General features: G+C 43.0%; 1 protein-coding gene and 2 long non-coding RNA genes across 3 annotated transcripts; all 3 read left to right on the forward strand.

Annotated features, from left to right (window-relative positions):
- The first annotated feature begins 23,345 nt into the window (after window positions 1-23,345).
- Window positions 23,346-31,521, forward strand: LOC115097923. The gene is made up of 3 exons (XR_003858364.1): window positions 23,346-23,416; window positions 28,667-28,757; window positions 31,340-31,521. It is a non-coding gene; the product is annotated as an uncharacterized LOC115097923 (long non-coding RNA).
- A 4,284-nt stretch (window positions 31,522-35,805) lies between these two features.
- LOC115097552 (BPI fold-containing family B member 4-like) lies at window positions 35,806-50,084 on the forward strand. The gene is made up of 6 exons (XM_029613490.1): window positions 35,806-35,875; window positions 36,176-36,470; window positions 40,861-40,965; window positions 46,540-46,686; window positions 49,328-49,388; window positions 50,061-50,084. The coding sequence occupies exons 1-6, from the start codon at window positions 35,806-35,808 to the stop codon at window positions 50,082-50,084; spliced, it is 702 nt and encodes a 233-aa protein (XP_029469350.1).
- A 1,215-nt stretch (window positions 50,085-51,299) lies between these two features.
- LOC115097924 lies at window positions 51,300-58,107 on the forward strand. The gene is made up of 3 exons (XR_003858365.1): window positions 51,300-51,343; window positions 55,528-55,571; window positions 57,727-58,107. It is a non-coding gene; the product is annotated as an uncharacterized LOC115097924 (long non-coding RNA).
- The last annotated feature ends 13,982 nt before the right edge of the window (window positions 58,108-72,089 follow it).

The raw sequence follows: 72,089 nt of genomic DNA on the forward strand, positions 1-72,089 counted from the left end.
TGTCTTCAGTTCTTCTTTTTCCATTCAACAACTGGCGCAAACAGAATCAGAATTTTGTAATGACGAATCTAGCATAAATACAAGCTATTCTTGCAGTGGTTTCCATCACTCATTCTCTCAGAATGGCAATAACAAGGGAAAAACGTCTATTCTGTTGCTGCAGTATGACCAGGAATGTAACACTCAACCAGTTAGCTCCTCTGTTCCAACAGGACAGCACCTCACTGACATGATGGGCAAGGGTCAAGATATCTGTCACAGAGTGATTGTGTAAAAGGAGTTCCTGTGAATCAGCTTGAAGACATAAATATCAAAATGCTAAACTAGAAGCGCCGTTTCAGCCTCGAATGCTAAATTAGAAATCTATACAGCTGACCCCCAAATTTGGATGAAATTCAACCAAATACTCATTTGAATCCAAATCTAAGTATGCTTGCCCCCTCCTACTGAATAATAATTGAATAAAAATGCAGTGTTCAGAATGAGCATGAAAGTGTTGCATAAGAAGATAATAATATTAATAATGGATAGTGAATAATGACGGGGGCATACAATAATTTGATGATGTGACAAAAAGGGAGCTTATTAAAAGAGGTATAATAATAACAGAACATTGTCTATATTATCTCTGGTATCATATATTTAGCAAATCTAAATGCAAGGATGTTGAATCTCCAGCTGGCTGTATGCCTGTTTCTAAAGTCATTGTAAATCATAGTGAGCTTCTGCTTGACAAAAACAAAGTATGCAAAAGCAGATCTGTGCCACGGTTATGAGTGTAGAACACAAAATAATCATAATAGAATTACATAGAATATTTGTGCATACAGCACTGCATTAATTGAACTATATTTGTGTGTGCTGGAATATGCAATGCAATTGAACATTTACAACAACGTAAAGCAAAAAAGCAATTCAGGGCTTATGGGTAAACCAGTGTCCCAGTAAATATTTTTGAAGTGCTGTTTTTTTTGAGGCCTTTAAGAAAACTAATGATCAAGGGGGTCCAATTTACTAAGATGTTTTTCATATTTTGGGGGGGAAAAAAAGCCTTAGTAAACCATTCCTGTGCCTTGCTCCTTAATGGCCAAATATACAAAAGGGTTTGTCCCATTTTGGGTTTGTTTTACTAAGCTTTTTTTTTTTCCAGTAGAGACAGAATGAGAAAAAAGCAACAAAATCTGGATTGAAGCCTACAATTGACATGACTAGTTTTGGCCAGTTAAGTTATCCAGCCATTGTTGAAAATCCGCAGCAGCTGGCTAACTTTTCACCCCTGTCCAAACCTTGCCTCTGCAGCTGCCCATTTTTGAGTGGCTAAATTTAGCCAGCTAGTAAATTGACAGTTGCATTTAGCCACTCAGAGCTGGAGAACTTTCTAGCACTGAAGGTTTAGCTGGCTAGCTCCTGAAGATAGCTAGTTGTACCCTTTGAAAATCCATCCCTCGGTGTCTATGGGGAAAATGTTTAGTACAACTGGTCCCGACTGAAAAGTATTTCACTTTCTGAATCCTGTGAAGTCTTTTGTTTCTTGATTTACTAAAACACCATGAGCTGATAGGTTTAAACCCATTCAGCACATACATGTCTGCAACTTTCTGTTTGTTCATGCTGGCCAACCTCAACTTTAAACAACAGCTATATAAAAATAGAGAAGAACTTTTAAACAAATACGCGTTTCCTGATTAAACTTGAACTGTATTGAGGCCCTTTGTAATGTACCTCATAAGTAAATATATATGTTAGAAAATGAATGATTCGGGAATGGAGCAAAGGTTCTGCAGCACTCTGGTTCTTTCAATATGCACAATTACGTATACACAATTATTCTTTCTTGGTGGTGCATTTATGCCGCAGGCGAGACATGATCCATTTCGGAGCTGTGCAATAAAACAAATCTGCATCATTTTTGTAGATTTTCTTGCACAATGTTCTCATTGCAAAGAGAAAAGGACATATGAACTTTCAATTTAATTGCACACACTCAAAATTCTCACAGCTTGGTGGGCTCTTTACAAATTCATTTTGTCTAGTGCTTAAATCAGGACTTTGCTCTCATTGCACTAGAGGAATCTCAAAAATCCAAGACTGCTGCATCCTCTAAATTATTCTACTGAGGAAATAAAAAATTCAAAATTTGTCTATGGAAGGGGATAGTCTCAGTCTCAGGAGTAATCTTAAGAAATGTACAGAGTAGGGAATGGATGCAGGGCATGGCCTCTCCGTGGAAGTGGTAGGGACAAAAACATTATCTGAATTTTATTTTATTTATATTCTGCTTTTCAGCACTTGAGAGTGCATTACATTCAGGTACTGCAGGCATTTTCCTATCCCCAGAGGGCTCACAATCTAAGAAGCCTAAACTACTAAAGCTTTTCTCCTATTCTGTATCTACGGGAAAAATACTTAGTAAAGGAGACCCTAAGGGCCGGATTTTCAAAGGGTTAAACGCGTAAATCCGGAGGACCCAGCGATGTGCGCAAAAGCCCCGGGACGCGTGTAAGTCCTGGGGCTTGCAAAAAGGGGCAGTCCAGGGGCGGGGCGGGGAGCGTGGCCAGAGGCCTCCGCACGGCCACTATGACGGGGATCGCGCGCCGGCAGTTGGCTGGCACGCGCAACTTACTTCGGCCCCAGGGCCGAAGTAAGTTTTGTAACAAAAGAAAAATAGTCAAAAAGGTAGGGGAGAAAAGGGCGAGGGAGGTAGGGGAAGGGAAGGGAAGGGAAAGTGGGGTGGGGGTAGGGAACGGGGGAAGGCAGAATGGATCAGTGCGGGCTTGGCACGTGCAAGGTGCACAATTGTGCATCCCCTTGCGCGCGCCGACCCCCGATTTTATAATATGCACGTGCATATCATAAAATCAGGCGTACATGTGCGAGTGCTGGGTAGCACACGCACATGTACGCCCGCACGCACCTTTTAAAATCTACCCCTAAGTTTGTACCAGAGGCAATGAGAGCAAAGTGAGTTGCCCAAAATCACAAAGAACAGCAGTGGGATTTGAACCCTAAAGTATCTAGCTTGAAGCTCACTGCTCTAACCATAAGGCTACTCCTCCACTCCATGCAAGAAAGCAAGGCATAAATACAGGGGATCTTTGAGGGAGAGATGGGAATTATAAAGCGAAATAAATTGGGCAGATGGGCAGACTAGATGGGCCATACTGTCTTTTTCTGCCGTCATGTTTCTATGTTCTGTGATTCAGTGTACTAATTTTTGAGCACTTTGCAGATCATGGGAAAGTTGTCTTATTGCTATATATTTAAAGAAAAATTCTCAGATATTTACTTTAGATTGCCACACAGAGAGACCTTTTCTCTGAAGCATTCATTAACTTTATAGACACTTATATTAATGTATGGTAAATACTTACATTGGAAATGTTGATCTTACTAAACTAATACAATATATGCCTGTACTCTCTCTTGTTCTGCGTCACCACTATTTAGAGTAAGATCATCTATCAGATATGACATATTTGCCTATCTTAAAAGTTTTGTGGTTAGCCACAAACATTTGTCACAAAGTGAATGTCTGGTGGCAACTGAAATTGGGCAGATTCAGGAATCCAGCATAGTGAGCAAAACACCAAAGCCAAATTTATGAAGTCAAATATACTCAAAGGGCCAGATTTTCAAAGGGATTTAAACAGAGGTTACAGGGTCAAAATACATAATACAGAATCCCAATATCACCCCTCCACCAGAGGGGTGCCACAAGGTTCTTCCCTGTCACCCACTCTATTTAATATATACCTTCTACCACTTTGTCAATTACTCACAAAATTAAACCTGAAACACTTCCTCTTCGCTGACGACGTACAGATTGTGATCCCTTTAAAAGAATCAATCTCGATAACAATGGAATACTGGGACAATTGCTTACTAGAAATCAAACACCTCCTCAACAGCCTAAACCTAGTCCTCAATGCGTCGAAAACGGAATATCTCCTTATAGCACCTGAAAACAACAATACACTTTCAAAGCCTCCAACACTCCTACAAACCACCCATGTAAGAGATCTAGGAGCCTTCTTAGATAATCGTCTTAGCCTCAAACCATTCATTAACAGAACTACCAAAGACTGCTTCCACAAATTACATATCCTGAAAAGAATAAAGCCACTTTTCCATGCGCATGACTTTAGATCAATCCTGCAAGCAATAATCTTCTCCAAACTAGATTATTGCAATTCTCTTCTACTAGGCCTCCCAGCTTCCTACACCAAGCCTCTACAAATGGTACAGAACACAGCAGCCAGAATCCTCACAAACTCCAGGAAAATCGACCACATCTCCCCCATCCTCAAAGACCTTCATTGGTTACCGATCCACTTCAGAATTATGTATAAAACCATCATGATTATCTACAAGAACATCCATCAACACACTCAACTGGACCTACAAATCCTTTTTAAAAAACACACATCAGACAGACCCATCAGGGAACACTACAAAGAATCACTACAGGTTCCACATGCCAAAACCTACCATCATAAATCCTACAGCTCAAGAGCTCTCTCATCAGCAGGTCCAATCCTTTGGAACTCAATCCCACCGGACTTAAGACAAGAACCATGCGCTCCAACTTTTAGGAAAAGACTAAAAACTTGGCTTTTTAAAAAAGCTTTCCCAGATCTGGATTAAATTCCCCACTCATCATCAGCATAAACACAAAAGTTAGGAACTGTAAAAAAAAATAAAAAAATCCCACTAACTTCACACGCAGTCACAGCAACATTTTATTATACTTCACAACAATATCTTATCTAATCATTTTGCTACACATCTACATTTTATAATATTATACATATTTATTAATTGATACAGCTGGTTAAAATGCTTATAGTCGTTCTACAATTCTTCCCCTTTCATATCCAAGTTATTTTTTCCATGTTTTTTGTAACTTTCTCACATCCAAAATATTGTTATAATATTTGTTAAGTTTCATACTATATTTGTTCTTGTATTGGGAAATGTTCTTTACTTTGTTACTCTCTGCCTTTACTCACATTGTTAATTGTAAACCGGGTTGATGTGATTCCTATCATGAAACTCGGTATAATAAAAATAACAAATAAATAAATAAATAAAAGTAAAACTGGGTTTTACACATGTAAATGCACTTTACCCATGCACGTGGGCTTTTGAAAATTGCTAAAATATATGCCACTGAATTGTTCATATGGCTTACTCGAGTAAGTGCCCTTTACCAGGGTAGTGCAAGGGTATTAGGTGCCCTAGGTCTTTAAGATCATGAGAGGTCTTGAACGAGTAGATGTGACTCGGTTATTTACACTTTCGAATAATAGAAGGACTAGGGGGCATTCCATGAAGTTAGCAAGTAGCACATTTAAGACTAATCGGAGAAAATTATTTTTCACTCAACGCACAATAAATCTCTGGAATTTGTTGCCAGAGGATGTGGTTAGTGCAGTTAGTGTAGCTGGGTTCAAAAAAGGTTTGGATAAGTTCTTGGAAGAGAAGTCCATTAACTGCTATTAATCAAGTTTACTTAGGGAATAGTCACTGCTATTAATTGCATCAGTAGCATGGGATCTTCTAGGTGTTTGGGTAATTGCCAGGTTCTTGTGGCCTGGTTTGTCCTCTGTTGGAAACAGGATGCTGGGCTTGATGGACCCTTGGTCTGACCCAGCATGGCAATTTCTTATGTTCTTATGTTCTTATGTTCTTTCAATCTTGCCGCCCCCTCCCCCAAGTCAACCCCAACCTCCTCCCTCCCAATAATACTAAAACCAATATTTTGCAAAAGAATGTCAAAATAGCTGACAAACAGAATAACTTTCAATAATTAAAAATTCATATTTAAAAAAAATAATCCAAACACCAAAAAAATATTGCGAAACAGCAGATATGTCAAAAATCACCGAGGGGTACATTTTAAAAAACAGCGCGTAACCCTTTTAAAATCCGGCCCCGAATGATTACAACTAATAAGGATAGAAATCCGCCAGCTCTCCATACCTGGGAACTTTGATTAACAGATACCCTGAAGGGGTAGGGAAGGGGCTTGTTGCACACAAACTTTTATCTTCTTTTCTTTCTCACATACTCACACACATGTTCTCTCCATGCTCACAGGCTCTCCTACACATACGGTCTCTTACTCTCATATATACACATTCCCTTTCTCTCTCTCACACACATACCCTCACTCCCTCACATGGGCTCTCTCTCTTTCACACAAACACCCTCCCCCCCCCCACACACACACACTCACACACACTCACACACACCCTCACTCACTCCAACAAGCTCCAACTCTCTCTCATTCACACACACCTCAGGTTCTTCCTCTCACTCAAAAACTAACTCTCAGTCCCTTACAAAGGCTCCCTCTCTCTCATTCACACATAGGGTCCTTCACTTACTCAAACACACAAACTCACTCACACAGGCTCCCTCTCTATAACACATACATCTTAACACCCTTGCTGCTCACAAGTGCTTTCTCTCTCTCCTTCACACATTTACTCTCTCTCTTACACATACCACACTAATTCTGTCTCAGTCACATAAAAATGCACAGTCTCTCTTGGTCTCTCATTCTAAGCTTGTGTCCTCTGTGTTTTCAACAAGATGGCACCTCCAGAGCTCTCCCGGGCTTCTTCTCTCCTTCTTCAGCTATGGGCAGGATGGCCTCTGCCTGCGGCTCTCCTGGGCCTCTCTCTCCTGCCTCTTCAGCTGCGGCCAGGATGGCTCCCCCAGCAGCTCTCTCAGGCCTCTCTCCCCTGCCTCTTCAGACGCAGACAGGATGGGCTCTGCCTGTAGCTCTCCTGGGCCTCTCTCTCCTGCCTCTTCAGTCGTGGCCAGGATGGCCTCCACCCACTGATCTTCCAGTCGTCTCTCCCCTGCTTCTTTAACCGTGGCTGGGGTGGGTTCTGTCTCTGGCTCATGGCCCTTTCTTCTCTACTTCATTGGTTGTGGATGGAATAGGCTTCACCTGCAGCCTCACTGCCTGGGTCTTTCTCCTTTACTTGTTGGCTGTGGCCCTGCTGGGCCTTTCTTCCCTGAATCTTCAGCTATCGAGATAGGAGCTTGTGCTGGTGATTTTTAGTGACCCCCCTAAGGGTTGGTGCCCTAGGTGACTGCCTAGTTTGCCTAATAGATGCTCCGGCCCTCCCCTTTACTCGAGTTAATGGCTTTTGAAAATTGCTGATAGTATATTACATTAATGCACATAACTCCTTTGAAAATGACCCCCATTGTGCACGAGTTGCCCCAAGATCAATGTGAATTGCTTGTGCAATTGCTAGCACCCCTTGTAACATGATCTTTCTGTTTAAAAGAAAAGGAAACGACAACAGAACTGTGCATTTTTTGATCCAATGGAAATTCACAAATCTTTTAAACAAAGATGCATATTTATGAATAGATATATGATATAGAAAAACATGTTCCTTTAAGTTAAGAGGATAGGTAGTAAAATATAAAAGTATTTTTTTGTATTTTCTCCTCCTCAATACAACCGAAGTCCTTAGCTGAAATCAGGAGATACTTTTCCCTCTGCATGTTTATATTTGTTTCCCAGGCATTTGCTTTCTATGTATATTTTTATGCCTACCTTACAATTTCACAGAATAGAAGCCTTCTAGAAAAACTGAACAAAACTGGAAATTACATATTTTGTAAAATCACCTGGTATAATATGGTTTGCCTCTCTCTTTCTGACCTATCCCGCCATCCGTAAAATGCTAAATAAATAAATAACTTCAGAAAGCACAATAACAAGAGCTTATGGTTTATATTCAAACTCATCTGCTCACAAAAAAATAAAACCTCTTGCAAAGTAAATTTTCAAGGTCAGAACACCCCTCAAAGTGCAAACTCTTCTGCTGCACATTAATATAAGACCTGCCTCAGGTTCCATATTCTCACTATCATGTGCCTTCATCTGCTTCAATTCCTGGTGGCATCTTTTTAAAAGATTGTCTGATAAAAAGATTAATAAACAAATATATCAATCATAAATAAATGACCAACCCTTTACTATAAAATTCAAATACATCAGAAAGGAAGAGGTCAGTTAATTGAAAAACTTACTATTGTCTCAAAAACGATTTAGATTTTATATGATATAGTCTGGAACCCCTATAAAATAAAATCTATATTAATGGATCCATTACAAGAGCAACACTTTTTTTTTTTTTTTTTTTGCATCAAGAGTCATTTGACTGTCGGCATTGAACAATAAAATGACATAAATAATGTATCTGCTAAAGGAATAAATCTGTGCAGAGAAGTAAACACATAATTCCTTCTTTTGTAAAGTATTAGAAAACTTGTTAAATAAATATTATCTCAAAAAGAAACAAAGAGCAACCTGGTACAAATTTACCATAAACACCACGTCTAATCTTAATGATCTCAAGTTTGGGTGTCAGCAAGCCAAACACATGAGACCTCAATGGGTCTTTGATGGTCTTCTCCATCATTCACCCATCATTTTTTCAACAATTTTGTTTTTTGCAAATAAAATAGAGAGATATCACTTTTTTCGTCTTCAAAAACATAAAAGGTAACCATATTGTAGCAACAATCACTTTAAGGAAACCATACTATAAACCCGACATTAGCTGATGTCTTGTAGGCATATAGGGGTAGATTTTCAAAGGGGTACGCGAGTACCCCCCGAAAACCTACCCCAAACCCCCCCTGCGCGCACCGAGCCTATTTTGCATAGGCTCAGCGGCGCACGCAAGCCCCGGGACGCGCGTAAGTCCCGGGGCTTGCATGGAGAGGCATGCCGGGGGGGCGTGTCGGGGGCGTAGTAGTTGTGACGCGGCGTTTTGGGGGCATGGCGCGGGCGATGCGACGTTTCGGGGGTGGCACCGTGGGCGTGGTTTCGGCCTGGAGGCATTCCGGGGGCGTGGCCGCGCCCTCCAGAACAGCCCCCGGGTCGGGTGATGGCGTGCTAGCAGCCCGCTGGCGCACGCAGATTTACGTCTGCCTCCAGCAGGCGTAAATCCGGCGATAAAGATAGGGGGGGGTTTAGATAGGGCCGGGGGGGTGGGTTAGGTAGGGGAAGGGAGGGGAAGGTGAGGGGAGGGCGAAAGAAAGTTCCCTCCGAGGCCGCTCCGATTTCGGAGCGGCCTCAGAGGGAACGGAGGCAGGCTGCGTGGCTCGGCGCGCGCAGGCTGCCCAAAATTGGCAGCCTTGCGCCCGCCGATCCCGGATTTTAATGGATACGCGGCGCGCAGCTACGTGCGTATCTATTGAAATCCTGCGTACTCTTGTTCGCACCTGGTGCGTGAACAAAAGTACGCATTCGCGCTAAATTATAAAATCTACCCCAGCCTCTTTCAGGGGTCAAATAAAATGATACTTAGCTCTGACAAGGTGCTCACACCAGGTGCTGGCATCTCACACTAGGGATGTGAATCGTTTTTTAACGATTTAAAATATTGTCCGATATATTTTAAATCGTCAAAAATCGTTAGAGCCGCGATACAATAACAATTCCCCCGATTTATCGTCAAAAAATCGTAAATCGGGGGAAGGGGGAGGGGAAGGGGGAGAGCAGGAAAACTGGCACACTAAAACAACCCTAAAACCCACCCCGACCCTTTAAAATAAATCCCCCACCCTCCCGAACCCCCCCAAAATGCCTTAAATTACCTGGGGTCCAGAGGAAGGGTCCCGGTGTGATCTTTTACTCTCGGACCTCCTGTGCGTTGTAGAAATGGTGCCGGCGCTACGTTTGACCTGTCATATGACAGGGCAAAGGTAGCGCCGGCGCCATTTTGTTTTTTTGTCCCCCGACGGCAGGAGCGTAGGAGATCGCTCCCGGACCCCCGCTGGACCCCCAGGGACTTTTGTCCAGCTTGGGGGGGCCTCCTGACCCTCACAAGACTTGCCAAAAGTCCAGCGGAGGTCCGGGAACGACTTCCTGCACGCGAGGGATGAAAACTGTTTCCCCTCGTCCACAACCTGTGAAAATGATTGCTTCAATGACATTTCTGTGGAGGGGCTTGGCTTGAAGTCTGGTGCCATTGCAGAGTTTTGGTGGCTGTAGATTTCTTAGTAACATAATTGGTGCGCCGACCTTCAAATGAGATTGTGCTGAGGAATGCCTGGAGGGTTGAGACTGTGCAGGAACTCGACAGGGTAATGTACCGCGTCGTCGACTTCGGCAACCAAGTCCACAGACTTATACGTTTTTCTTTCTGAGGTGAATGCCTGCAGGAGTATGTCATTTATAGAGTTTGTCGTGTCATTTGTAGAAGTTAAAATTGTCCTCTCTCTAAATCACAATGTGTCCTTCAAGTGGATGTTTTGAAGATCTGGGTATACCTTTTGTGTAAGACTTTTCAAATCTGTGACCAGGAGACATAGATTTGCCAACAGTTTCACTTTGCCATCTTGTTTATGGAGTGTACCATCTCCTATAGCCAAAAGAAGGCATGAAAACTCTCCTGCCTTGACGTTGCCTGTCAGGTGTACCCTCATGTTCACTCTCAAGGACAGGACTTTCACTGTGGGCCACAGGTAAGAGGACTTGAAAGAGGCTTTAACTTCATTGGCATGGGTCCCCCACAGAACAAGTGGCAGAGTCTGTCTGAAGTCCCCGGTGAGCAGTACTGTCAACTCTCTCATGAGCCTGTTGTTGTTTTGGATGTCTGGGAGCATCCTATGGAGAGCCTCAATGCCGCCTCTGTGGGCCATGGTGCACTCATCCCACACTATGTGTTTGCACTGTCGGAGTACCTGAGCCATGTTGCTCTGCTTGGAGATGTTGCACAGAGGTGTTGTTGAGATTGAGAGGAAACTTGAAGGCAGAGTGTGACGTCTGTCCACCTTCCAGAAGTGTCGCTGTGATGCCAGAAGAAGCCACAGCAATGGCAATGTTTGAGTCTCTTCATACCCTGGCAAGCAACAGGTTGATGAGGAATGTTTTACCAGTACCTCCTGGAGCATCTAGGAAAAAGATTCGGCCACTTTGACAGTGAATGCTGGTCATGACTTTGTGATAGACGTTCCTCTGCTCGGTATTCAGCCTTGGCTCGTTGTCATCGACTGTCTTGGCCAGATCGCAGATGTTGTAAGCCAACTCTTTGAAATAGTCGGGGTTAGCTGCAGCATGTTCGTGTTTGTGTGATGGCGCAGGCAAGTCGTACTTGTGAAGAGGTTGACCTCCTATAGCCAGTACACAATCCTGAAGGAAGGTGAGGCATTTGTTATAGATTATGGATGACCACTCTTGGACATCATCTTGGAGAGATTCCCTCTGCAGCTGCCTATGAATATCCTCTGAGAAACTATCTTTATGTTTTTCTTATAGTGGTAAGGGGTTTGCCTTTTGACAGGACACCAACATAATAGCGAAGAGTTGTTGGATCCTAAGTGGCGAATGTGAGAGTGCAGCTTCCTGGAGAGTATTGTCCCAGTGCGTATAGTCTACCAGACCAAGTGCTCAACAGGCAGACTGGAATGTGGGTTGTAGCACACCAGCGATAGTTTTAAGATATTGAAAGGACGTGGATTCTCTAACCCCATGAAGCAAGAGTCTGAGATGATAGCACTCTGAATTGTTTGGGTGGACTGTGTACACTCTGCCAAGGACTTGGTCCTTTTTCACTCTTGGGTAGCCTGGTACGCGCTGTCCTTGTTTCCTCCTAACAAATTGGTTATTTTTCCAAACGTAATAGGCTGGAACCTCAAAGTACAGGAGTTGTTTGGCAAAATCATCCTGTGTGCAAATATCAAAGAACTCCAAGAGGGTTGTTTGGGGAGGATTGTGTACTTTTTCTACAACATTGTCAGCTGTGAAGTAAATCCTCTGGCCGTTCTCCAGATGAACAGCGAGATGAACGACTGGGGGAAAACGTTCATGAATAGGGAAACAGAATATGCGCCAGGCTGCTTCAGAGCTGCTGATGTAATGACCTGTTTCATACTGTGATACCTCGTCATGTTGTTTCTCCAGGGCAAATATGGCCTGGTCACTACCCTTGTTGATGTATTTACAGATGTACTTGATTGATTTTACAGAATTGCAAAACTCAACGTTAATATGAGCATGGAAGGTTCAGGAGAGTACACGGTTGTAAGGGACCACCCATCTGTTGTCTAGTTCGACTCCGTTGATGGTGACAATGTGGCCGCCATCGGAAGGAGCACGTCATTGGTACTGGGGGAATCCATCATCTCCTGTCTGAGTTTCTTTGATGAGTGGACGGGGGTACTTCTTACTGCAGGATCCACTTACTATGCAAGGGGAGTTTCTGTTTTGGAATCCACATGGTCCATGAAGCATCGTTGACTTAACGATTTGGTGCAGTAGTGGGTCAACTTCAGGGTCAGGAATCTCTGCAGTGATCACCTGATCAATGAGGTCCAGTTTGATCCAATCTCGCAGCCATAGGAGGATGTGGACGTGGGGAAGACCTCGCTTTTGCCACTCTATCATATATATGTAGCAAGTAGTGGAGCCGAAAAGGAGTACTAAACAATTTTTTTTTGTGACCCCGATGTGACCCAGGCGGGGTGTTGTGTTCGATGGCTGCAACGAACCATCGAATGTAGGAAAGTGAGAAGCAGTTAGGTCTTCCAAGGACATGATAGGGAATGAGGGAGCCAAGTTTCAGCCTTGTAGGTACTCGAAAAGTGGGAGAATTAGTGATGAAAGAGTGAGTCAGTGAGGGCTTTGGCATTCTTCAGTTCAGTGTTCACAAAAGAAGCCTCTGGAGAAGGACCATCACTAGTTAACAAGGCTGTGGAAGGGGGTGGAGTAGATGAAATTCTGTTTACAGAAGAGAATGAATGGGAAGAGCTATGAAAGCTGAAAATGGATAAAACAAAGGGGCCTGTTGAGGTTCATCCCAGGATACTGAGGGAACTCTGAGATGTGCTGGCAGGTCCGCTATGTGACCTGTTCAATAGATCCTTGGAAACAAGAGTGGTGCTGAGTGATTGGAGAAGAGTGATGGTGGTCCTGCTTCACAAGAGTGGGAGCAGAGAGGAGGCTGGAAATGGTGGGCGAAGATATGGCAACTGGGATTCAATGAAGAAAACAAGAATCGGATGATGGAAAAAAGCCCTTTATTTGATAGTGGCTACATTGATGTCGACACACTCCTCAGTTAAACAAATGCTAAGTATTGTTGATGACATATACTGAATGCAGTTTCCTTCACTAATGGTGCTACGTGGCATGGCAACAGTAACAAAGTAAAGATACATGATACTTGAGGTCACCAGTTTTAAGTTAATGAACAATACTGTGACTTCAGCCCTGCAGGCATAACACATGTCCTGCTCAAATTGATTGCCCCTGAGGCAGCTCTATACACTAGAGTGAAACTCGGCCAGAGTCGGGCACTTTCAAATAAAGGGCTTTTTTCCATCATCCGATTCTTGTTTTCTTCACTGTTACACAGCCAACTGGATCGGCTTCCGCTTTGCTAACTGGGATTCAATGCCAAGAAGTGCAGAGTCATGTATCTGGGTGTGATAACCCAAAAGAGCTGTATGTGATGGGGGGTGAAGGGCTGTTGTGCACGGAATAAGAGAGAGACCTTGGGGTGATAGTGTCTAGTGATCTGAAGACGGTGAAATAAATGTTACAAGGCAATAGCAAAATCCAGAAGAATGCTGGGCTGCATTGAGAGAGGAATAACCAGTAATAAAAGGAGGTGATGATCCCCTTGTACAGGTTCTTGGTGAGGCCTCACCTGGAATACTGTGTTCAGTTCTGGAGATGGTATGTAAAAAGGGACAGAGACAAGAAGGAGGCGGTCCAGAGAAGGACCAAAATGGTGGTGGGTCTCCATCAAATAACTTCTGAGGAGAGGTTGAAGGTCCTAAATATGCATATCCTGGAGGAGAGGAGGTGCAGGGGAGATATGATACAAACCTTCAGATACCTGAAAGGTTTGAATGATGCACAATCATTGACAATAGGGATGTGAATCGTTTTTTAACGATTTAAATTATCGTCCGATAATTTTAAAATCGTCATTAATCGGTAAGGGCTCGATACAATAGGAATTCCCTCGATTTATCATGAAAAATTGTTAAATCGAGTACGGGAATTATTTGGGGAGAGGGCGGGAAAACCGGCACACCAAAACAACCCCTAAACCCACCCCGACCCTTTAAAACCAATCTTTTACCCTCCCCCACCCTCCTGAACCCCCCCAAAATGTTAAATTACCTGGTGGTCCAGTGGGGGGGGGGGGGGTCCCAGCGCGATCTCCCGCTCTTGGGCCATCGGCGCCATTTTGGCTACCACTGATAAAAATAGCGCCGATGGCCCGATAAAAAAAAACCCACCCCGACCCTTTACAAATTACCCCTTTGCTTCTCCCACCCTCCCGACCCCCCCCAAAAACCTTTTACATGTACCTGGTGGTCTAGCGGGGGGCCCAGGAGCCATCTCTTCAATCATACCCTCGGTGCCGGTGCCGGTGCTGGACTGGTTTCAAAATGGCGCCGATCGCCTTTGCCCTCACTATGTCACAGGGAGCGACCATCGCTCCCTGTGACATAGTGAGGGCAAAGGCGATCGGCGCCATTTTTAAACCAGTCCAGCACCGGCACAGAGGGTATGATTGAAGGGATGGCTCCCGGACCCCCCGCTAGACCACCAGGTACATGTAAAAGGTTTTGGGGGGATCGGGAGGGTGGGAGAAGCAAAGGGGTAATTTGTAAAGGGTCGGGGTGGGGTTTTTTTTATCGGGCCATCGGCACCATTTTTATCAGTGGTAGCCAAAATGGCGCCGATGGCCCGAGAGCGGGAGATCGCGCCGGGACCCCCCCCCCCCCCACCACCGGACCACCAAGTAATTTAACATTTTGGGGGGGTTCGGGAGGGTGGGAGAGCAAAGGGGTCATTTGTAAAGGGTCGGGGTGGGGTTTTTTTTATCTGCTCAGGCCTCACTAAAAAATTAACGATGTGAATTGGAATCGGAACCGATTCCAATTCACATCTCTAATGATCAGATTTTTTTCTCCCGCCATCCGAACCTGATCGTTAAAATGATCGGGCACACAATTCACATCTCTAATTGACAAACCTTTTCGTTGAAAAGAAATCATTAGAACTAAGGGTCATGAAATGAAACTACAGTGAGGAAGACTCAGAACCAATATCAGGAAATATTTCTTCACAGAAAGGATGGTGGATGCCTGGAATGCTCTTCCAGAGGAGGTGGGGAAGACAAAAACAGTAAAAGATTTCAAAGTGGCTTGGGATAAACACTGTGGGCCAGATTTTAAAAAGGTTATGCGCACCGGGCTTATTTTAAAAAGGCCCGGCGGTGAGCGTAAAGCCCTGGGAAGCATGTAAATCCCGGGGCTTTACAAAAGGGGTGGTACGGGGTGGGGCAGGGCCAGAAGCCTCCAACAGAGCAACCATTGCCCTGTGTCAGAGGATTGTGTGCTGGCAGGCTGCCGGCAGGTGCAAAAGGTAAAATAAAAATTTTTGGGGGGGGTTAGAGTAGGGCTAGGGGAGGAAAGGTTAGGGGAAGGGGGGGAAGGTCAGGTTAGGGGGAGGGAACGGGGGAAGGCAGCACAGCTCGGCACACGCAAGGTGCACAATTGTACACCCCCTTGCATGCGCCGACCATTGATTTGATAACTTGCACGCGCCTGCACGCATAAGTTATAAAATCGGGTGTACATGTGAGCGTGCCAGGTAGCACGTGCACATATACATTGCGCGTGCTCCTTTTAAAATCTACTCCTGTGGATCTTAAGGCTAGAGGATGGGAATGAAAAAAAAAAGAGTGCATGGGGGTAACTTGCTGGTGTGGCGGTTACTACCCTTAAAAAAATAAGGGCTGGATTTTCAAAGGTTATGCGCGCCGGGCCAATTTTCAAAGGGCCCAGCCACACATATAAGTCCCGGGGTTCGCGAAAGGGGCAGTCCAGGGGCAGGGCAGGGCTAGAGGTGCCCCATGCAGTGGCCATTTTCATGGATGATAAAATGACCAAATCTTTTGTATATGCAGAAAGACTAAATTAATTCTTTGCTTCCGTGTTTACTAATGAGGATGTTGGGGCGATACCAGTTCCGGAGATGGTTTTCAGGGGTGATGAGTCAGACGAACTGAACAAAATCACGGTGAACCTGGAAGATGTAGTGGGCCAGATTGACAAACTAGAGTGGCAAATCACCTGGACTGGATAGTATGCATCCTAGGGTACTGAAGGAACTCAAAAATGAAATTTCTGATCTATTAATTAAAATTTGTAACCTATCATTAAAATCATCCATTGTACCTGAAGACTGGAGGGTGGCCAATGTAGCCCCAATATTTAAAAAAGGCTCCAGGGGCGATCTGGGTAACTATAGACCAGTGAGCCTGAATTCAGTGCCGGGAAAAATAGTGGAAACTATTCTCAAGATCAAAATCGTAGAGCATATAGAAAGACATGGTTTAATGGAACACAGTCAACATGGATTTACCCAAGGGAAGTCTTGCCTAACAAATCTGCTTCATTTTTTTGAAGGGGTTAATAAACATGTGGATAAAGGTGAACCCGTAGATGTAGTGTATTTGGATTTTCAGAAGGCATTTGACAAAGTACCTCATGAGAGGCTTCTAAGTAAACTAAAAAGTCATGGGATAGGAGGCGATGTCCTTTTGTGGATTACAAACTGGTTAAAAGACAGGAAACAGAGAGTAGGATTAAATGGTCAATTTTCTCAGTGGAAAAGGTCCCTGAGGCACTCAGTGGAGTGCCTCAGGGATCTGTACTGGGACCCGTGCTTTTCAATCTACCTTATAAATGGGCCCTGACCGACGGCCCGCAAATGCGCAGTAGAGCTGTGCTCTACTGCGCATGTGCGGGCAAGGACGTCGGTCTCGGCCAGCGTCAGAAAAAAAAAATGGCGGCGGCAGTGTCGGGTGGCAGCGGGAGTCGGCGGCGGCGGCGTCGGGTGGCAGCGGCGGTGGCAGCGGGCGGCGGCGAACGACAACGATGACGAGGAGCGGCGGCAGCGGCGGCCAGTAGCGAGGGAGGGAGGAGAGAGAGAGAGGGAGGGAGGGACTGAGTGAGAGGGAGGGAGGGACTGAGTGGGGGGGAGGGAGGGATTGAGTGAGGGGGAGGGACTCAGGGAGGGGGAGGGAGGGATTGAGTGAGGGGGAGGGACTCAGGGAGGGGGAGGGAGGGACTGAGTGAGAGGTAGGGAGGGGGAGGGACTGAGAGGGAGGGAGGTAGGGGGTGGGGAAGAGTGAGGGGAGAGGGAGAGGTGAGAGACAGGGATGTGAGTAAGTGGAAGGGTAAGAAGTTTTGGAGCAGAGAAAAAGGGAGTGGAGGAGGGCTGAGGGAGAGGGGATGGGATTGAGAGAGGGTGGGGAGTGACTGAGGGAAGGGGAGAAAGGTGGGAGTGACTGAGGGAAGGGGAGGGAGGTGAGAGTGAGGGGAAGGAGGCAGTGGGAGACAGAGAGTGAGTAAGACTGAGGGGTGGGAAGGGGGTGAGTGACTGGGGGGAATGAGGGAGAAAAAGTGTAGGAGGGTGCTGCGAAAATGGACTGAAAACAAAAATGTAATGTAGCCCGTTGTGACGGGCTTAACGGCTTGTATATTTATAAATGACCTGGAAAGGAATACGACGAGTGAGGTTATCAAATTTGCGGATGATACAAAATTATTCAGAGTAGTTAAATCACAAGCGGATTGTGATACATTTCAGGAGGACCTTGCAAGACTGAAAGATTGGGCATACAAATGGCAGATGAAATTTAATGTGGACAAGTACAAGGTGTTGCATATAGGGAAAAATAACCCTTGCTGTAGTTACACAATGTTAGGTTCCATATTAGGTGCTACCACCCAGGGAAAAAGATCTATGTATCATAGTGGAAATTACTTTAAAATTGTCAACTCAGTGTGCTGCAGAAGTCAAAAAAGCAAACAGAATGTTAGGAATTATTAGGAAGAGAATGGTTAATAAAACGGAAAATGTCATAATGCCTCTATATCGCTCCATGGTGAGACCACACCTGAATACTGTGTACAAATTCTGGTCGCCACATCTCACAAAAGATATAGTTGTGATGGAGAAGGTACAGGGAAGGGCAACCAAAATGATAAAGGGGATGGAACAGCTCCCCTATGAGGAAAGGCTGAAGAGGTTAGGGCTGTTCAGCTTGGGAAAGAGATGGCTGAAGGGAGATATAATAGAGGTCTTTAAGATCATGAGAGGCCTTCAATGAGTAGATGTGAATCGGTTATTTACACTTTCGAATAATAGAAGGACTAGGGGGCATTCAATGAAGTTAGCAAGTAGCACATTTAAGACTAATCGGAGAAAATTCTTTTTCACTCAATGCACAATAAAGCTCTGGAATTTGTTGCCAGAGGATGTGGTTAGTGCAGTTAGTGTAGCTGGGTTCAAATTAGGTTTGGATAAGTTCTTGGAGGAGAAGTCCATTAACGGCTATTAATCAGGTTTACTTAGGGACTAGCCACTGCTATTAATAGGGATGTGAATTGTGTGCCCAATCGTTTTAACGATCGATTTCAGCTGGGGGGGGGGGGGGGGGGGGGGGGGGGGGGGGGGGGGGGGGGGGGGGGGGGGGGGGGGGGGGGGGGGGCGGGGAAATCTGATTGGCATGGTGTTTTATTGTAAAAAAATTGGTTTTCAGTTAGTGACTTTTCATGTCAGTTAAGGTCAGTTTAGGAATGAATATGTATTCCTATTGGCTGCCCTCTATTTATTCATGTTACCAAGGTTTCCACTGACGTGATGGTTTAATATATGGGGGATGGGAAATGGAAATGGTTGGTAGCTTGACAAAAAAGTAATGCGATCAGTCAATGTGACTAGAACTTGTGCCCTATCAGTGATACCAGGGGTGCTGTGATCTTCCTGCATGCAGTGCCCTATCCCTGATACCGGGGGTGTTGTGATCTTCCTGCATGCAGTGCCCTATCCCTGATACTGGGGGTGCTGTGATCTTCCTGCACGCAGTGCCCTATCCCTGATACCGGGGGTGTTGTGATCTTCCTGCACGCAGTGCCCTATCCCTGATACCGGGAGTGTTGTGATCTTCCTGCACTCAGTGCCCTATCCCTGATACAGGGGGTGTTGTGATCTTCCTGCACACAGTGCCCTATCCTGGTTACTGGGGGTGTTGTGATCTTCCTGCACACAGTGCCCTATCCCTGATACCAGGAGTGTTGTGATCTTCCTGCACACAGTGCCCTATCCCTGATACCGGGAGCGTTGTGATCTTCCTGCACGCAGTGCCCTATCCCTGATACCGGGAGTGTTGTGATCTTCCTGCACGCAGTGCCCTATCCCTGATACCGGGAGTGTTGTGATCTTCCTGCACATAGTGCCCTATCCCTGATACCGGGAGTGTTGTGATCTTCCTGCACACAGTGCCCTATCCCAGTTACCGGGGGTGTTGTGATCTTCCTGCACACATCCCAGTATCAGGGATAGGGCACTGCGTGCAGGAAGATCACAACACTCCCAGTATCAGGGATAGGGCACTGAGTGCAGGAAGATCACAACACGCCCGGTATCAGGGATAGGGCACTGCATGCAGGAAGATCACAATACCACCAGTATCAGGGATAGGGCACTGCGTGCAGGAAGATCACAACACTCCCGGTATCAGGGATAGGGCACTGCATGCAGGAGGATCACAACACTCCCGGTATCCGGGATAGGGCATTGCAAGGTAGATCACAGCTCTCGAGATCCTGCACAGGGCAGTGCAGAGAGGAAGATCACAACACTCCCGGTATCAGGGATAGGGCACTGTGTGCAGGAATATCACAACACTCCCAGTATCAGGGATAGGGCACTCTGTGCAGGAAGATCACAACACCCCCGGTAACCAGGATAGGGCACTGCGTGCAGGAAGATCACAACACCCCCGGTAACCAGGATAGGGCACTGCGTGCAGGAAGATCACAACACTCCCAGTATCAGGGATAGGGCACTGAGTGCAGAAAGATCACAACATCCCCGGTATCAGGGATAGGGCACTGTGTGCAGGAAGATCACAACACCCCCGGTAACCAGGATAGGGCACTGCGTGCAGGAAGATCACAACACTCCCGGTATCAGGGATAGGGCACTGCGTGCAGGAAGATCACAACACCCCCGGTAACTAGGATAGGGCACTGGGTGCAGGAAGATCACAACACTCCCTGTATCAGGGATAGGGCACAAGTTCTAGTCACATTGACTGATCAGTGATCACATTACTTTTTTTGTCATGCTACCAACCGTTTCCACCCATCCCCCATATATTAAAACATCACCTCAGTGGGAACCTTGGTAACATCAATAAATAAGAGGGCAGCCAGCCAATAGGAATACATATTCATTCCTAACTGACTTAACTGACCTTAACTTGACCTGAAAAGTGTCAAATTGTATCATTTTCTGTTAGTGCGCACTAACACAAAAACACGATTTTTCACGATAAATCGGTGGAATTCCTATTGTATCGAGTCCCTTACCGATTAATGACGATTTAAAGATTATCTGACGATAATTTAAATCGTTAAAAAACGATTCACATCCCTAGCTATTAATTGCATCAGTAGCATGGGATCTTCTTAGTGTTTGGGTAATTGCCAGGTTCTTGTGGCCTGGTTTGGCCTCTGTTGGAAACAGGATGCTGGGCTTGATGGACCCTTGGTCTGACCCAGCATGGCAATTTCTTATGTTCTTATGGCAGGTATCTTACTTCTGAGTCATTACATTTTACACCTTGGGCTAAGGTTTTCTCCAGGACTGTGGAGAGTAGGGATGTGCAAGGCCACAAATTTAGTTTTCATTTTCATTATTTGTGTTGTTTTATTTTTTTTGCTTTATGTTTTTGGTCTTTTAATTTTTTTAATTTTTAGTAAATTATTACAAATAGCACACACTATTTGCAATGCTTTGCCAAAAAAGAATGAAAATGAAAATCTCTGAGTTTGGGGACAAATTCATTGTCTTTATGTGAAATGAAAACAGGGCTCATTCATCCCGTTTCAATTTTCATTTGAAATGATTGCACATCCATAGCGGGGAGATCATTTAGGTAGACATTGAAGAGGGTAGGGCTCATGCTCCTTCCATAGTGGGGAGATTGTTAATGCAGATATTGAAGAGGGTATGGGCTGAAACTCCATCCCTGTCTCAATCCTCTCTGAAGCTCTCTGTCTGCAGGTTATTCTTACCTTACAACTGATGGATGATTAAATGATTTAATTATATCAGAATTGCCCCCCACCCCCCCAATTCCAAATGGTAATACTGTTTTGAGCCCAGGATGTCAATACAACATGGAAATATTCTTCATAAGGAGGAGTTTATTTTATGTTTGTTGATTAGTTATGTTTATAAGATGTGCTCAGTGGTTCTGCATTTTGAGAGGAACCCAATCTGACTTCTGTGCAGACATTTGTTGTTCATAGGAATTTGTTGCAGATTTTGATAGAAAATTCGCTTGGCAGATTTTTAATGGATTACAATTAATGACGTTTTCAGAGAGGTGAAGGTGAATAGGAATGCCTTCCATATCTTGATAACAATAGCAATTACTTTGATTGATTATAGCATAGAAATGGGAGAACCTCCTCCAACTATGCTCAAAGGGGTAGATTTTCAAAAAGTATGCGTGCGCGTCCCTGTGCACGCGCATGTTATAAATTCTGGGTCGGCACGCGCAAGGAGGGTATCATTTTGCAAAATCATGCGGTAATGCATCGGGGCCTTCCACAGTTCCCTCCCAGTCCACTCCAATTAAGACGTGCACATGGAGGGAACTTCCCAACCCCCTACCCTACCCTCTCTTCCCCTTCCCCTATCCTACCCTCCCCTATCCCTATTCTAACTACCCCTATCTTTTTGTTTTACTTTTGCTCCTGCAAAGGAGAAGGAGCAAGTTGCATGTGCCGGCACCCTGTTGGTGCATGATCCCCCGGCACAGCAGCAAATGGCCGCTGTACCGGGCACCTCTAGCCCTGCCCCGACCTGCCCCGCCCCCCCCCCCCCCCCCCCCCCGGACCTCCTCGCCCCACTTTAAAGCCCCGGGACTTACACGTGTCCTGGGTTTACACACGTGGCCGAGCTCATTTGAAAATAGGCCCAGCGCGTGGAAGGCCCAGCCACGTGTGTAAACCCCAGGATTTACGCGCGCTGAGGTTTTAAAATCTACCCCAGAGTCTGGTATGAATCTTTCCTGAATTTATTCAGATAATCCAAGTCCACACCAACCTGGCTGAAATGTGAGATTAAGTTAAAAGAACCTGGATTTACTCAGATTGATTTGGATTTATTTGACATATATGAAGATAGTCAAGTGTTATCTTAAGTTTTGGATTTGGATAACATTGAGATTTAGCCCAAAAAGTAGTGACATCCCCCATTTTACAATTATTGCTTTGAAAGGCTGCCATTAAAGGCACTCCATGATTCTTCAAGAAAAAAAAAAGACAGAGAGAAGGAGGAGCAGTGTTTATTATTAGTAGTAGTAGTTCTATATCATATCTAAAAGAAGGAAAGGAAAGGCAGTTATAGATATAATTATAATTAATAAAGGAGCATTGAAGGATCTCTGTATTCAGTCTAAGCCTGGAGAACCTGCTACAAGATGTTCCACACATTACACAGAGAGCTAATCCTGCACAAGGGGACATTTAACTTATGCACTACCACCCTGCCTGTACTGTATATCCTGTTTTCCATAGTTTAGCAGAGATAGGAAAATCAAAATCCCCAAAATTGTGATTGACATTGTTTAGGTTTCTGAGGGCCATGCCCAGCACAGCATCTTTTGATTGACTCCCTAATAGCAAATCTTGTTTCAGCATAGGGACGATTCAGAAAAGGTTTCATCAAGCCTTCTCTAAATAGCCTAAACAGATTAATCAAGGGAGCATTTCAGTGATAGACATCCTATACAACATCACAAGAAACTGCAGCCATTGTAGTTAATATTCAGGTGCCCCCTGACCCCCTCCCCAAATCTACTCTCCTCCTTTCCTAAATATGTGCACTGACTCCACCAGACTGATGAGGGGAACAAAGGTGAGTGGGAAGCAAGGGAGTGGCGCCCGGGTAAACGCTAGGTTACTGGCGTCCCATGCAGGCAGCAAAGAGCCTCTTTCAACCTCAGAACAGTCAACTAATACTACAAGCAAAGGTTAAGTAGAATTCTGGCACAAAATATAGAAATTTATTTTATATCTCTTGCTCAATAATTTACCAAGATTTTCAAATTCATCTAAGTATTGACATTGGAAAACATCAAAAACCACTAATGAGTTTCTGACACCCAAACCCTTGTCTAGCATTATTCATTTTCCTCAATCCCCCAGCAGCTTTAAAGTATAAAAAGGAAACACTTAAAAGCACACCATCTGCAGGGGTGAGCAGAAGACGACGATTATAAGATACCTTCTAAGAAACAACTCATTTATAAAAAAAACAGTCAAGGTAAGAATCTAGAGAGAAGGTGATGAACTCAGGCGTAGCACGTAGTCTAGCAAGGAAAAGCTAAATGATACTGAGAAAATGATTTCCAATATCATTTACTCATAGACTTTCAGCTCTTCTAACAATGATCTGTAGAAAATCTAGAATATTTTTCATGGTTAGAGATTCAAACAATTGATTTACTGATATCTCTTTTGATCCTTTAGCACTGTACATGGCTGGTGACATTAGTAAGAAAGGATGAAACCATTGTCTAAAAACTAAGATATATACGCATGTAAGCAGATATTTGTGAAGCTATATTAAAAGATGTGCAAATTTTGTCCTCAATGAAACCCAAATGTTATTGGTAATTCTTCTGGAATTCTTGAAATGCTTTGATCGCATGAAGCTTTTAAAATTGCAGAATAAAATTAAAACAATTTGAGCTACTAAATTGATTTATGTCCACACATATGAGCATGAATAGTTTACAAGAGCTGTTCTCAAGACCTGCTCAAAGGCTGAAATTCTACTTTCAAAATCCTTGTGGTTAATTTGATTTAGAGATAGTGGGAATGTACTGAGCCATTCTAATTAAATTTGTCTCAAAAATTGTTCTAAAGCAGGGGTGAGCAAACTGGAGTGGCCCCTGGGGTGAGGCTTGGACAATTCTGAAGTGGGAAAAATGGCATGAGGCAGGTGGCACCTTATAGACTAAACAATTTATTGAGATGAGCTTTCAAGGACAGAGTGCATTGTCTATAATACATTCCTTGTTATTAATCATTTGAATCCAATTTTAAACCATTTTACACGCATTCTGTCGTGGTTGAAAGCAGTTAGGGTTGGCAGTTGGAGCCATATTTTCAAGACAGGTTGATCCAATCCCGGTTTTACCCCAGTGCATGCAGGGATTGGTAGTTCTGACCTACCTATGCATGCAGTGTGATAAAACCAGGACTGGATCAATCTGTCCTGAAAATCTGGAGCCAATTGGCAACCCCAAAGGCAGTTCATCTTGTACTTTAAAACTGGTGCAAAACTGGTTTCCAAAGTTAAATGTATAAGAAATGTTTATGTGAATAGAATATGTCAGTGAAGATAAATAAATTGTTTCCGACTTAATTTGTTGTTGAAAGAAATATTTAGCTTAATTAAAAAGCTGAAAAAGTCAGCAGAGATGAAAATACAGTGCAAGAGTGTGCACCAGAGCACTGAAGTAGCAAAAGTTATACATCTAAAAATAAATATTATTTTCTGCATGATTCCTGGTCAGCAAACTGACTACATATAGGGCCAGATTTTCAAAGGGTTATGCGCGCCGGGCCTATTTTAAAAAGGCCCGGCGACGCGCGAAAAGCCCCAGGACATGTGTAAGATCCATGGCTTTACTAAAGGGTCGATCCAGGGTGGGGGCGGGGGCCAGAGGCCTCCGACACAGCGGCCATTGCCGCTGTGTCAGAGGATCGCGTGCCCGTAGGCTGCCAGCGCGCGCAACTTTGGCCTGCCCGGAGGCAGGTGCGAAAGGTAGGCTAAACATTTTGGGGGGGTTAGAGTATGTCTGGGGGGGAAAGGTTAGGGGTAGGGGTGGGAAGGTTAGGTTAGGGTGAAGGGAACAGAGGAAGGCAGCGCAATTCGGCACGTGCATCCCCTTGCATGCGCCGACCCCTGATTTTATAACATGCGCGAGCATGTTATAAAATCACATGTCCTTGTGCGCTCGCCGGGTAGCGCGCGCACATGGATGCACGTTCGCAAGCTTTTAAAATCTACCCCATTGAGCCTATGAGAAAGCCTTCTGTCCCCACCCTGGTTCCCCAGCCTATCCACAGGGTAGTCTTCAGATTAGCAACATCTTCAAGTAATGTCCCGGGAAAATGACTTTTTTAATTTAAGAGTTATTTGTGCTCTTGAGGATGTAGAATATCATATTATAATGCTATACTTACCCAGGGACTCTGGCTTTACAAATGGCATAACCCAGGATTGGCTCAATGACCCAGTGACAGCATTATGCAGCAGATCTGATTCAGCGTCTGAGAAGGAAGCATTTACAGTCCTTGGGGAGGTGGGAGTATGTCCTGATATATAATCATACAATGGTCACAACTAGGGAGTGAATTTTCAAAAGGCCCAGAGCAGTCAAAATAATTGACTACTTTAGAATGGGTTTTTTTTAGGGAAAATATTCAGTTGATTGGCTCGATTTTCAGCTAATAATGGCCTTAGTCTAGCCTGTCAGCATTTGAGGGGGTAGATTTAGACCAGCTATAGAGGAAGCCAGGGTAAAGTATCTAAACATAGCTGGTGTGCAGAGAAAATCAGCACTAACCGGATAAGACATAAGCCCTCCCCTGGGAGCACCTCTGGATCTGCCATATTTTTTTCATTGCTTTCAGTGGGGGAAGATTTATAAAAGCAGGAGGTTTAACTGGCTAACTCCTGAAGTCTCCTTTGAAGACTGAACCCCTCAGTGACCAGACTAGTCAGAAGGTTAAAAATGGGAAAAATCTCCCAGCTATTTGGTGATATAATCCCTGTAGAGACTGGTTCTGATTGAGCTGGAAGCTCAAAGGCCAGAAGAAAAACTGCTAAATCTAAAAACCAAAGGTAACTCCCATAAAATCTTCTTCTAACCCCCATGTCATTACTGTCTAATACGTAAATCAACAGATTCTTTTGTAGGTTGAGATACCAGATTTTTTGGATGAAAGTTATTATGCAAAGATGCTGCAGTCGATGTCCACGGGCCTTGCTATGCATTGTCTATGTGGTCTATAGAGGCTGCACACAAGAACATCTTTGGATAATTGTTATGTTGGTCTTTGACAGGGTCATCTGTAAGGCGAGGCTCTTCACTGAGTCACTGAGTTTATGTTGTGCTGGTTTGAACTTTTACTTATGCAAAATACAAAAGAAAAGTCTGTTACATAAAACAAATCCAACATTTAGTATTTATTTCGAAACTTTTATATACCGGTATTAGTGGGGACATCATACCGGTTCACATAATAAATGAAAGTTTGGAAAATACATTTCAACAGGGAGAATGAACCTGGGCGGGGGTAAAACCAAAAGGTAGTAGGAGGATAGAGAAAAACAAGAAGGTCATAACAAGTGAAAATAATTTACAAAATTTACAATGAATGTCTCCTTAATATAAGGAGAGGGCGGACACCTGAGTGGGGGAGGGGGGAAGTGCAGGAGCTATTCTGTGTAGGCATGGTAGGACTAAGACTCATCTGCCACCTCCTTATTAAAACAGTCCTGATCCCGGCATCATTTCAGAGGCCTCTGTGTTCATTGTCCTTAGGTTTAATACCAGTGATACTTGACTGGGAGCTCCACCCAGGGTCCTCGCTAGTCTGTGACCTCCCTGACCTTCCCCATGCCAGGTTGATCTAACTCTCCCAGTCTCTTTCTTTCTTTGCTGCTTTCAGTAGCAGCTTCACTCACAGGCAGTTTTGCCTTCAACAAAAATGTCAGGCAACTTCCTCCAGCAGCCTGGAGGGTGGACCTTTTAAGATGCCTTCATTACGAATGTCTTTCAGCTGGGCATGGTCAGGAGGAGCTCCTATTCCACTATGTTTGCTGGATGGACAAGCTCTTTTTTTCTTTTGGTTTGTTTGTTTTTCTTTGGTAGGTGGGGGGGGTGGGGGGGGGGGGGGGAGGGAGGTTCGTTGCATTTTATTTTTTTTTAGCTCATGCTATTTTTCAATAGCCTGCACTAAAAACCAGTCACTAACCCCCACCCCACCCACATCCCCTCCTCCACTGAAAACAATGCACCTCCAGCATATTAAAAGAAAACTAGGCCTGTCCCCAATTCCCTTAGCCCTCATGACACCAGCCCATCATCCACCTATGCCCTCCCCCCATGTCTTACCCCATCAATGAGTCCAATGTGCAGTGTGATCCCAGTTACTCCTGCCTTACCAGTGTGGCATTTCAAAATGGCACTAGTAGCTCTGATGTTGGCACCATTTTGAAATACTGCATCAGTGGGTCAGGAATAACTGGGGATTGTTCCTGCTCCTTATCCATCTAAATGGCTTACCTGGCTAGAATTTAGCCATATAATATCGGGTGTCCCATGGGCAGGCAGTAGATGTTCCAGAGAGGAGCAGAGTTAATCGGTTAATTTAACTGGCTAACTCTGATACCAGCTAACCTAACTGGCTAACTCTGATACCAGCTAATCTAACCGGCTAACTCTGGTCGGCCAAAGGGCTGTCCTAAAGTTAGCCAGTTAGATATAATCAGCTAACTTTAAAATACCCTGCTAGTTAGCCAGATATGTTTATCCGGCTAATTAGCTCAGCTGCATAACAGCTGAAAATTGACCCTTAGAATTCTGCACTACATATGCTGACTACCTTTGGAAAAAAAAAAAAAAAAAAATTGCTTAATGTGAATTTCTCTCCAATACCAATGGAATAAAACATTTGTGATGCATGATTTATATAACTTACTACTCGTCAGGAATAGCAAAATATATGAAGGCCAATATTCAAAAAAACAACAATTTATCCAGCTAAGTTTAGCCGGATAACTTATCCTTGACATTCAGCAGGATAAACCTCCCATTAAATATTCCCGATTAAACTTATTTAGCCACTTTTAGCCGCTTGCAACCAGATAACTTTAGCCTTAACTGGCTATCTTCAAAATACAACTGGTTATGTGGCACTGTGGAACTGGGAAGTGGGTGGGGAACTGTGAAAGTCTGGCTCAGCCCAGCAGGACCCATGATTTACCCCTTGGGTTAGAGGGTAGTGATTCAGGCCACTAGACCCAAGAGGTTCTTTTCTTTTTAATACTACAGGGCCACTTAACCAGCTATATTATTTTGAACCTAGCCAGTTAAGGCTAAACGTATCCAGCAACTTTAAACCTGCTTTTAAGGGAAGTCCTAAAAATGGAGTTAGACAGATAAGTTATTCAGCTAACTCAAACCTATCCTGGAATGCCCCCCAAATATTCTCTTACTTATTTGGCTAAAGCTTTGCTGGACAATAATTTATTTTGCTAAAAGATAGCTGGATAAATACCTGGAATATTAAAAAAAATTGCCATTTAATAGGATAACTTTGGAGTTATCTAGCTAAATGGCTTTGAATATTGGCGTCTTAGTTGCAATTTCTATAGCAATACATGTTCTTTTTGTGTTCGATTCCCTTGCCCATTTTCCAGTTTCCTCTTGTTAGCAATGCTTGGTCTTCATTTCTCATTTTGATTTACCACACTAAAGGGCAATGTTTTCAACAGGTAATCAAAACCAAGATGTACCAGCTTTGGACCAAGGTCCTCTTCTGTGGTCTTCTCATCCCAGCCCAGGCTGTAATGCTTCCTGACCCAGGTACACTATCTTGTTGTAGCCTGTTGTTCAGAGGTGGGGTACTAAAAGGCTCTGGGTTTCTGATTGTTGAACTGGATCGCAAGTGGCAACTAAGAATTGTGAAGAAACTCTCTTCACTAGTCCCTGTTTGGTGCTTCATTGATGAAACAGTGAAATAATCAGACTTAGACATCTCAATTAACTCTACACAGGTCTGATTTATTTACATTTCAGCAATTCAAATTAGAATGCACTTCGCACAACCAAATTTCACAGGCCTCAATTTATTTTAAAGATTTTGTACCTTAACGTCAATTATGAAGAAAGACTGTTCATGGAGTTAGTTCATCTTCTACACAACTATAGAGGTGAATTTTAAAAGCCTGGCATACGTTAAAACCAGAAGATACGTGCACAAGTCAGGCCAGCACGCACCGAGAGGATTTTAAAAGCCACCTGAATACGCACGTATCTCCTGCTGCGCAGACAAATAAAAAGTTCCTAAAAGGGGCGTGGTGTGGGCATGGGCATTCCTAGATTTCAACTTGAATTTACCATGCAAATACCTATGCACATAGTTGCATGCTGGGGTCCCCTGCCACGTAACTTTACTTCTCCTATGGATGATGTGTAAGTTATAAAATAAAGATAAATAGACAGATCAGTGGGGTTTGAAGGCTTGGGGCTAACAGGGGAAAAGGGAGGCTATTAACCTAGGAGGGTTTAGAAGTCCTATTCCTTACCTGGGTGAACTGGGAATGAACTGGGAAAACATAATGGCGGTGCACCACAACTCTTTTAAATTCCCCCCAATTATGAGCAGAAGAGGCATTTGCGTGCATAGGTGCACGTTCACTTAAAATTGGGCGCACATGTGCATGCGGTCAAGTAATTTTATGACATGCATGCATATACGTACGCCAAGTCTCAAGTGTTGGGACCAGGTCTCTGGGTAGGGCTTCGATGTTCAGGCCCAAGCCCAGCAATTAAGACCTAGTCTCTGGACTGGGATGCGACTTTTGGACCAGGGTTCGGGCCCTGACTTTGGCCGAGACCCAGGTATCAGGACCTGGTCTTCTGGGTCAAGCCCCGGACTCAGGCCTGGGTCTGGGTCAAGGCCCAGGTATCAGGACCCAGTCTCAGGACTGGGCCCTGACATCGGGTCTGGTTTTAGACCCCGGTGACAGGACCAGTCCTCGAAGCCTGGGCCTTGGGTAGGACATATGCCCAAGTCACAGTGACCTGCCGCAGCCTAGGCCTATTCAAGGCCAAGACTTCAGCCTGGGCCTGAGGCTTTGGTGTCGGATTCCTCCTGGACTGGGTAAGTAGTGCTAGGGAGGATCCTGTCCCTGCCATTTTTTCAGGTAGGAGGGATGGGAGGTGGGGATGGAAGGCCTAGGGAGGCCCCATTTCTTTTCTTTCCATTTTTGTTTTTTTTTAATGTCTATTTCATTTTCTTAAATGAAATAAGCATTAAACAAAATGAAATTCATGGAGAAACACCCCCCCCCCCCCAAAACCTAATGAAAAACAAAACAAAATTTTAATCTATTCTCATCCCTAGTATTTAATGTTCCATAAAATAAAAGGACTTGCAAATGTCCATGCAAGCTGTGTTATTTATTTGCTTATTATTTACTATTGATGAGCTAATTTGCATGTATCTGCATACAAATCATCTAATTTTAATACTCACATTGCACTGCGTTATTAGTGGGTAGATAAAGTGTGGTATTTGAATTATTGTGCAATTTCTTCATTAAGACATTTACCATGTGCTAAATGTTGTTTACGGCGCAGTAAAGCCTTAACACAGCATAGGAGATAAGATCCACTGAAAGACTGTAAAACTGGAACAGTTTTCCTTGAAAAAATTAGAAAGATGATTAAGACAGGGCTTAATAACACTGTAAAACGATTATGCAGCAATCCTTTATGCTGAGGTTCAACAATAAAAACAAGAGGGTTGATATTCAGCTGCTGAGCAGCTAAGTTAGCGGGACACACTTATCTTGCTAATTTAGCCAGGATCTTAGCAGCACGGCAGTGCCTCTGAATATACCCAGCTATCTTAAAGTCAGCTGGATAAGTATATCCGGCTAACTTTAGGACAGCCCTGTAGCACAACTAGAGTTAGCTGAATAGGTTAACCAGTTAACTCCGAATATCTAGAGTTAACTGGTTAACTTATCTGACTAACTCTGCTCCTGCCTAGAATGTCTACTGCCCACCCCAGGAATGCTCCCAACCTTTCTGGATAAACTGTAGCCAGATAACTCGTTGTCCATCAAGAATTTAGCTGGATAAGCATTTAATGTTGCAGCTTAGCCCTTTAGATGGATAACTTTTCAATTATCTGTTTAAATGGTTTTTGAATATCAGCCTCACGGGGTTATTCTTTCAGTCAAAGGGAAAACAGAGTTCACTCCTTTCAAAGGAAGGATTCTTTACTTGAAGAGGTGAAAGAATGGGATACGTTCCAAGACCCATAATATGCAATAGTGAGAAATGATAGGACAGTTTAATATGATCAAATGGACTAGAAAACTCAATACTGTGAAACTGTGATATGTGTGTTCATTTTTTTTTTCTGTTTTTTTCAGCTGCCACACAATCACCAATTGGAAAACTTAAAAATGGAAATGTTCCTACTGAAAGAACATATGGTGCAGTTGAAGATCAATCCAGTGATCTTGGAGTTCAACAATACAATACTGATAGAAATCAGTATGGTGATAAAGGCCAATCTAGTACTGCTGGTGCTGTAAATCTAGTTGGAGGTGCAGCAAAAAGTGATGCTGGATATGAACTTAGAATCCTTTCTCGTGTACTAAATAATAGTCATGGTGCTAAAAGGGTAGCTCGTGGATTACCAATAGGTGTATCAGGTAGTGGTAAAAGTGTACTTGGGGGCGTTACTGGAGGTGATTCTGGCAATATGCTTACTGGACATAAAGGTATACATGAAAAGAGTGTAGATAGTGGTGGTGTTGGAAATATGCTAGATGAAATTACTATTAGTGTTGCTGCTGCTCCTAGAACTGCTGCTTTACTTGGTGGAACACTTGCTAAGAATGAAGGCTTGCTTGGTGGTTTTTCTAATGGTGTAGTTGGAGGTGCTTCTGGAGGTATGCTCAGTGGAAGAATTACTGGAGCGGTGCTAGATGGAGCTGCTAAGGATACAGTTGGAGGAGCTTTAAAGGGGCTAACTAGTAACTTTAGTGATAGTTCTGGAGTGGATGTTACTAAAAATATAGTTGGTGGTGTTACTGCAAGTGTATTTAATGGAAAAGTACCCAATGGGCTTACTGACAATATACCTGGTGCTGATCCTAGAGGTATAGTGAATGCTGTTACTAACAGTGTGATTGATGGTGTTACTGCAAGTGTACTTAATGGAAAAGTACCTAATGGACTTACTTATACTATACCTGGTGGTGGTCTTGGAGGTATAGTAAAAGGTGTTACTAATGGAGTAACTGATAGTGTCACTGCAAGTGAACTTAATGGAAAAGTACCTAATGGGCTTACTGATAATCTACCTAGTGGTGGTCCTGCAGATATAGTGAGTGGTGTTACTAATGGTGCCACTGCAAGTGTACTTAGTGGAAAAGTACCCAATGGGCTTACAGTAACTTTGCCTGGTGGTGGTCCTGGAGATATAGTGAATGGTGTTACTAAAGGTATAACTGATGGTATTACTGCAAGTGACCTTAATGGAAAAGTATCTAATGGGCTTACTGATGACATACTGGGTGGTGGTCATGTAGGTATGGTGAGTGGTATTACTAATGGTGCAATTGATAGTGGTACTGCAAGTGTACTTAATGAAAAAGTACCTAATGGACTTACTGATAATATAACTAGAGGTGATCCTGGAGGTATAGTGAGTGGTATTACTAAAGGTGTAACTGATGATGTTACTGAAATTGTACTTAATGGAAAAGTACCTAATGGGCTTACTGATTCTATACCAGGTGGTGGTCCTGTAGGTATAGTGAGTGGTGTTACTAATAGTGCAATTGATGGTGTTACTGCAAGTGTACTTAATGGAAAAGTACCCAATGGGCTTACAGTAACTTTACCTGGTGGTGGTCCTGGAGATATAGTGAGTGGTGTTACTAAAGGAGTAACTGATGGTATTACTGCAAGTGACCTTAATAGAAAAGTACCTAATGGGCTTACTGATAATATAACTAGAGGTGATCCTGGAGGTATAGTGAGTGGTGGTACTAAAGGTGTAACTGATGGTATTAATGCAAGTGACCTTAATAGAAAAGTACCTAATGGGCTTACTGATACTATACCTGTTGGTGGTCTTGGAGGTATAGCAAAAGCTGTTACTAATGGAGTAATTGATGGTGTCACTGCAAGTGAACTTAATGGAAAAGTACCTAATGGGCTTACTGATAATATACGTAGTGGTGGTCCTGCTGATATAGTGAGTGGTGTTACTAATGGTGCAACTGATGGTGTTACTACAAGTTTACTTAATGGAAAAGTACCTAATGGGCTTATTGATAATATGCCTGGTGTTGGTCCTGGAGATATAGTAAATGGTGTTACCAATAGTGTAACTGATGATGTTACTGAAATTGTACTTAATGGAAAAGTACCTAATGGGCTTACTGATTCTATACCAGGTCGTGGTCCTGTTGGTATAGTGAGTGGTGTTACTAAAGGTGTAACTGATGGTGTTACTGCAAGTGTACTTAAAGGAAAAGTACCTAATGGACTTACTGATACTATACCTGGTGGTGGTCTTGGAGGTATAGTAAAAGGTGTTACTAATGGAGTAACTGATGGTGTCACTGAAAGTGAACTTAATGGAAAAGTACCTAATGGGCTTACTGATAATCTATCTGGTGGTGGTCCTGCAGGTATAGGGAGTGGTGTTACTAAAGGTATAACTGATAGTATTACAGCAAGTGTACTAAATGAAAAACTATCCAATGGGCATACTGATGATATACCTGGTGGTGGTCCTGCAGGTATAGTGAGTGCTGTTATTAAAGGTGTGACTCATGGTGTTACTGCAGATGTACTTAAAGGAAAAGTACCTAATGGGCTTACTGAAAATATACCTGGTGGTGGTCCTGGAGCTATAGTGAGTGCTGTTATTAAAGGTGTGACTCATGGTGTTACTGCAGATGTACTTAAAGGAAAAGTACCTAATGGGCTCACTGATACTATACCTGGTAGTGGTCCTGTATATGTATTGACTGGTGCTACTAATGGTGGAAATGATGGTGTTACTGCAAGTGTACTTAATGAAAAAGTACCTAATGGGCTTACTGATAATCTATCTGGTGGTGGTCCTGAGGGTATAGGGAGTGGTGTTACTAAAGATATAACTGATAGTATTACAGCAAATGTACTAAATGGAAAACGACCCAATGGGCTTACTGATGATATACTTGGTGGTGGTCCTGCAGGTATAGTGAGTGGTGTTACTAATGGTGCCACTGCAAGTGTACTTAATGGAAAAGTACCCAATGGGCTTACAGTAACTTTACCTGATGGTGGTCCTGGAGATATAATGAGTGGTGTTACTAATGGTGCAATTGATGGTGTTACTGCAAGGATACTTAATGGAAAAGTACCTAATGGGCTTACTGATAATATACCTGGTGGTGGGCTTGGAGGTATAGTGAGTGGTGTTACTAATGGTGCAACTGATGGTGTTATTACAAGTTTACTTAATGGAAAAGTACCTAATAGGCTTACTGATTTTATACCAGGTATTGGTCTTGAAGGTTTAGTGAGTGGTATTACTAATGGTGCAATTGATGTTGTTACTGCAAGTGTACTTAATGGAAAAGTACATAATGGGCTTACTGATAATATACCTTGTGATGCTCCTGGATCTATAGTGAGTGGTGTTACTAACGGTGTGATTGATGGTGTTGCTGAAAGTGTACTGAATGGAAAAGCACTTAATGGGCTTACTGGTAATATATCTGGTGGTGGTCCTGCAAGTACAGTGAGTATTGTTACTAAGGGTGTTGCTGATGGTGTTATTGCAAGTGTACTTAATAGAAAAGCACTTAATAGGATTACTGATAATATACTTGGTAGTGGTCCTGGAGGTATTACAAACAGTGTAATTGGTGGTGATACTGCAGGTATATTTAATGGAAAAATACCCAATGAGCTTACTGCTAATATACCTGGTGCAGGTCCTGGAGGCATAGTGAGTGGTGTTACTTTCGGTGCAATTGATGGTATTACTGCAAGTGTACTTAATGGAAATGTACGTAATGGGCTTACTGATAATATACCTGGTGGTGTTCCTGGATGTATTTTGAGTGGTGTTACTAACAGTGTGAATGATGGTGTTACTGAACATGTACTGAATGGAAAAGCACTTAATGGGTTTACTGATAATATATCTGGTGGTGGTCCTGCAGGTATAGTGAGTATTGTTACTAAGGTTGTTACTGATGGTGTTATTGCAAGTGTACTTAATGGAAAAGCACTTAATAGGATTACTGATAATATATTTGATAGTGGTCCTGGAAGTATAGTGAATGGTGTAACAAACAGTGTAATTGGTGGTGTTACTGCAAGTGTACTTAATGGAAAAGTACCCAGTGAGCTTACTGATAATATACCTGGTGCTGGTCCTGGAGGTATAGTGACTGGTGTTACTAGCGATGTAATTGATGGTGTTACTGCAAGTGTACTTAATGGAAAAGTACCTAATGGGCTTACTGATAATAAACCTGGTGATGTTCCTGGATGTATAGCGAGTGTTGTTACTAATGGTGTTATTGGTGGTGTTATTGAAAATGTACTTAATGGAAAAGCACTTATGGGGCTCACTGATAATCTACCTGGTGGAGGTCCTGGAGGTATCATGAGTGGTAGTACTAATAGTGTAGATAATGCTATTAATGTGGTAGGTGATGATGTTACTAGTGGTTTTAGTAATAATGGAGGTTTGCTTCATGCATTGAGTAATGATATACTTGGTGTTGGTTCTGATGGAGTTTTGGACAGTGTTCCTAATAGTGTACCTAGAGGCCTTATTGGAGGAGCACTGAGTGGGCTAGCTAATAGTGTAATCATGGGTGTTGCAGATGGTGTTCTTGACAATGTAGTAGATACAAAGAATCTTCTTGAAAATGTTCTTGCTGGTAAAGATAGCATTCTTGGTTATGTAGCTGGGTCAGATGGACTTCTAGAAGACAGTCTTGGTTGCAATAGTATTCTGCTTGATGGCATTAAAAGTTCAAATCTTCTTTTGGGAAATGTTCTTAGTTGCCTTTGTAATGTTATATTAGGTCCAAATAGTATTATTAGAAATGAAATTGGGCCTCAAGGATTCCTTTATAATATTCTTGGTGGCAATAGTGATCTGCTTGACAGAGTAATCATTTCAAATGACCTTCTTCAAAACGTTCTTGGTGGAAAAATAGATATACTTGGTATAATAGGGTCAGATGGACTCTTGGGAGATTTTCTTCAGGGGGTATTTGCCCCAAACAGCCTTTTTGGAGACCTTGGTGGAACTATACTCAGAAAGAATGGACTTGTAGGACAGCCTTTAGACAAAAACGGTTTTTTTGAAAAACTACTTAGCAAAGATGGTATTATAGGACAATTACTTTGCAAGGAAGGGTTGATAGGACGTACATTTGGATTATTTATCAAGTCGCTACTTACTAAATATAGCTTACTTAGTCTACTTAGCGAAGGAGGTGAACTTGGCCCTTTTGATAGCATCCCAAGGTGAGTAAAGTCCTATAATACATAAACCTATGATAAAAAGTATTTTGTCTCACAAAAATGAGTGAAGTTGATGTCACACTCACTTAATGTGAGATGAAAGTAACTTGCAGCAATGTTCACTTCTACCACAGAGGTTCAAACTAATAAACTACAATGATGTAGTAAATGCTAAATTATTGAATAATAGGCTTACAAATGTATTCAACATATGCAAACTGTGCTAAGCCTCTCTGTTCTCATCTTTGCTTTCCAACTAGACTAAAGCATTCACCACATTTAGGGGGCAATAATCAGACAATTTTACATGGGTAAATATGTTTACCCGTGTAAAAGAAATATGGTCTCGTTTTTGGCCTCTTCCCTATCCCACTCCTAGTGTGTAAAAGTATATAGCGTACAAAGCTTTATCCATAGGGAAAGCTGCATGGGATAAGGTCAGGGGGAAGGAGAGTCTGCATGGAAATTGATTTATGTATGTATGTATGTATGTATGTATATATGTATGTATTTATTTAACAATTCTTTTGGACTGCCTTTTTGATCTCAAAAGACTGCCCAAAAACAGCAAATAAAACCAATAAAACACAAAATAATGACAACGATCCATATGTACAAACCAGAGCCTAGGATGGAACCAAATCCCAAACCTTCCCTCATGTGTACACACTCTCTCCTCATGTGGAAGGGAAAATCCAGGTCTTGACCTTCTTTGAGAATGAAAGGCAATTCAATTCCTGCCTAGCTTCAAAAGGGAGATTGTTCCACTGAGTAGGCCATTGTCCTCACCTGGGACATCCTGCACCTTCTAAAATGATTTCATTTCATAATCTCAGCTCTGACTTTTCCAGTGCACATCTTGCACCTGCTTCAGTGCTGGCACAAATTATACAAGGGCTTTGTACCCCTGACTGCACGCACCGGTGAGATTTTCAAAATGGGGCTACAAAGCACTCGTGGAACCACGCCTTCCACCAACATGATCATTACTGCTGCATGAGGACAATTTTCAAACCTATGTATGTGTGTACATAGATCGCCTGTTTGAAAATAGCCCTCCAGGTTGGCTGAAAGTGTGCAGGTTGCCCCACAACACCTGCACTTTTACCCGCATAAAGAGGAGGCGATCCGGGGGCCATGTTTTGGTCAGGCGAGAAGAATAATGCACATAGATTGCATTTTCACATCTGCGCACATTCTTTTACATTCAAAAGTACCCACACACAAAAGCAGGGACCAATGCCCATGGACAGAAAGCACCCACAGCATTTTTTAACACAAACGTAGACACTTATTTTTCTTCTGAAACGAGAAGCAAAGCCCCCAGGTAAAACGTACTTGCAGACTTTATCCCAATGTGGACATTAGGAAACTAGCACCCATTCTGAATTTGATGGAAAGGTGGCCTTTTTCATGCTGTCGAAAGTCGTATTTGGCACATGTGCTACTGCTGGACCCACTAGCACAAACTCTATTCCTTTGGCTCAAACAATGAATGCTACTTCTCACAGCCCCCAGCCTTCATGCCCTCACCCCCAAAAAATGTTTTCTTCCTTTTTTTCTAATTAACTATTTTGGGATAGGGAGATCAGATTGGGATAGGGAGATCAGATTGGTGGCATGGATTAGCAGGAGAGCACAATTCTCTTTCTCCTTCCACTCACTCACTCACCCACATTCTCTCTCACTCTTACATTTACATTCAGACTCTCTCCTCATGCCTAACAGCACTCTTCCCCCTTCCCCCACCTCCAGTTAACTTCCCTTTCCCAACCCCACTACTCCCCTCCTCCCAAATCAAGCACTTCCTCCTTTGCCAAACCCCAGCATTTTTCCCTGATCCCTCCAACCTCAGCACTTTCCACCATTGACCCCAGCACTCCTCTCCCCTTCCCTGATCCCAGTGCTCTTCCCTTCTTTCCTTTCCAACTCCAGTGTTCTCGCCCCTTCTTCCCTTGACCCTAGTTTTCTCCTCTTTCCCTTCCCTCTTCCTAGCCTAGACTCCACCAACCTCTAATCCTACCTGCCTCCTCTGTTGCTACCTCTGAACCAGCAGACAGGAAAGAGTCTTCTCCTCCTTGCAGTCCATGTAGATCATTTCCAACTCCTTCTCTTTCCAGCCCACACAGGCAGATGCCGACTTCCAACCCACATGGGTCAATGCAAGTGTGGCATCCTCTTCACCTTCCAGCCACAAGTAGTACTTATCCTCCTCTTTCTGGATCACAGGGGCTTCTCCTTACATTTTAGGAAGCATTATCTGTAATGGCCCTGCCCAGAAACTCTGTCCATGAGGTTTCTTTACATTTTTACTTTTCTTTTTTTTGGTATTACATAAATCAGCTTTGTGATTTTTGCCTGGTATTTATCCAGAACTAAGAATATAGGCCCTTTATAAACAAGAGCTGCTGAGATCAATGGGCCAACTTCTTCACCAAGCTCTTACATTTCCTCTGGTTCTGCTAGCACTTCCAGAAACATGCACAGCATACTTCATGGATGCACCTGGGATGGTGCTTCAGTAGCACTCCTAGTACAGCTTGATCCAGAAGAGGACAAACAGGTGCTAGGGGGACTTGCAAGCCCCAAGCTTCCTGAATGTCTGGAAACCTGATAGTAACTGTGAGCTATGCAAAAAGATACGAGCAGGTCCATCACAACTCTCAAAATCCTATGCACCCTAAATTTTCTATCAAACTATTCCAACAACTGAAAGTAAAGTTTACTGAAATGTTGGCTCCTGCTTCTCAATGAAAGACTCATCTAACTGCATCTCCAAATATTGTATCTACAAGTTCTTTTATCTTGCAAATGCTTTACCAAACCATGCAGGCATCTCCCTCTCTGCTGAATGGCCAGTTAGATAATTCCTGAATAGATATGCCTATATGATGTTCAGTTATATTTGATATTATTCTAATATTTATGTGACTCATACTTTTGAAATGTTTGGATACGAATGAAATTGCAGTATTTCTCTAGCCATAGTGGATTATAGTGGATCAAAGTATTAATGGCCCCATTCAATAAGATATTTGCTCGTAAACATGGAAAAGTAACTATTTGTCTTTGGGAGCAAATTTAAATGTCACATAGAGACTGTACACAGATACTTTTGTAACCATGCAATTTAAACAATTTTAAATAGAAATCGCTCGGGCAGTTTCTTGAAGATTGCCAATTAGTATGGGGGCACAAAAGCACCCGCGTGCTTTACCCCTACTATTTGTGAGGCTGAGCTTCTGGGGAGAGGGAACGGGAGAAATTGAAAATTCCATTATGAGCAATTATAGTTTTCTTCTCCGCCTTCTTGAAAAGTAGCTAAATGCAGCCATGTTGCAAAACTATGTGGTTATAGTTAGTCACTCTAGCTGGGCCAATTAAAACTAGGAATTTAGGCGCCTGACTCTGTGGTAAGATGCCTATATCCTTTTGATTTTCCCCAGGTAATAAAGCAATCATCCAGTTATCTCTATTGGCTGAAAATTACAACCACCCCCCCCCCCCCCCTACAACATGAGTACAAGTACTAGCACCATTCCATAGCGTAGGTCCTTTACGTGCACTGCAAAGGAGCAGGGGGAACCAGGGGCTGGGGGAGGGTAGAGCCAGAGGACACTCACAGAGATTACAGCACTGATTTTGCACCTGCTGTGAAGCAAAAATATTTTTTTATTTAGATTTTTTTATATTCCACTTTTCGGCACTTCACAATGTATATCAAAACAGATTACATTCAGGTACTGAATGGTTTTTCCCTGTCCCCAAAGGGTTTACAATCTAATTGTGTTCCTAGGCAATGGAGGGTAAAGTGACTTGCCCAAGGTCACAAAAAGCAGCAGTAGGATTTGAACTCAAGCTTCCCTGGGTTGAAGACCACTGCCCTAACCACTAGGCTACTCCCCCAGTGTGTATTCTAGAGACACTGGCCAGATCCATATTTTGAATGCATACAAAGTATGTTAAATAATATTTCTAAGTTTCTGAAGACTGGTACAATCAACTTGCTGTATTTTATTAAGTGTTTTCATTTAAGAATTACTTTTACATGATAAAAGTTAGTTACTTATTGCCATCACTAATCAATATTAAGTCTGCTCTGTCATTCTTATTGCAAGGAAGCTTTTATAACAAGGATGGTGAACTTCAGTCCTCAAGTGCACAGCGTGGTCTGGTTTTCAGATACCCATATTATTTACATTAAGCTGGTTATTGGATCAAATATATGCAAATGAACTTCAGGAATATTCACGGTGGTAAATCCTGAAAAATCAGACTCTGTTGTGGCACTTGTGTAACAGAATTCTCCACTACCCTCTTAGAACGATTGGATTAAGATGCTACTGCAATAAATTAATTCCCCTTATTTACGTCAGCTTTCTTAATCTTTCAGCATAAAAATCTTGGATTTAACACCGCCCAAAGTGTCAGTGACGCCTTTATCTGGGAACAGTATACAGATAAGTCTGAACAGCGACATGGGAGTTGGAGGAAGGAAGTGAGTTCCTTAACATAACATAGAAATAGAAATAGTTTTGCTAAAGTCTTTGTAAGGGGAAATGTCTGTTTTTACCAAACATCTCTCAGTTGTGAGTGTGTTAGATTACAGTACCCGCACTGTGCACCCATAACCACTGGACATGTGTCCATTCAGGTGAGGAGGCTGGATGCCAGTGAAGGGTCAAAGATTCCAAAATGAGAAATAAAATATCTCCTTTGCCCTCCAGGAATTACATATCACTGATGTCCAGTGGTAACACGAAACTTATGGACTGAAAACATTTCATTAATCAAAACTGATCTATTACATTTCTTATTTTGGTTGCTTCCTGCTTTTTGTAATCCAGGTGAAGATACAAATTGCCTAGATTACAATGGACATGCAAATAAAGACAGGTGAGAAGTCCAACCATCAAGGAATAAATCAACTACTCCGTAAAGATTATGTTTCGAAGGAAAAAGAGGGTGGGCTGCAACTTTAGTTAGAAATCTTCATTTACTCCCAGCTTAGTCTTTAGTTTTGGATTCAAATCTGAGTCTTTTCAATGCTTTAAACAACTTAAGTAATAAGAGCATAAGGCTTGCCATACTGGGTCAGACCAAGGGTCCATCAAGCCCAGTATCTTGTTTCCAACAGTGGCCAAGCCAGTAACAAGTACCTAGCAGGATCCCAAGGGGTAGACAGATTCCGAGCTTCTTATCCCAAGAATAAGCAATGGATATCTGCAAATCTACCTTAATAATTGTTAACAGACATTTCCTTCAAGAACTTATCCAAAACTTTTTAAAATGTAACTTTATGAATAACTTTTACCACATCCTCTGACAAGGAATTCCAGAGCTTAATTATGCCTTGAGTACAAAAATATTTTCTCTTATTAGTTTTAAATATATTACCCAGTAGCTTCATCGTGTGTCCCCTAGTCTTTGAACTTTTTGAAAGAGTAAACAACTGATTAAGATTTACTCATTCCATTCAACTTATTATTTTATAGACCTCTATCATATCTCCCCTCAGCCGTCTCTTCTCCAAGCTGAAGAGTTCTAACCTCTTTAGCCTTTCTTTATAGGGGAATTGTTCCATTCCTTTATCACCTTGGTCACCCTTATCTGTACTTTTTCTAATTCTGCTATAACTTTCTTGAGTTGTGGTGACCAGAACTAAACACAATACTCAAGATGAGGTTGCACCATGAAGTGATACAGAGGCATTATGATATTCTCTGTTTTATTCTCTATTCCTTTCCTAATAATCCCTAGCATTATATTTGTTTTGTTGGCAGCTGCTGCACACTGAGCAGAATATTTCAATGTATTTTCAACGATGACATCTAGATCCTTTTCCTGCGTGGTGACTCCTTGCATTTTGTAGCTATATTTTGGGTTACTCTTCCCCTAAGTGCATCACTTTGCACTTGTCTACATTAAATTTCATTTGCCATTTGCATGCCCAGTCTCCCAGTTTTGCAATGTCCTCCTGGAGTTTCTCACAATCCTCTTGTGATTTGACAACTTTGAATAATTTTGTGACATCAGCAATTTTGATCACCTCACTTGTTATTCCTATTTCCAGCTCATTTATAAATATATTAAAACGCAGCGGTCCCAGAACAGATCCCTGGGGCTCTCCACCATTCACCTTTTTTCATTGGAAAAATGTACCGTTCTGTTTTCTATCATTTTTTTTAAACATTTATTTAGAAATTTTTCACAAACAGAACATTCAGCTTTTAACAGGAAATACATGTAAATTCTCCATAATCCCCATCCTCCAATTTCCTTCCCTCCCCTTAGCCTGTTCATCTGGAGCAGGAACTATAAATCTCCTTCTCCTACCAGCCAGGATGCTCCAAGAATGGTATCAAGAACTACAATAATATTGTCATTCCAGATGCCCTAAAAGTTAACTAAAGTCCTTGAACAATATTAGTATTGGCATTTCAGCCTTTCCTTCCCCTTTCCTCGTTGCAAAGCAAAGAGCAAACTACATGCTTTGGCATTCAGAAAAAAAGATATGCATGCTATACTTCCAGAAAAAAGTCATATTTAGAGGGTGAGGAACGGCGAGCTGAGAGATGTTCAAAAACCACTATCCTACTATGCAGTTTTAGCTTCCAATGTGTGAGGGTCGGCTTCTCTGCCATAATCCAGTGATCTAAAATCAACTTCTTGGCCAACAAAAATGCTTTTTGCAAGAACAATCGTTGGGGTTTTGTAGATGTGCAGTATAACACCTCCATATAATTAAACAAACAGATGTGAGAAGACATTGGTATGGAAAAGCAGATCAATTTTTCTAAATAACAAAGTACAACTGTCCACAATGACCTTATTACCTCACAATCCCAAAAACAATGATAAAGAGTACCTTGAGCAAGTGAACATTTTATACATTTATCAGTAGGCACCATTTTGGCTTTAAAAGCCAAAACAGATGAGACATACAGACAACATGGGAATTTAGAATATGTTTCTCTAAGTAGAAGATTTTCTGAGAGATTTTGAATATTCATAAAACAAGTTTTTAATGTTTTAGAAGAGATAGGGGCATGTAACGCCTGATTCCAGCATGAGACCAACTCTGGCAACGAGGTTTGCTGTTTAATACCTTTAAGAGCTTTAGTCAAAAAGGCACAAGATATTCTTTGCCTTGGACGTACCTGAAAGAACTGGGCAATCAGGTCAATTCCAGCTAACTGTGACCTTTGGTATAGGTCATGTTCAATAAAGTGTCGAATCTGCAAGGAGGCATAAAACTCCTTATGGAATAAATCAAACACCGCTCGAAGTTCATCAAATGACCAGACCACACCAGTATTCGCTTGTATGAACTGTCTTAACCCAATCAACCCTTTATTTGCCTAATTTAAAAAAAAAACCAGAAGAAAAAGAGCTAAGAAATTTCCAATCTCTCAATTGGGCAAACAAAAATGAAATCCCCGAAAGTACAGTCACCAAAATTGAAGTGTTTTACATTTTAATGCATTTAAAACATTTAAAAAAAATAGTTTCCTTGCCGCAAATGATTGAGTTGTCCGGGCGGCTGTTTGTATTGAGGGCATGCCATCAGGCTTGCTGATGTGGCTTTCCATTTACTCACTTGCAAGACATATTTAAAAAAGCAAGTTTTCCAAGCCAGGAGAGAATGTTGGGTGGCCAACAATAGTAAGGACATGTGAAACCTCCCAATTAGCCCAAAGCTTGCTACATAAAAACTTCTATGCTTGTCTACAAGTGAAAATGATACGATTATGCTAGAGAAACACAGGTAGAATGTATCAGGTTTCCCATATTTACTGGCTTGCACCAGACCTGTAAAAATCCAGTAGTTGAAAACATATCTGACCCAAATAACCAATCCCTTACATGATGGAGTAGGCAGGCCAGGTTATAAGTTTGTAAGCTAGGGCACTCCAAACCACCTTCTGCCCAGGATAACTGCATCTTACTTAGAGCCAAATGAGCCCTCCTATCCCCCCTCCCCCCCAAAAAAATGTCTTTAGGGCCTTTTCTAATTCCGCTATATGCTTACGCTTACTCAGACCAGTACCATTTGGAGCACATATAGCCATTTAGGGGAATTCTAACATCTTACACAATTGAATCCTTCCACTAATTGAGATGGGCAGCGACTACCACTCCTCCAATTTCCTTTTGGTCTTTGAAAGTAGAGGCAAAATTTATAATTGTATAGATTCAAAGCATCCGCCAGAATTTTTAACTATTTCATCTCTTCGGCTATCCACCATAAAGGGAATGGTCCTGACCAATGCTCATTTATGCACCCAGTGATATCTAATGCCTCCGATTTGTCAAGATTATTTTTTAGGCCCAAGAATCTGGCAAATAGCTTCTGCAGATCCATCACTGACTGCAGCGAATGTATGGGATCCATCACAAATACTAAAACATCGCGAACAAAAGTACACCGGATTTTATAAGATACGCGCGTAGCCGCGCGTATCTTAAAAAATACGGTGTCGGCGCGCGCAAGGGGGTGCACATTTGTGCAACTTGCGCGCGCCGAGCCCTGCGCACGCTGCCCGTTCCCTCCGAGGCTGCTCCGAAATCGCTCCGAATCGCTCAGAAATCGGAGCGGCCTCGGAAGGAACTTTCCTTCAGCCTCCCCCCACCTTCTCCTCCCTTCCCCTACCTAACCCACCCCCCCCCGGCCCTATCTAAACCCCCCCTACCTCTGTCGAGAAAGTTACGCCTGCTCAAGGCAGGTGTAACTTTGCGCGCGCCGGGCCAGATGCTGCGCGCCATGTTCTGGTCCGGGGGCTGGTCCGGAGGCCGTGACCATGCCCCTGGAATGTCCCCGGACCAAAACCACGCCCACGGCGCTGCCCCCAGATGACGCGCTGGCCGCGTCACACCCCCGAACCACCCCCGATGATGCGCGGATCGCGACACGCCCCCGACACGCTCCCCCCAGGAAAGCCCCGGGACTTACGCACGTCCCGGGGCTTTGCGCGCTCCGGAAGCCTATGCAACATAGGCTCGGCGCATGCAGGGGGTGTTTGAGCCAGGTTTGAGCGTATCTTATGCGCTTACCCCTTTGAAAATCTGGCCCTATATGTATGGGGATTCATCTATCTTTTGCAGTAGAGAGTCCAGGGAAAGAATATATAGCAGTGGACAGAGCAAGCATCCCTGCCTTGTGCCCCTTTTTAACTCAAATTCTTGTGACATATAGCCATTTGCCAAAATAAAATCGAGCAATGTTCCTGGTATAGCAAAGAGATACTTCGAATGATGTCACCCTCAAGCCCATATCTATGTAAAACTGAAAACAAATATTTCCATGCCACCTAGTCAAATGCCTTTTCAGCATCAAACCCTACCACCAATGCCTGTGTCAATGAGAATGTACTGTTTCATATCTTTTAACTACTTGGCAATCCATAATAAGACACTGCCACCTATCCCATTACTTTATAATTTCCTAAGAAGTCTCCCATGAGGGACTTTATCAAATGTTTTCTAGAAATCCAGATACACTATATCAGCTGGCTCACTTTTATCCACATGTTTATTTACACCCTCAAAAAATGTAGCACATTTGTGAGGCAAGGTTTACTGAAGCAAAGAATTAATTTAGGGGTAGATTTTAAACGGCCTACATGCACCAAAGCTGGGAGATATGTGTGTATGTCGGGTCAGCGATGCCGCATGGATTTTAAGTCAGATTTCATAATGATGTGATCCCTGTGTCAAGTGGCTCCAACACTGTTACTTCTTGCATCAAATCTTCATGAAACACAGCCCATGTCGGGGGGACCATTGATTTCCTTACATAAGTGCCTTGGCTTGATGCTGACACACAGGACGCTTTGATTGTTTCACTACAATAAATTTTGTTTGACTTTCATGGGCATTGATGAAATTTTATGTCCTTTCTCCTTTGATTGTTGATAGATTACAATGGACAATACAGTCTTTTAATAGCATGGCCATGCTTGCTGGTCCAGTGTTTGCTGGAACATGCCAATAGTTACTGAATATAATTAAAACTATGAAGATAATCAATAAAGCAGAATTTAACTGGTGTTTTTATTTTGTGTTTGCTTAGTCCCATGGGTCATCAACTGCATACCATGATGGGAGTGAACATCACAACAATAGCCAAGATGAGCACAGACCAAGATGGCTCCCCCCGGTTAATTACTGAGAATTGCAAGACTACAGTAGAAAACATGGATGTCAAAGTTCAGAATGGGTAGGCTCATGAGATTTTCTTCCTGCAGTATTATTTAAACAGCTCAAGGAAATTCAAGATAAGAATTTCTTTCTGCTATCACTTTAGAAACCAGATTTAACAAGTGTGCTTCAGGTGGTAGAGTTCGGAAGGCTGACTATGACTCTGTTTTATTAAGTAATGTAGTTGCTGTGTTACTCCATTTGAATGCATAGAAATGAAATTTAACCAATAAAAAGTGATACCTTTTTTATTAGACTAACTTAATACAAGATGGTCAAGGAATAGTCAAGAATAGGGTATTTTTCAAAGCCATTTACATTCATAAAATCTGGTTTATATGTATCAAATCTCTGCACATAAAACTATATTTGTATTCTAGTGGGGTGGAATTGAGGTGGAATCTGCACTTGAGCACATGTGGGGCCAATATTAAAAAATTCCTGCAACAGATCACTTATCCAGCTGGATGTGCCAGGAGCTGGGCGCTTCTTCCCATCTGAATGGGCTGACGAGTGGTGGGGGAGAGAGAGAAGGGGGGGGGCCCTGCCAGCTTTACATTATTAGCAATTTCGTGATACCAGGGGAGGTGGAGTGGGAAGGGCGGGTTTTCAGGCCTTGGCCCATTACCTTTCACTTTTAAATTAGGAGAAAGGGACTTAACAGCTAGGAATCTGTTTAATTGGGATGTGGGGACAATGAGAAGCAGGCCAGAAGGTCTCATAGGCGGCAGTTGTTTTTATTAACACAACACTGGCACTTAATCAGCTACATCCTTTGAATGTAGCCAGTTAAAGGCAAAGTTATCATGTTCCAAATAACTTTATATCTACTCTCAAACATGTTTGGAGATAGCTGAATAACTAACTTTTAGGTAGATAAGCAAGGGGGATATTCAAAACTTTCCATTTATCTGTGTTGATAATTTTGTTTGGTAGCACAGCTATGGCAGTGAATATATTTGATTAAGTTCTAATTAGCCAGATAAATTATATCTGGCTAATTTTAGACCTGCTGGCAGGTCTAACTTATTTGGTCTAATCTGTGAGGCAGTGTGCAGATAAATTATATCCGGCTAACTTTAGACCTGCTGCCAGGTCTAACTTATTTGGTCTAAGCTGTGAGGCGGTGTGCAGATAAATTATATCTGGCTAACTTTAGACCTGCTGGCAGGTCTAACTTATTTGGTCTAAGCTGCGAGGTGGTGTGTAGAGGTGTAAGTCGCTGCTTATTTTGAAGTGCAGCATGAATATTAGAAAGAACAGACACCCAGGATTTTCTGCTTCTGACCTATGAGGCAGAGTGGAGCATTGGAAGCCGGTGCTGGTTTCTACGTGCAAATTCATGTTTGCATAAACTGTAGGACCGGTACTGTTTTACCTACTTTGGCTTTCCTTCATTTGGGTATGGACTGTAGGATCCGGGGACATGCCAGTGCTGGTACTGTCCTACTGATTTAATTGTACTTCGATGAAGAGATTTACATTTACATCATCACTGAAGGATAAATGGGCTCTAGAAATGGACGACAGATGTAAAATAACTTTCCATATTTTTGTTTTAGATCAGGAGTCTTTGATATAATACTGTACAGCGAGATCTGTTCATTAAGATTTTGCTTTATTTTTTAAAAGAAGCTTTAGGTGGACTTTGGTTTTCTAGTTTTTGTTTTTAGTTTGGTTTTTCCTTTATTGTCGTCTTTGTGTTGTCCTTTGTTTCTGTATGTTATGGGGTAGATTTAGTGTTTATATTGTTTTGTCCTGTCTGCAGTAAGTTTTAGAGCTTTCCATAATAGGGAGATAATATTGTAAGTAGTTTGTAAGTAGAACTTTTTCAGATTATTAGCTGAGAGATTTTTTAGAGAGAATTTTATAGATGACACTTTAGTAAGAGAGTTTTGTTTATATTCTCAAATTAATAAATTAATTTAATTGAGCTTTGATTTGTGAGCATATATTGGGGTCTGTCCTGTTGATGTTTTTATGTTGATCATTGAAGGGCAGTTATAGCGGTAGTTGTAGGGTAGTTTTCTAACTTATTTGGTTAACGTAACCAGATAAGTCCAAATATTGACACTTATCTAGTTAAGGTAACCAGTTAAGTAGCTCTGCCCCAATCTGCCCATTGCCTGCCCCAAAGATATCTGGCTATCTACTTTGCCAGATAAATACTATTCGGCTAAGTGGCAACCACTGAACATAGCCAGATATTCAGTGACTGCCACTTATCTGGATAAGTCCCTATTGATCTGGCTAAGTAGCACTAAATATCAGCCTCTATATTCTAATGTTTTTAAGTTAGTCCAATAAAACGATATCCATTCATTTTTAGGGGATTTGTATTTCTGTTGTATGCTTCTCGAAATAATCAGTTTTAAGCTGTCAGGACATTCTACCCTGTGGAATGTAAATGAAGTAGCTTCCTGCATATTTAGTATAGAATCTGAAAGTTACATTTCTAATGTAACCTAGATTTTATTAATACAGCAGTCATAGTAAATTCATTTTCCTTTGTGGCAACAATATTAAGATAAAATCAGATTTATGCTCTGCATTATTTGTTCAACTGAAAGCCGAAATGGCAATATGAGATCTAATAAGTGTCATTAGTTTGTCAAAATATTTCACCTGCCTTTTGACCCTTCTTTTCCTTTTTCATGCAGCTTACAAGGAAACATCCCTCAGTTACTGAATCCCATTCTTAATAAGGCCTTGCTACAGTTGGTAAGTTCTGCCTTATGTTCTTTAAAGCAAAAAAAAACAAAAAAACCTCCCAGACTTTCTAACCCTAGCAAGTTAGGTTCTCTGAATATCTTCTTTACTCTGCTAATCAGTTTGCTTCAAACTGGTTTGAATCCATTTTTATTTAATCCAAATGAGTTTTGGTTTTGATTATGTAAATATAATAGGCCTTTTTCCATCACCACCATTAGCCACTGGATTGTGAAAGATGGACAATTGCAATAGCTGCCAGTCAAACCAACTGGTATGGTCTCCACATTTTCACTGGAATTCAGGGGCCCTGGGAGATAGTTACACAGATTATTTAGGCAGCATGTATTTTAGAAATGTTTTCATTTTACTAGAATTAAACAGATATAGGGGGTCATTTTCAAAGGCTTGTCGCATGCGATAAGCCCTTTTTGCGTGCGATAGCATGCTGGGGGCGGAGTCGGGGCGGCGAGGAGGAGGACTCGGCGATGTCTTCGCTGGCGGCGATAAGGTTAGTAACCTTAATGTCGTACCAGTAGCACACCTAATACCGTAGCACCACCTTTCACGGTGGCGCTATTCTATGCAAAAGCCGGCAGCGAAGACACCGCGGTGGTGCGAAGGCTGCTGGCTTTCGCAGGCCCGCCCTGCCCCCCCTTCACCCCCCATCCTCCATTTTCGCAGGTTCACCATTCTGTGAAAGAATAGTGAATCCAGGCCATAGAGACAAAAAACAGTTTTTCTGGAAGGTTGAAATATGCCTAATCCTGGCATGTGTTGAATTGTCAAGGAAACCTGAAGCTCTCTGTGCCAAATTAAATAAATCATAATATGTAATCCTCCCCTTTCGTAGGCTGCATCAAAATTAGGGGGACACAAAGTTCTCCAGGCTGCTTTTCTATGTCCCAGACCTCTCCTCTCATAGATGTCTTGCAAGAGTCCCAGGAAGCAACTGGGCTCATATGGTAGAGGTGAATGAGGATTAAACTCCTGGGATCCTGGTGAAATCATGGACCCAGTAGTCAACAAAATCACTCTCACCGCACTCTTCTGGATCACTGGTCAGGATATTCCCAGGAAGGGAAGTATGTCCCCTGGGGAATCTGGTAGCAAAAAAACCCACAGAGTCCAAAGATGGTGCTCAAAGAAAAATTTATTTAAATTTTAAAAATCTAAATGCAGGCTAATATGAAAAAAATTAGGAACAGCAGCAGAAAAATTATAATAAAGATTAAATAGTCTCTTTATCCATGGTAAATCCCCTAGTTATTCTCCCAACGGAAGCCGCGGCCAGCTCTAGAAATCCTTCCCCTTGGCGGGTAGGATTGTCTCAATTTTCAACAAGAAACAAGGCCTGGAAAAATGACCAAACCACTTCTTCAAAAATAGATCTTCCAAATTAGATAACTCCAACAATCTCTGCAAAATCTCGGTCTCAAAACTCAAAACTTTCCAGTCTCTGCCCTTGACTGGTTGCAAAGGTCAAAGATCCACAACCCAACCCTTAAAGATACCGGGGATTTGCCCTTCATTCAGGAACTGGTTCAAAATCCCAAAACTTCAAAAAACATCCAACTTCAATCTCCTTGGGTGCAATCAACCAGGTTTGCAGAAAGACCCCTCCCGGTCATTCCTCTGCTAAGGGGAAAAGGCCTTGAATGATCACATGCTCGGGGTGGGGGGGGGCTGAATTATTACCCCTGAGCCAGAACCCACAAAATGTTATGGCTAAAGCCGGGGGAAGACCTAAAAACTGCAAAAATCCTTTAAGATGTTGGTTGAATAGGGAAAAATAGTAGTGCCAAGCAAAGTCAGGTCACAAATATGGTCAGAATATCAAAATTCATTAAGGAACCTTTTACTAGGATGGCTGATGCTGTGAACCTTACTTAGGGGGATCTCTGTTTTCTTGCAGATGTGCCCACTGGCTGAAATTATGTGTGGTGTCGTGAATGAACTGTTAAGCGGTAAGTTACCACTGTGCGGCTCTCTCTTCTTTCAACCTCCCTGACTTACAGCTCTTCAGTACAGACTTCCAACCCAAGCATCAGAGGCACAAGGAATAAAAAGGTCAGCCATTTTTCTAGTGCAAGTGATCAAGAGGAAAGGGCTGACAGTCACTGTTTCCTAGCATCACATACTATCTGGTGATAGCTCAGCTACAGTCATCATTAATGTTAGCATGTAATCACTGTTAAAAAAAAAATACAAAACAAGAACTGGAAGCATGGATGGGAAACACACTTTCATTCACTCAGACCCTAAGAATCAAACAATATTTACTCAAAGGCTAAGGCATCATCAGGTTTCACGATGTGCAGGTGACTTAGGAATATAACTCTTTTACAGTCAAGGCACAGTAAAGCTCTGGAATTTGTTGCCAGAGGATGTGGTTAGTACAGTTAGTGTAGCTGGGTTCAAAAAAGGTTTGGATAAGTTCTTGGAGGAGAAGTCCATTAACGGCTATTAATCAAGTTTACTTAGGGAATAGCCACTGCTATTAATTGCATCAGTAGCATGGGATCTTCTTAGTGTTTGGGTACTTGCCAGGTTCTTGTGACCTGGTTTGGCCTCTGTTGGAAACAGGATGCTGGGCTTGATGGACCCTTGGTCTGACCCAGCATGGCAATTTCTTATGTTCTTACATATTTTTCTGAACCCACATTGCACATTAGGTCCCATTATTGGCAATGGGACCTATTAACTGACAACACATGTTAACATATGTTGCAGAATACAAAATAGACCCCATAGGATGCTTTAGATTATGTGTAGTTTTCATGACGCCTCTTGTCTAATATACAGAATATTTTCTGCCATACTGCAATACGCGCTCTCTATTATTTTAAAATTCTACAAAGCATTAGAAAAGAGAAGGCACTCAAACTTAAGTTATAATTTTTCTATGTACAGTTCATAGGATGTGTTACAAAAATATACAAAGGCCTATTTGCTATGAGTTTCACTGAATATTTTGTAACGCTGCATTCCATTTATTATGGAGGCGATCTTCAAAATTTTGACATGGATAAACAGTGTTTACCTTAATAGGAGTATTGTTTGAAAACTGGCTCCTGTGAATGGCAGCATGTAATTTTTAACGGAGGATGAACGTTTTAGTAAATAATTATCAGGTTCGTTTTCACAACACCTACCAAACAGGAAAGATAATTGGATAATTTTACTGAGTTATCTTCAGCCATATTTTCAGATGAACATAATCGGCTCGGTTCTCAATTGAAAATACACATATCTAATTAGACAAAATTGCTCTGCCTAGATGTAGATCCTAATATATTTCTGTTCAGGTGCATACCTTGGACCTAAACTAAAATAGCTTACAATCTAAGTGGGAACCTGAGGCTTGATGGACCCTTGGTCTGAGCCAGTATGGCATGTCTTATGTGGTTAAGGCAGCTAGTACAGGTGGGTTTAAAAAACGTTTGGATAAGTTCCTGGAGGAACTGGTATTAATCGATAGGGAATAGCCACTGCTTGTTGCTGGCATTAGTAGCATGGAATCTATTTAATGTTTAGTTACTTGTGATTTGGACTGGCCACTGTCGGAGACAGGATACTGGACTTGATGGACCCTTGTTCTGCCCCAGTATGGCATATCTTATATTCTTATATACTGTACCACGTCATCCCAAGGTCCATCCAATCCAGCATCCTGTCTCTGACAGTAGGCAATCCAGGTCACAAGTACCCGGCAGACCTCATAAAGCAGATCTAGCTCCTGTTACTTACTCCCAGGGATAGCAATAATTTTATTTATTCTACCTGGCTAATATGTGTTATGGACTTTTCTTCCCGGAGCTTGTCAAAACCTCTTTTAATCTCTACTACATTAATGGCCTCTATCACATCCTCTGGCACCAGTTTCCACAATTTGATTGTGTGCTGAATGAAAAAGTACTTTCTATGATTTGTTTTTAATATCCTGGTTGTTAGTTTTATGAAGTTCGCCCTTGTTTTAGCATTATTTGAAAGGGTAAATAACCATCCTCTCTTTATTCGTTCCACCTCACTCATGATTTTATAAACATCTATCATGTCCCCTCTCAGCCATCTCTTTTCCAAGATGAAGAGTCCGAGCCTGTGTAACCTCTATGATAGGGGAGAAGTTCCATCCCCTTTATTAATTTTGTTGCCCTCCTCTGCACCTTCTCTAGTTTCGCTATGTCTGGGTCAACCAGAACTGCACATAGTACTCAAGATGCAGCAGCTCCATGGCTCAATACAAAGGCAATATGATAATTTATACTTTATTCTCCATTCCTAACATTCTGCTTGCATTTATGATCACTGCTGCACACTGAGATGAAGATTTCAACATATTGTCCACAACGACACTAAGGGGCAGATTTTCAATGGGTTACATGCATAACCCCGAAAAACTGTTCCTGCGCGTGCCGAGCCTATTTTGCATAGGCTCGGCGATGCACGCAAACCCCGGGATGCGCGTATGTCCCGAGGATTTGAAAAAGGGGCGGGACCGAGGCCTCCGGCGCAGCAGCTGTGCTGGGAGATGGCCGGCACCCGCAAGTTACACCTGCCAGAGGCAGGCATAACTATTGAAAACAAGGCAGGGGGGATTTAGATAGGGCTGGGAGGTGGGTTAGATAGGGGAAGAGAGGGGAAGGTGGGGGGGAGCAGAGAGAATGGGGAAAGCCATCGGGGCTCCCCTAGGGCTCGGCGTGTGCAAGGTGCACAAGTGTGCACCCCCTTGCATGCGCCGACCCTGGATTTTGTAACATGTGCGCATGTTATAAAATCGGGTGTACATTTGTGTGCACCGGGTACCACCATTTGTCTGGGCTGGAAAATATGTTAAACAGCACAGTTCCCAGTCCTTTTCTACACTTGGAAACATGACTATTTATTCCTACCATCTGTTTCTGGCTTTTTAACCAGTTACCAATCCATAATACAGCACTGCCTCCTATCCCGTGACTTTGTAATTTCCTGAGAAGTCTCTCGTGGGATCTCTCAAATACACTTTATCAACCGCTGACTTACCCAATGTCACGAAGATGGTCAGTGGGGGGGGGTTAGATAGGGCCGGGGGGTGGGTTAGGTAGGGGAAGGGAGGGGAAGGTGCGGGCGGGTGGAAAGAAAGTTCCCTCCGAGGCCACTCCGATTTCGGAGCGGCCTCGGAGGGAACGGGCAGCGCGCGTAGGGCTCGGCCCGCGCAAGGTGCACAAATGTGCACCCCCTTGCACGCACCGACCCCAGATTTTATAAGATACTTGCGGTTACGTGCGTATCTTATAAAATCCGGCATACTTCTGTTCGCGCGCGCGTAAGTTTATAAAATCTACCCCAAAACGCGGAGAATCCAGGGTAGGCAAAGGAGGAATGAGAGAATATTAGAAGAAGTGTTTTTTCTGATATTTATCTATTTTATGTTATTTTTTGCATCAGGGGTATTTTATCAGAGTTTCTCAGTTAAAAACTAAAATCAGACGCTCTAAGGGCCGGATTTTAAAAGCCCTGTGCGTGTAAATCCGGCTGTATTTACGTGCGCAGGGCACTCGCGCACTGGCACGCCTAGCCCCGGGACGCGCGTAAGTCTCAGGGCTTCGTAAAAGGGGAAGGAGGGGCGTGTCCGGGGGCATGGCCGAGGCCTCCGGACCAGCCCCCGGGTCGGGTGATGGCGCGCCAGCAGCCCGCTGGCGCGCGCAGATTTACATCTGCCTCGGGCAGGCGTAAATCTGCTGACAAAGGTGGGGGGGGGTTAGATAGGGCCGGGGGGGGGGGGGGTTAGGGAGGGGAAGGGAGGGGAAGCGGAAGGAAAGTTCCCTCCAAGACCGCTACGATTTCGGAGCGGCCTCAGAGGGAACAGGCAGCGCACGCCGGGCTCGGCGCGCGCAGGTTGCACAAATGTGCAGCTCCTTGCGTGCGCCGACCCCGGATTTTATAAGATACGCGCAGCTACGCGCATATCTTATAAAACCCAGCATACATTTGTTCGCGCGTGGTGCGCGAACAAAAGTACGCTCGCGCGCTGTTTTTGAAAATGTACCCCTAATTATAATATCTAAATTATCCCCTATAGTTGAGATTTCTTTGCAAAAGTTCAATAAACCAATACACCACTTGTACTCTATTGCTAGTTTTAATGCCTTTTCTTTTTGTCTACATGTAGCTGATCTTCTGCTTGATCTAAATGGCGCTCCCCAAAATACTCCAGTAAGTCCATCCATGTTTTCTGAACAGAATATTGAATTGTTTTTAATTGGAAGTGCTGCTCCAATCTTGGGACCATGATTCTTCTGACTTTATCTTTGATATTGTGGTGCGTAAAAATCTACAGAAGGGGTTGCCATGAATCTTGAAGTACTTTTTATTCCTCAAAAATAAGAGGTGTTGCAACCCCAGGACCGACCCGGGGCCGGCACTCACCCGTGGCGCGGCCCGAACGCGTTCCCAGGCCGGTCCCAGGGTCGGCACCTGCCCATGGCGCTGCCCGGGTCCGTTCCTCCTCGCTTGGCCCTGCACGGGCCTCCGGCGCCGCGCTCCTGCCTTGGAGGAGCGGACGGCGTCTCGAGGCAGCTGGCTCCGCCCCCTAGACGCGCGCGGCTGAGCTCCCTTCTTAAAGGGGCCAGCGCGGGAGAAGCAGGGGACGGCCTCCGATGACGTCAGACGCTGCAGGGCTATTTAAGCCCTGCAGTTACTCCTCTTCTCTGCCTTGCAACGAGGTTCCCAGGGTTTCGTTCCTGCTTCCAGTTGCTGTATCCTGCTTACTCTTCCGCTTTCCTTGGCTTCTGACTCGGACCGGCTCTCAGTGATTCCCTGGCTTCGGACACGGACTGGCTCTCGGCGATTCCTTGGCTCCTGACGCGGACTGGCTTTTGGTGTTTCTCCGGTACTCGACTTGGCCTGGTGAACGACGTTCCTCTAGCTCCCAACCTTGGACTTCTTCAGGACTCCGTCTCTGAGAGATCTCCTAAGTCCCAGCAGCCGGGTCGCTACGGGCTCCTCCTGGGGGGACGCCGGCTTCCAGGGTGAATCTCCTAAGTCCCAGCGGCCGGATTCTTACGAGCTCCTCTCGGGGGAGTACCGGCTTCCAGGGCGAAGACCTCCTACCACCAGGCCAGTCTCTCCTTCTCCTCAACTCCCTGACAAGCCCTTGGTCGCATAGGGCCCTCCGTGGTTTCCTCCACCAGCTGTCCTCGAGTTCGCCTCTGCCGCCTTCCGATCGGCACCAGTGCTGAGAACCCTCTTAGCCTCCTTCCATCGGTCCCGATCGGTCTAAGGGTCCACGAAGCTAACAAGAGGCACACAATCTTGAAGGATTCTGTCAGCCATTTCAGTCACCAAGCATCATGGTCTGGTACAGAATCAGAGGTGGGAAAGAGCACAGGAAGTTTGAGATGAATATTAAAGGAAGCGTGTGAACCCCCACATCTAGAAACCGTACAGTTAAATAAACCTCTGCTCTAAGAAACTGTTGTAATCTGTGATCAAAGAAAGCACTGCCCAAAATCCCAGCTTGACCATTAGACCTGCATAATTGTCTGTCGCTGATCTCTCATTCTGTTCTTTACTTCTGGTGTGAGTACTGTGGGGCAACTCTTTAAAAATACTACATGACAATAATTTTATACTAAATGCCACCATTTCTCTAAATAATAAAGTATACATAGCAATGTCTGTATCTCAGGGTCCCATCTATCCCCAGCTAGATGGTAACACATTAATTTACAGCAAACAGGTTTGAAAACTGGCTGGGTGTATAAAGGTTGCTATGTACACCTGTGCATTGCTAGTTAGGCACCCTCTGTAAATTTACCCTAACTTGTATCAGAATTTTCTATAGCAAAGTCATAACTCTTGGCACTGTATGCCTTGGTACACTAGATGTCGTCAAAATCGCAGTCAGAAGGATATCCAGAAAAAAAGACTTCAGGCTGGACTCTGGCAAAATCTTTTATGAATCTTTAAAATTATTTGTAGAAAATAACAGCCCAAGCAACTTTGCTATTCTATGCCATTCATCAAATAAATGTGACAATGCAACTTACAGTTCCATGCAGTTCTCTTTCTTGAATCTTCCTTCTTTCACCAGGGTCCCTCCTCACCCCTCTGGGCCCTGATCTCTTATCCCCAGCTGAAGGGACCCTCCCTGACCCAGAATCCCTTGCTGGAAAAGCTCTTAAGGAGGACTGGGCCTGATAACAGTGGCCAGTCCTTTAAGGTGTTCTGAGTAATTTTCTTCTACACTCCCTCACATATACACAATGAAACAGAAGAACTAAAAGAAGTGACTGAATCATTTATAGAAAAAAAAATAAAAATATTTCAAGGGCATTATATTTAGACCTGATATTTTTCTTTCCCTCAGAATGGTCGCCTGCTCAATATTCCCACAGTTTATGGAAAGAAGATGTGCTACGTTTAAACCACTTTTTCCTGCCAGGGAATGGCAACAGTGACCTCATTCCTAGCAGTATCATTCTGTTCTTCTCCTACCATTTTGATTCAAGACTGCAAAAATAACAATAATTAAGTTATACTTATTCTGTTAAATTGATGCATTACATTTGATTCCAAATGTTAGTTGCTTGAGAATCTTATTCTAATCTTTCAGCTGTATAATCTTTCATTGCCTGTATTAAGATGTTTTGAACTAGAGAAGGTTGCATTTTGGGATATTGCATGATATTCTTGTTAAAAATGCATTTCTTCATGAGAGGTTTCACGTGTTCTATTTTTATTAATTTTACTAGCGAACTGTAGATAGTGTGATGCTATGTATCTTTTTTTTTTTGACAATTTTATTAAACTTTTAACATAGAATTGCTAGTACAATGTCATTATGAATACAGAATACAGAAAAGTCCCCAAATCCCCTCCCTCCCATGTCCCCACAGGCGTAGCAGAGCTGTGGCCAATCTGCTGCAGGATCCAAAGTCGTTAGAAGCAGAGGGTGGCTTCTCGCGTTTGATACCTGAATGTCAAAGTTCACAATGCTTAGAAAAGAGGCAAGCCACCTCTAGAACACAATGAAGGACAATTTAGTATGATACATCCCCATCTAAGATGCTATGATTCAGTACATTCCCCCATATATCTTCTGATAGCATGAAACAATATCATGTTACATTTGAGCAATATAATCAAGAAACGGTTGCCAAGATTTAATAAAAGAAGGCATTCTCCCATATTTGGTAGCTGTTAAAGAGGTTAAAGTTTATCTATGACCTCCGGTAACTGGGGCACCTGTTCTGTTTTCCACCGAACAGCTATCAAATTGCGAGCAGCAATAAAAGTATGGGAACAGAAACGCTACTGGGTCTTATTTATGTCATCGGGGTAAACATGCGAAAGGGCAGTAATAGCAGAGGCAGATAGGGTAACATGTAAGGATGTAGGATTAAATGGGCAATTTTCTCAGTGGAAGGGAGTGGACAGTGGAGTGCCTCAGGGATCTGTATTGGGACCCTTACTGTTCAATATATTTATAAATGATCTGGAAAGAAATACGACGAGTGAGATAATCAAATTTGCAGATGACACAAAATTGTGCAGAGTAGTTAAATCACAAGCAGATTGTGATAAATTGCAGGAAGACCTTGTGAGACTGGAAAATTGGGCATCCAAATGGCAGATGAAATTTAATGTGGATAAGTGCAAGGTGATGCATATAGGGAAAAATAACCCATGCTATAATTACACGATGTTGGGTTCCATATTAGGTGCTACAACCCAAGAAAGAGATCTAGGTGTCATAGTGGATAACACATTGAAATCGTCGGTTCAGTGTGCTGCGGCAGTCAAAAAAGCAAACAGAATGTTGGGAATTATTAGAAAAGGAATGATGAATAAAACGGAAAATGTCATAATGCCTCTGTATCGCTCCATGGTGAGACCGCACCTTGAATACTGTGTACAATTCTGGTCGCCGCATCTCAAAAAAGATATAATTGCGATGGAGAAGGTACAGAGAAGGGCTACCAAAATGATAAGGGGAATGGAACAACTCCCCTATGAGGAAAGACTAAAGAGGTTAGGACTTTTCAGCTTGGAGAAGAGACGACTGAGGGGGGGATATGATAGAGGTGTTTAAAATCATGAGAGGTCTAGAACGGGTAGATGTGAATCGGTTATTTACTCTTTCGGATAGTAGAAGGACTAGGGGACACTCCATGAAGTTAGCATGGGGCACATTTAAAACTAATCGGAGAAAGTTCTTTTTTACTCAACGCACAATTAAACTCTGGAATTTGTTGCCAGAGAATGTGGTTCGTGCAGTTAGTATAGCTGTGTTTAAAAAAGGATTGGATAAGTTCTTGGAGGAGAAGTCCATTACCTGCTATTAAGTTCACTTAGAGAATAGCCACTGCCATTAGCAATGGTTACATGGAATAGACTTAGTTTTTGGGTACTTGCCAGGTTCTTATGGCCTGGATTGGCCACTGTTGGAAACAGGATGCTGGGCTTGATGGACCCTTGGTCTGACCCAGTATGGCATTTTCTTATGTTCTTACTTAACCAAGTGAAAAGGATCTCCCAAAAGGTCTGAAGTTTCTGGCAGGTCCACCAGATATAGAAGTAAGTTCCACTACTGCCGCAGTTTCGCCAGCAGGAGTCCGATGCCGCCGGATATATCCTATGTATTTTGTCTGGGGTGAGATACCATCTGTATATCATTTTATAGCAATTCTCACGCAATCCGGCTGAGATTGAACATCTCCTGGCAATATACATTATTACCTCCCAAGTCTGAGAGCTCAACTGCTCCTCCAGGTCCACTGCCCACTGTCTCGCGTAATTGCTGAGCTCCTGTTTGTCCGGCAAAAACGAATGGTAAATCTTAGAAATGTGACCCTTTATTCTGTCACTGTACCGAACTAAAGACTCAAACAATGAGCAGCCTGGTCATAGCAATTTAGTGCGTTGTAAAGTCTGGATAAAATGGACCACTTGAGCATATGCCAAAAAATCTCTCGAGCTAAAGGGAAAGATATCCATCAGTCCTGTCAATGAAAGGATTGTCCCCGTGACATCATGTGCCCAATAGTGGTAACACCCTTGTCCCTCCATAAATTCAGCTGGGAGGTCTGATAACCCGTCGGCGTATGACTGTTATGGAGGAGGGAGGTTTGATAAAAATACTTGTATGCCCCAACTACTTGTTTACTGCTCTGCTTCCATATTTGTAAGGTGACTTGTAAGAACCATGTGATTCCCTTAACTGGCCTCCAGGTATTCCGTGGTTGCCAAAATATGGCCTGTAAAGCCATTGGGCCCAGTATTGCTTGCTCAATAGACACTCATTGCTTAACTTCCATGTTGCGATGGATGTCTAATATGGCTCGCAACTGAGCTGCCCTATAGTACCATAGGATGTTGGGAACTCCCAGCCCCCCCCTGAGTCTTCGGAAGGTATAAGACCTGACACGCTAGGTGGGGAAGGGGGGGAGGGGGGGCGTCTACACCAGATGAAGTCAAAGATTTGTTTTTGCCAGTGTCGAAGCGCTTGAGAGGGGATGCCTATTGGTAAGGAAGAGAATAAATAGAGAAATTTTGGCAGGACCATCATTTTGGCAATTGCTATTTTTCTCAGCCATGAGAAAGTGGCCCTGTTCCACCGATTCATATCTAGGGTTAGGCTATTGAGCAATGGTGTATAGTTAAGATTATAGCGATCAGTTAATCTAGCTGTTAGAAAGACCCCCAGATATTTAATATGGGACTTAGCCCACCTACATGGGAACCTGCTATGAATAATTTGTACTTCGGCTGGACCCAGGATCACATTGAGCAACTCAGACTTGGAGAGGTTCACCTTGAGGCCAGCTACTATGCCAAAACTATGTAATTCACGTGTAACCCCCTCCAGTGACGAGGCCGGGTCCGTTAATGTTAATAGAATATCGTCAGCAAAAAGTGATGCTTTGTACTCCTCAGTACCTAGTTTTACTCCATGTATATCAGCGGCTCTGCATATTCTGGTCACTAGGGGTTCAAGATACAAAGCAAATAGCAAGGGAGATAATGGGCATCCTTGTCTAGTGCCCCTTCCTATGGGGAAAGCAGGGCCATAGCCGCTATTCACTTTAACCCGGGCAGAGGGATTGTCATATAGCTGTTGTACCCATTGCAAAAAGAATGGCCCAAATGCCATTTGCTTTAACGTAGAAAATAGAAAGGGCCAATGAACTAGGTCAAATGCCTTTTTGGCATTTAGGGATAATAAGACCACAGGAATCTGAGCTCCACAAACCCACCAGATGAGAGTGATAACTTTTTGTATATTGTCTGCCGCCATACGCTGTGGAATGAACCCTACCTGGTCGGAATGGACAAGCTGTGAAAGAAATTTGTTAAGTCTTTGAGCTAGAACCCTGGCCAGGATTTTTAGATCCACATTTATAAGCAAGATGGGCCTATAGGAGCCACATTGTGCCGGGTCTCGTCCGGGCTTGGCAATGATAGTGATACCGGCTACATTGTTATGGGATCTGATGCCTTTGCCCTCTCTAAGGTTATTAAAGTACTGTGCTAGGGGTTCTGCTACTATTGATATACATGTTTTATAATAAACCCCAGAGAGGCCATCAAGACCAGGACACTTGCTGGGTTTCAAGGATTTGATCACCATCTTGATCTCGCTGGGCAGGATAAGAGCGTCCAGACTCTGATGTTCAGGTGTCAAATTAGGCAGATATAGGTCTTGTAAATATGCATCTATGTCTGTTTGCTGAATAGGGATGTGAATCGTTTTCCATATCGTCTTAATGATAGAAATCGTGTGGCAGGGCAAGAAAATCGTCTTAGGCACGATTTTTTAGTTAAAAAATCGTTAAAAATCGTTTTTTCCGATTAGTGCGCACTAACTCGAGTTAGTGCGCACTAACGGGAGTTAGTGTGCACTAACTGGGAGTTAGTGCGCACTAACTGAAAATGATACAATTTGACACTTTTCAGGTCAGTTAAGGTCAGTTTAGGAATGAATATGTATTCCTATTGGCTGCCCTCTTATTTATTCATGTTACCAAGTTTCCTACTGACAGTATATGGGGGATGGGAAATGGAAACAGTTGGTAGCTTGACAAAACAAGTAATGTGATCAGTCAATGTGACTAGAACTTGTGCCCTAACCCTGATACCAGGGGTATTGTGATCTTCCTGCACACAGTGCCCTATCCCTATTAATACCAGGAGTGTTGTGATCTTCCTGCACACAGTGCCCTATTCCTGATACTGGGGGTGTTGTGATCTTCCTGCACACAGTGCCCTATTCCTGATACCGGGGGTGTTGTGATCTTCTTGCACACATCCCGGTATCAGGGATAGGGCACTGCATGCAGGAAGATCACAACACTCCTGGTATTAATAGGGATAGGGCACTGCATGCAGGAAGATCACAACACTCCTGGTATTAATAGGGATAGGGCACTGCATGCAGGAAGATCACAACACCCCTGGTATCAGGGATAGGGCACTGTGTGCAGGAAGATCACAATACCCCGGAGGAGTGAGGGTCAGGCAGCTCCCCCCTGTCTGTGAAGCCAGGCTCTCACTAGTAATGCAGGGAGGGAGCTGTCTCAGACTTCACCATCCTCCCCCCCCCCCTTACCCACACACCATTCACTAGCTGGGACATGGGGGAAGTCAGGAGTGAGGGTCAGGCAGCTCCCCCCTGTCTGTGAAGCCAGCCTCTCACTAGTAATGCAGGGAGGGAGCTGTCTCAGACTTCACCATCCACCCCCCCCCCCTCACCCACACACCATTCACTAGCTGGGACATGGGGGAAGTCAGGAGTGAGGGACAGGCAGCTCCCCCTATCTGTGAAGCCAGCCTCTCACTAGTAATGCAGGGAGGGAGCTGTCTCAGACTTCACCATCCTCCCCCCCCCCCTCACCCACCACACCATTCACTAGCTGGGACATGGGGGAAGTCAGGAGTGAGGGTCAGGCAGCTCCCCCCTGTCTGTGAAGCCAGCCTCTCACTAGTAATGCAGGGAGGGAGCTGTCTCAGACTTCACCATCCTCCCCCCCCCCCCCTCACCCACACACCATTCACTAGCTGGGACATGGGGGAAGTCAGGAGTGAGGGTCAGGCAGCTCCCCCCTGTCTGCGAAGCCAGCCTCTCACTAGTAATGCAGGGAGGGAGCTGTCTCAGACTTCACCATCCTCCCCCCCCCCTCACCCACACACCATTCACTAGCTGGGACATGGGGGAAGTCAGGAGTGAGGGTCAGGCAGCTCCCCCCTGTCTGTGAAGCCAGCCTCTCACTAGTAATGCAGGGAGGGAGCTGTCTCAGACTTCACCATCCTCCCCCCCCCCCTCACCCACACACCATTCACTAGCTGGGACATGGGGGAAGTCAGGAGTGAGGGTCAGGCAGCTCCCCCCTGTCTGTGAAGCCAGCCTCTCACTAGTAATGCAGGGAGGGAGCTGTCTCAGACTGGTATCAGGGTTAGGGCACTGTGTGCAGGAAGATCACAACACTCCTGGTATTAATAGGGATAGGGCACTGTAAGAGATGACTGTAGTAGATTGAATAAAGATCTGATGTTTCTGCTCTCCTCACACCAAACAAAAACAACACACAAGCAGAGAAGCCCTTCTTACAAAGCTGAGCTAGTGAGTTAAGTAGGAGGAAAAGTAAACATACTTGTGCCAGTGTGGCTACTTAAAAAATACACTTACCAACAATCAATTACATATATTTGAACTGTGTACAGTTCCAGCCAGGACCACCTTTCTAAAATGCACAGTGATTGGCAAATTCAACATGCACTAGCATTTCAGGTGCCTGCTAACAAAAATAATAAACAAACAAGTTCTAGTCACGTGAGTGCTGATCATTACATTACTTTTTTTGTCAAGCTTCCAACTGTTTCCATTTCACATCCCCCCAACCATTACCTCAGTATTAGCCTTGGTAACATCAATAGATAAGAGCACAGCCAGCCAATAGGAATACATACATACATATTCATTCCTAAGTGACCTTTACTGACCTGGGAAGTGTGAACACTTTGTTTCATTTTCTGTTGGTGTTGTTAGTTTCCAGTTCCATTTCCCATCCCCCCAACCATCACCTCAGTGGTAACCTTGGTAACATCAATAGATAAGAGGGCAGCCAGCCAATAGGAACACATATTCATTCCTAACTGACCTTCAGTGACCTGGAAAGTGTTTATTTGTATCATTTTCAGTTAGTGCGCACTAAATCGAGTTAGTGCGCACTAACGGGGAGTTAGTGCGCACTAACTCGAGTTAGTGCGCACTAACACGATTTAACGATTTTTAACGATAAATCGTTAGAATTTCTATTGTATCGTGTTCTATAATGATTTAAGACGATATAAACATTATCGGACGATAATTTTAATCGTTGAAAAACGATTCACATCCCTACTATCTACCTCCAGCCAGGCATCTCCCATTAGCCGGTATAAACTATCACTTCCTGGCTGTCCCTGCAGCCAGGACCACTCCTCTACCTGAAACTTTTAAACTTTTTTTTTCAGTACAGCTTTTGAGCCAACCCTTTCACAAGTGCTCTGTGCATCCCTGCACTCTGTACTTTGCTTTAGAGCCACAGGACCCCTGTGTTCCTTATTCCATTCAGAACCACAGATTTTCTTCACAACTCTCTGTATTCCCAACAGATACTTTCTTGGAGGCTGTTTTTTTATTCTGTGCAAAGCTTTAGAAAAAAATCCCACGCATGAAACCATATGAGGGAATGAGCAGAGACATGAAGGAATCTGACTCCAGCCTTTTTTTTTTTTTTTTAATTTTTTATTTATGCCATATTTCAATAACAATAAGAAAACAAATTAAAGATACATTAATAAATCGTATACAGATAACAATCTCCATAACATTAAGAAATAAGTACTTAGTATCAACATAATTTTAAGCTGTAATCCACTAGGAGATTTAATTTGAGGAAAACTGAGCGGAATTAAGGAAACTTAACAATTGAAAAAATAAGGTAGCATCTAAACTTTCCTTTTATGCCTCTAAACCCATAGCCAAAGTATCTTGGGCTCGTGAATCCAAATATACTCTTAATTGGGTAATATCATAAAAAATAAATTTCTGATTTTGACACATAACTTCACATTTACACGGGAACCTAACGAGCATTTTCCCTCCCATACGTTCCACCTCATTTTTCATTTCAAGGAATTTCTTCCTTCTTATCTGTGTTTGACGTGATAAGTCTGGGTAAATCCATATGGGAGCCCCGTGAAATTTCTCTAACCTATTTCTCATAAATATGCGTAGTACTGCATCTCTATCAGCCGGAAATACAAAGGATATATGCAAAGTAGCTCTAGTTGTAATTTCTGTTTCTAGGGATGACTCAATCAATTCTGAAATATTCAATTGTGGTTCTATGATCTTATTCTCAGGGTTTACACCCTTCTGCTTTCTTTCCACATAGTATATTTTTGTAATGGGAGGAATAGCATTTTCTGGCATTTTTAATACATTACTAAGGTATTCTTTAAACATGTCTCTCGGTGTAATCATGTCATGTTTTGGGAAATTGAGAACTCTCAAGTTCAAATAGCGCAATTAATTTTCAATTGTCTCTAATCTTTTATCATATACAATTTCTATTTTTGATATTTTTTGAGAGCAACCCTGTAATTCATTTATCCTCCTCTCCATGTCTTGTTGTTTTTCATCAATTCTTGTTGTCACAGTCTCAATTTTCATAAAGCGTTGATTTGTTAACTCAGTTGATTTAGTCAGATTTACTATAGCTGCTTCCAGCAATTTTAAGGCTGTCCAAATAGAGCTCATTGTTATTTCCTCTGTTTCTCCTATTAATACTTGATCACCCTCAGAGATTATGGATCCAGTTTGGCCCTTTTTGGCCATGTCTCCTTCTCCTTCTATTTCAAGAAAGGAATCAGGTAAATCATTACTCAAAGAAAAAAATCTGTGGAGGAGGAGGAGTCTTAGGGGCGCCTGGTGTTAAAGATGTTTCGGCCAGGGGACTTACCACCCGCTCCTTGGCAGTTTCCCCAGCGGCCATATCCACTGGCTCTTTTACAGATGCTGGTGAGTAGAAAGATGATATCTGTGTTTGGATAGGCATAGGATTGGGAGATGAGGTTATTACCTCCCTAATCCTAGCCTTCCTCTTAGTATGAGGCATACACTTCACAGATAATATATCACAGTTTCTCAAACTTTCCACACCTCACTTCCTTATTTGTTTTACTATTCTCCTAGTGGAAATTGGAGGTTTTAGAGCAAGGGAGATAAGAAATGCAAAAAAGTTCTAACTCACAGTTCAAATTCAAATTAGGGCTTTTTAGAATCCATTCAAAGTAGTTTGTTCTTCCGGGCACTGTTCCAAGATGGTCCCGCTCCCTTGAGCCATGCGCCGGACGGCGACGATGCGCCGAAGGGGGCTGGCTTTTATGCCCAAGCCAGTCGCCCCTTGATGACATCGGCGTACAGCGATCCTGGAAGTAACAAGCCAACTTCAGCGTGCAGCAGGTAAAATTAGTTTCTTCAGCGAGGTAGCTCTCCTCACCTTCTCCTTTGTAGAAAAAGCCTCACGGAACAACTCCCTCGCTCCTCCTCGAAGAGTACGCCGAAGGGGGCTGGCTTTTATGCCCAAGCCAGTCGCCCCTTGATGACGTCGGTGTACAGCGATCCCGGAAGTAACAAGCCAACTTCAGCGTGCAGCAGGTAAAATTAGTTTCTTCAGAGAGGTAGCTCTCCTCACCTTCTCCTTTGTAGAAAAAGCCTCACAGAACAACTCCCTCGCTCCTCCTCCGACTCCAGCCTTTCTTAAAACATAATCTTTATTCACAGCTTCAGTCATATATACCACAGTAGACTGACTTACCTTCAGACAATGTTTGGACACGTTACAGAAGCGGCCTTCCTCCTGGAGATGTCGGCCTAGTCTGGTTATCCTCACCTGGATCCCAGCTCTTGTTCTCCAGTCCCTGGTTATGAACCCCACCTGTCCTGCAGGATCCTGCTTATAGAGCATACTTTCCTTACGGCATTTAAGTTGGACCAGACATCCAGCCTGGTCCTGTACAAGTACATAGGGGAACACTAGAGGCACTGCCTCACAGAAGGGTAGTTCAAATCTCCCATTATTACTGTGTTGCCTAATTTGTTACTTTTCTCTCTTCATCCTGGCCAGGTAGACATTAGTACTCCCCCCCCCCCCCCCCCCACACACACACTGCTATTCTGTTCTCCATCACACATGGAATTTCTATCTATAGAGATTCCACATTACTTTAATCCTGTTGACTCTATCCCATCTATAACATAGAGAACCACTCTTCTACCAATATGACATGGCTTATCACTTTGATATAATTTGTACCCTGGTATCATAATGTTCCATTGGTTATCCTCCTTCACCAGGTCTCTGAGATGCCTATTATGTCTGCAGCTTTGATCAGTGCCATATATTCCAGCTCTACAATCTTATGGGTACATTTTAAAAAAGAGCGCACGCGTGAACAAACGTACGCCGGATTTTATAAGATACACGCGTATCTTATAAAATCCGGGGTCGGCGCGCGCAAGGGGGTGCACATTTGTGCAACTTGTGCGCGCTGAGCCCTGCACGCGCTGCACGTTCCCTCCAAGGCTGCTCCGAAATCAGAGTGGCCTCAGAGGGAACTTTCCTTCTGCCTCCCCCCACCTTCCCCTCCCTTCCCCTTCCTAACCCAACGCCCCCTACCTCTGTCACACAAGTTACGCCTGCTCGAGGCAGGCATAACTTTGCACGCACTGGGTCGGCTGCCGTGCGCCATGTTCCAGTCTGGGGGCTGGTCCGGAGGCCGCGGCCACACCCCCGGAACGCACCTATGCCGAAACCACGCCCGCAGCACCGCCCCCGGATGACGCGCTGACCGCGTCACACCCCCTGACACGCCCCCCGATGATGCGCGGATCATGACACGCCCCCGACTTCCCCCCCCCCCCCCCAAGAAAGCCCCGGGACTTACATGCATCCTGGGGCTTTGCGCGCGCCAGAAGCCTATGCAAAATAGGCTCGGCGCGTACCTTATGCGCGTAACCCTTTTAAAATCCAGCCCTTATTTTTTTAGACTTCTAGCATTTGCATACAGACAATTTAAAATATCACATCCTGCCTAGAAGTTGAAATAGGTAATTTAGAATCATTTGTCTCTTTCTGTTTGCTCTTTACTTAAATACACCTTGGCTATTTCTACTTCTATCACAACCTTTCAGGATATTCTAACTTCCCAGCATCCTTTGATGATACTTTACTCCCAAACAAGTGCTCCTGAGTAACTATCAGCTTTCCTCCATTACTCAGTTTAAAAGCTGCTCTATCTATATATTAATTCAATAATGCATAAAGACTGCATCATGAATTAAAGGCAGGCTAATTGTAATATACATATACACACAGAGACACAATGAAATATATTGTAAAAATTGGTTTCCTCTATCTCACATAATTCAAAGGGAAAAGAATCTACATTTTACAATTTTGATGAAAAAAATATGTATCAGTATAATACAGAGGATGGCAAAAGTAACCCCTATAGAAGTTACAACCAAAAGTGCCCTCCTCTGGAAAAGGTGTTCAAAGTTTACAAGGAGAAAGAAAGCTTCATTTCTGTAGTCAGTGCTTTTGTCAATAATGCCCTTTCACTTAATGTGATTTCTCATTGAACTATTCGACACAAGTAGCCTAGTTTCTTTCTAGCCCAAGGTGCTTTAAAATTGCAGTTTAATTACATAAACTATTTATTGTTTTAATTGGTATTTTTATTTGATTGCTACCTAATTGATTGTATGTTGGTTTTGTTTTACATCTCATCTGATGAGTTATTGATTGCCACTGCTTCCAGGACTTTAGGATTTTCCTGGTGAAACAGTTAGAAGAGGATAAACATAGTAAGCCATCTGCATCAGGTACTTTGTAGCAGTAAAACAACTTCTGACCTCCGTGCAATCACTTTTTCTTGCATTGCTATCAATTGATGTGGCAAACGTGGTCTGCATTTCTGTCTTCCAAACAATTTCCACTCTTCTACACTCACAATTCCAAATCATTCAAGAGGGGAAAATGTTCAAAGAAGTGACCCTTTGCTGAGGATATTTAGAGCTAAGCAGAAGCTCGCCATGGTTACTGATCTTACAGGTACGACAGAAATCGAACCCCATTCGTGCAAGTGGAGAAGGATCTTCCACAAGAGTTCTAAATGGCAGCCCTCAAGTCCTTGAGCTCAGCTGCTGCACTTCAGGTCAAGAAGCACTTTGAAAGCTTTTTTGTACTAGATTTTTTTTTCTCATTTATACTTTGAAATCATTTTAGTCCTGCCAGAGGCAAACTTTATTTTATCTATGGTTAGACTGAGCTATTTATATTGACTAAGCAAGTGCAGGGAAAAAATATATTTTTTAAATATCTAAACAAGAATAATAAGTGAACATTGTATAATCTGAAGCTCAATAGCTATCCATATGGATAGCATAGGGCTGTTGTTTCTCCCAAGCTAATAAAACATACAGCACAGTGTCCCATGAGTCCTCATGTTAGTCTGTGTCAACAGAAAGAACAGTGACCTGTGGTCACATTGAAATGCATCACATCACATTTACCCTGCCATAATATTTCATGACAGCTCTTCCGTTAACATATGTCCTTGCTCAGTTTAAGTGGAATTGCATGCCTCTTTCAGTATCCTTTTTCTTTATGGTCTGGCATCACAGCCTATATAGCAGTAGCATGCTTTGCAAAATAAACTATATAAATAAATATGAGACCAGTTAGATAACCTGTGAACAATTTATTATTTTATGCCAAATGGGTGAATAAAACAAATTTCTATATTTATTTATTTGTTTATTTAATAAAACATACAAAGATATCATTAAAACAAATATTTACAAATTTGACATTCTGAGCCCAATACTGAAAGAGTGTTTAATGCTAGATAGCCAGATAAGTAGGATTTATCCAGGTATTATCTAGTGGTCTGCTGAAAATCAGCGGAGGCTAGACAGCTGGATAAGTGACTTATCCAGCTATCTTTTAGCATGCCAATTTGTGGGTGGATCTGGGTGGAGCTACTTATCCAGTTAACTTAACCAGATAAATAGTGATATCATTCCTATCTGGTTAAATTAATTGGATAAATTAGATCAGCCATAGAGGTGATCTAACTTAGCTGGATTTAACTTATCCAGCTAAGTAACACCTTCATGGCAGATATTCAGCGGAAAAGCTACACTGCTGAATATCTATTGTAACTTGGTCGGATAAATCATATCCGGCTAAGTTACTTACCCAACCAACACTGAATATTGGGCCCTCTATTTATAAGGCATATTGAGGTATTAGTAGATTGTCACACTTTATTAAAAGGCCCAACAAAAAAGATGATATAGTAAATTAACCTTCAAAGCCACACAATTCCTGTACGGTTTCAAAAGCTCATATATTCCATTTTTCTTTTTTGGGAACTTTAAAATATATCACAGCCTACTAAAACTCCAATTCAAATTAAGACCAATATAGATCCAAGAAATTTCTAGGTAGTGAGGTTAAACAATTGCACTAAATTCAATAGTAGGAACAGCAGTCTTTGACATAAAATATGTGTTTTGATTACCATGCACTGATCATAAGATTCTGTATTCACCGATTTCCTCTTGGGGGGGGGGGGGGGGGGGTGGAATTATTCTTTTAAACTTTATTCACTTCTTGGTTATGATAAAATTATACAAAATCACTTCAATCATAGTACTGTATGATAAAAAATCTGGAAGCATGAAACAAATAGTGCGAGTGCCACAGCTTATCAGTTTGTTTTTAAATAAGTTATGGCTACAATTTTAAGCCTGTTTAATAGAACATGTGATTATTTTAATCAACCTCCTTTGCTTCTCAACTTTTCTCCATTCTCTGCAATCACAGCTCAATCCAAAAACACAGTGGGCCGGATTTTAAAAAGGTTACGCGCATAAACTGTCTTACGCTCACCGGGCCTGTTTTAAAAGGGCCCGGTGACGCATGTAAAGCCCTGGGACACGTGTAAATCCCGGGCCTTTACAAAAGGGGCCATCTGGGGGTGTGGTGTAGGCAGGGCAGGGTGGTCTGGGGTGGAGCAGGGGTGGGGCCAGAGGCCTCCGACATAGCGGCCATTGCTGCTGTGTCAGAGGATCGCGTGCCATCAGGCTGCCAGCGCACGCAACTTGCACCTTCCCAGAGGCAGGCGCAAAAGGTAAGACAAGCGTCAGGGGGGTTAGAGTGGGGCTAGGGGGGGAAAGGTTAGGGGAAGGGGTGGGAAGGTTAGGTTAGGGGGAAGGGAAATTCCCTTCCAGGCTGCTCCGATTTTGAGAACGGAGGAAGGCAGTGTTGCTCGGTGAACGCAAGGTGCACAAATGTGCACCCCGTTGCACGTGCCAACCCCAGATTTTATAACTTGCGTGCGCCTGCATGCGCATGTTATAAATTTGGGTGTACATGTGTGTGCACTTCTTTTAAAGTCTACCCCAGTGTGTGGTATGTGAATAATTAAAAATTCATCATTTGTTTCATAAAAGTTGAATTAAAATTTTGCAAGAGAAGTTAAAAAATGACAGGATGTCATTCATGAGAAACATGGACAATATAGTACATATTTAGAGCTCTCTATTCTATGGTGTTAAATATGGAGTTATAATATATTTGTGGGCTTAGTTAGAGAAGTTGAATCCTACTATCT

Source organism: Rhinatrema bivittatum, chromosome 8, assembly GCF_901001135.1.
Source record: "Rhinatrema bivittatum chromosome 8, aRhiBiv1.1, whole genome shotgun sequence".
Lineage (NCBI taxonomy): Eukaryota > Metazoa > Chordata > Amphibia > Gymnophiona > Rhinatrematidae > Rhinatrema > Rhinatrema bivittatum.

Bases quoted from the DNA above. Each gene is read 5' to 3' on its own strand.
- LOC115097552 (XM_029613490.1), top strand. From the start codon at position 35,806: ATGGGTGTTGCAGATGGTGTTCTTGACAATGTAGTAGATACAAAGAAT. The intron at 36,471-40,860 runs GTGAGTAAAGTC...TTAATCTTTCAG, and splicing joins CCTTTTGATAGCATCCCAAG to CATAAAAATCTTGGATTTAA. The intron at 46,687-49,327 runs GTAGGCTCATGA...TTTTTCATGCAG, and splicing joins GATGTCAAAGTTCAGAATGG to CTTACAAGGAAACATCCCTC.